The sequence below is a fragment of the Drosophila virilis genome, unplaced genomic scaffold (assembly GCF_030788295.1).
Source record: "Drosophila virilis strain 15010-1051.87 unplaced genomic scaffold, Dvir_AGI_RSII-ME tig00001562, whole genome shotgun sequence".
Taxonomy (NCBI): Eukaryota; Metazoa; Arthropoda; class Insecta; order Diptera; family Drosophilidae; genus Drosophila; species Drosophila virilis.
In genome coordinates this window covers 866,624-938,712 of record NW_027212843.1, presented here as the reverse complement: position 1 = coordinate 938,712, position 72,089 = coordinate 866,624, and the positions used below count along the sequence as shown (strand labels likewise).

Sequence of the window (72,089 nt, the reverse complement as noted above, 5' to 3'; positions counted from 1 at the left end):
GGTAAGCCGCCCGACGACCCATCGTCATACAGGCCGATTTGCCTCCTGGACACGTTAGGCAAAGTGCTGGAGAAGCTAATCTGCAACAGACTTCAGGTAGCTGTCGACAACAATGATGGCCTGTCCCAAAACCAATTTGGTTTCACCAAGGCAAAGTCTACAATAGACGCTCTGGAGAAAGTGGTCGGCATAGCAACAAAAGCCATCCAAGGATCGAGATGGAAAAGCGGCACAAAAAAGTACTGCCTCATCGTCACGCTGGATGTTAAAAACGCCTTTAACACAGCCAGGTGGGACAAAATATTGGATGCATTGTCAACGTTCCGCTGACTAACACCGCTTCCGTTTTGTGAGCAGCCAGCTCGAGTCCAGCTGCTGCCAGCCATTGGTGCACACGGTCAATACTGTGGTTGCACTACGTCCGTTAATTCCTTGCCGACGACTACAAGGGCCACGTCGTCCGCGAAGCCGATGATACTTGTATCGATCGGGAGTTCCAGTCGGAGGATACCATCGTACATGATGTTCCAGAGGAGGGGTCCTAGAACTGAGCCTTGGGGCACTCTAGCGGACACTTGATGTGTAGTGGGGCCGTCTGCGGTGTCGTATTGCAGCAGTCTTCCAGTGAAGTAGCTGCGTAACGTCTCCTGAAGATAATATGGGACGCGGAACGTTGACAATGCTTCCAATATTTTGTCCCACCTGGCTGTGTTAAAGGCGTTTTAAACATCCAGCGTGACGATGAGGCAGTACTTTTTTGTGCCGCTTTTCCATCTCGAACCTTGGATGGCTTTTGTTGCTATGCCGACCACTTTCTCCAGAGCGTCTTTTGTAGACTTTGCCTTGGTGAAACCAAATTGGTTTTGGGACAGGCCATCATTGTTGTCGACAGCTACCTGAAGTCTGTTGCAGATTAGCTTCTCCAGCACTTTGCCTAACGTGTCCAGGAGGCAAATCGGCCTGTATGACGATGGGTCGTCGGGCGGCTTACCAGGCTTCGGTAATAAAACTAGCGTTTGGAGTTTCCATATTGTGGGGAAAGTTCTCTCCATTAGGCACATGTTAAAAAGCTGCACGCACTGCGCGGACATGGCTAGTTTCAGTGCTCGGTTGGGGATTCCGTCCGGACCCGGTGCCTTACTGGGCTTTAGGCTTCTGGCGATCGTCAGCACCTCTTCGACTGAGACTTCGTCGATGAGAGACGGCATGGCTGCTACGTGGCTCGATGGTATGGCTTGCGTTTGTAATACGTCGGGTCTGATTGGGAATAGCGTTTCCACAATCAACTTCAGCTCACTTGGGTCAGAAGGCTGCGCTTGTTTGCCGGCGTAGACTCTTTTAACGACAGTTTTGTACGCCTTGCCCCAAGGATCATATTCGGCTGAGTCGCATAGCTCCAGGAAACATTCTCGTTTGCTATCTCTTATGGACTTTTTTAGTATTTTTCTGGCACTCTGATACCTTAGCTGCTGTTCGGCATAGCTGGGTCTACCTCGGGCTCGCTGGTATATCCTCCTGGCTTGGATGCAGTTCCGCCGTGCTTCGGCGGAAAAGGCCACGGGGTCGAAAGTATCCAGACGGTAAGCTTTCCGACTTAGGCTTCTAGTGCTGGCTGCAGTTCCTTCACCAATCGTGCATATTATTGCGGAGTGGTCGCTTGCGGTGTATAAGTCGCTTAGTTGCCATTTTGTTGCGCTAAAAAGTGACGAGCTTGTGAAGGTAAGATCGACTATGGATCCGATACCACCTCGAGTGAAGGTATTTTCTGAGCGGAAGATTAGCAGGGCTATATCTAGGGCTGCGAAGCTTTCCAACAGGGCACGACCTCTTGCGTTAGTTGCTTGGCTGCCCCATTCCACTGCCCAGGCGTTGAAGTCACCAGCAATAATGATCTTCCGTCCTCTTGCGTAATCTACTAATGCATCTAATGCAGCTGTAAATTCGCAGAGCTGCATGATTAGGGCCAGGTAGCAGCTGTATATCCACAGGCTGCCGTATTGTGCGCGTACAAACCCAGTAAAGGACTTTGTTTTTGTCAGCGATGTCGATGGGTCGCCACATACCCAGAGCGCAGCTTTTCCATCCTGATCCTCGATCCATATTCTCGGGCAGTTGGTTTCTCGGTGGTGGGGTTCGCTGATAATGGCAATATCAATGCGCATCTCCCTAACAGTCTGCTCCAAGATGGCTTGAGCAGCTATGCAGTGGCTAAGGTTTATTTGGAGTAACCTTAACATTTCATTTTGCGTACTGCCTCGCGATACGCCGGACATTTAAAGCTTCTTGTAGCGTGGTCCGTTGATTTTTCTCCTTTCCCTATGCAAAGGCTGCATTTTGGTGGCTTGGAGCAGCTCTTTGCTTCGTGACCTGTGTCCCCGCATCTGAAGCATGCACCTTTCATATCGTCTCCGCTGGTGCAGTTCGCCGCAATGTGCCCAAAACCTTGGCATTTAAAGCAACGCTTTGGTTGGTCTATTGCACGAATACGGCAGACAACCCATCCGATCCTCACTTTGGCCTTCTCGACAAGCGTCCTGGCTTTTGGCGCAGGGAGAATAACTGTGGCCCTTTGCTGACCGCCAAATGCAGGTCGCAGCGATTTGGTCGTTTCAATCGACAAGGAATCGTCTTGAAAGGCACTTTTAATCGCTTCGAGCAGTTCCTCCTTAGTCGCCAGCTCATCCAGGTCCTTGATCTCCACCTGGGACGTTTCGGTTAGCGTTCTTACTACCGCCCGGGCACCCAATGCCTTTCCCACAGCTTCTTGAAGCTCATCTGCGGAGTGCTCCGGCTTCCTATTGAGGCCCAGCAGAAGATCGCCCTTTGCGGTCTTGCGAATGCCATGCACATCGTCACTTAGGTCCTTGAGGCCGGGTCGCTCTTCACGAGCCTGAGCATATCGGCATATGTGCAGTCACCCACTCCGTGAACTGTAATGGCGTCGGCTCTGGGACGCCTCTGCGTCCGCTTACGTCCGTTCACTGCTGTCCAGCTCTCTGGGTTGCCATTATGGCCAGCTAAATTGGAGTTTGCAGGGGCTGTCTTTTGATTCGTGAGCACCGCCTGCTTCGCTGGGTTTTGACCCTGGCGTTTAGCCTTCTTGGAGGGAGCTCTGCGCTGCTCTGGCACGCCATCCCTCGCCCGTTTGGGCATGCTTGCCACTTTTTGGCCCCCGAGCTTCGTTGGGCGCGTCTTTAGGACGTTCGGCTCCGCACGTCTGGCTAATGACGGCGTCGTTTGCGCCTCGTCGCACTTCGTTTCCGGCGCACAGAGCTTGAGTGCCACCTTCTGCAGGCTTTCTACTCTCGCGAGTTCCTCTCGCATCAGCCCGTTAATGTGACGTCCGTTGAACAGCGCCGTTAAGCCGTTTAGGACTAAGGCAATCTTCTCAATCGTGCCTCTTAGCGTTCTTGGCAGCTCCTCACTCGCTTTTGCCGGCGACGACGCAGCCACCTTTTGCTGCACTGTCGTGACCACCTGGTGTGACGGTGATTGCTGTAGTGCAGAGCGGCGCGCATAGGCATGCAGCTCATCCTCCATTTTTTACTCTGGGCACCTGCTCTAACTAACTCTAACTCAGGGCTCTACAGGAAAGTCCCTCGGTGGCTTCCCTCTGGCTATTAACCGCTGGGAGTTATACCGCTCCGACTCGGTCACCAGAGCCCCGTTTTTATGGGCACCGCCGCGGAGGGAGGGTTGGAAATTGGTCTGTTCTGCGACCTTTTGCTCCTTTTTTGCCCTGGAGCCTGTAGTGAGCACCGATATCGGCTTCTTTGCCTGTTCTTTCTCCAAAGCTTAAATGCTTAGCAAGAACAGCGTAAGCCCGAAAGTATGCTGTACTTTCTGCCAGTTACAGCTTATCACCTTGTTGGTATCTCCGCTACGCAGTTTGGCAGCTGGCTCTATAGTGCAGATCAGCTGGTTGTGAACTGCGCTAGCCAACACTACTAACAGCTGTTAGAGTGAATGCAACCAACTGCACAAATAGCTTTGCGAGACGGCTAATACAATTGAGAGGTACAACTCACAAAAAGCGCACAAACACGCCAAGTAGATGGCTCCACTCCCCTCGCCTGGATCGTGCAATGGTCTGCACGGGCTTCACAGTGACTGGTTTTTGATCATGTGGTTTTCTACCGATGACAATTTAGTCGTCCAAGTACAAGAAAACTTTTGAAGGTTATAATCCGGAAAAAGCATGGTCATCATTCTTTGAAAAGAATTAGGAGCTATTTTTAGACCATATCGTAATCGTGTAAAACAATAGGAGTCATTGCTCGTTGAAAAAGACGTTATATTCAGAATTTGCTTCTAATTCTATTTGGTGAAAACCGGACATTAAATCTAAGCATGAGAAATATTTTGCTCTGCCTAGCTGGTCAAGAATACCATCTATTCTGGCGAGTGGAAATTTGTCAGACAAGAGTTTTTTGTTAATTTGACGATAGTCTATAACTAATCGCCATTTCTTGATATCAAAACCAGGTAATTCCTTTTTTGGGACAAGAAGTATAGGGCTGTTATATTCCGATTCAGACGGTTCTACAATTTTATCCGAGATAAGTTTGTTGAATTGATTATTAACTTATTTTTTATGAGTTTGAAGAGTCCTGTAATGTGAACTGGCTCAGTATCTTTTAGTCTTAGTTTCTGTTTATAAAAATTATTGTTTGGATTCGGTTTCGAGTCCGAATATGTCTGTGTACTTGGTGCAGAGATCTTTCCATTGTGTATTAAATAATAGGGGAGAGTTCTTTTTTAGTTTTTTTTTTTATCACCGTTTATTGGCGATCTTTTCTAATTTTATGGTCTGTTTCATAGTCACTTTTCCATTTTAATGTCGTTAAGATTTACTATTTCTATTGAATTTGTTCTATTTAAAATTCGGTTAAATGTTTGTTGATTATTGGAAATAGTATTTCCAATGAATATTCCTTTATCAAACTCTTCATTCGAAATGAAAATATTGTTTTCTGGCGAAACAATTTTGATTTAACAGACTATTTCAGAACGAGCTGGAAGTATTGTGGCATTAGTATCACAAGTGTGAATTATTGAAAGTTTTATTGGATAATTTAAATTATTTGGCCGAAGTATTAGAGAATCACATTTTTGTGTGAAATCTGTGCAATTATACTTTTTAAAGAAGTCTATACCAATAATGCTATCACAAGGTATTGGGAAATCGTGACCGACTATGTCAAAGTCGTGTGGAATGACATATTATCCGGTAGATAATTCTACGAATGCCAAGCCCTTAGAAAGAACTGAACCTTCACCGATTCCAGATATTCGAGTTGATATGTTTAAATTAATGTTTTCAAATGTATCAACATGTCCCTTAATAGTGATATGTCTGCACCAGTACTATCAAAAATATTTGTTCCGTGCCTGTAGCTACACTTGTGCATTTTACGAATATATTTACACTAAGATTAATCGAATCACTATCTTTTGCTGTGTACCTAAGGCCCTATTATAATTTCCTTTATAACTTTGGTTATTATTGTAGCCGCCTTTGTTGTATGGTCGACCTCTATAATTACCTCTGTCGCGGCGTCCACCACGATGAGGGTAATTTTGGTAATAAAGGACAGAATTAGTTTTTACGCTTGCTTCTGTGCAGCTATCGACAAATTTTGATATGGCATCATGTTATGGAATTTTCCTGCCTGCATGATACTTTTTCCCTTATCTACAGCGCAGTTCTTGGTCATGGCTCTTACAGATTGGGCTGTGCTGTGTATGGTGTCTAAATCTGAATTTAAGCAATCATTAATATAAGCACCTGCCAGAGCTTTTGCCAGTTGCTCAACATCTTATGTGTAAATGTTGGCAATTTTGCTCTTTTGCTGTAGGCTTAGGAGGTTAGCTGATAGTACTTCAACTGATTCTCCTTTTACCGCTCTTGATATTTTTCAATTATTTCGGCGATTGTTTCTTCATCGCTTATCAAGTTTCGTGCATGGCCTTTTAGTTTTGTCTTAATAAGACTGACAGCTGTTGCTTCATGATCTTCTTTAAGTGAGTCTATAAGACTCAAAGCATCTTTGAAGCTTTGCCAGTTTTCTGCCTTGCCATCAAACTCTGGGAAAAGCAATGAGGCAAGTTTGAGAAAACCTTTCACTGTTTGGGCCATTGTGTTGTCAATTGAATGGGCATTTATTTCAGAATCTAATGGTTTAATATCAGCTTGCAACGAAAGTTGTTTCTCGTCGAATGACGCTGAAGTGTTAAGAGAATTTGGAAGGAATATTGTCAAATTATGCCTTTCCGAAATTCGTGTAATGTTTTCTCTAAACGTACTCTTTACGTCAACTGTCTGTGTTAAATGCAAATCTTTTAGTTTTGTTGCATTGTCACATATAAGTTGACGGCTGATATTGTAGGAATTGACAAGAGTTGTAACGTGTTTTAACTTTGTCTCGTTTGAGTCAGGAGCGCTTGAAAGATTTATTAAACTCCTCACGTTGTTCCCTAATTATGGTAACGACTTGCGTCCATTCTATTTATCGACATTTCTAATTTATCTGTGCAAAGTCACAATAATAATGACAATGGGTCCTAAAATAGGGGTTTCTAATTGTTGATTTTATGTATATTTATGTAGCTGCTTAGACCTTGTCTAAGTCGTTGGCTCGACTCATGTAACGCTTTCTCAGTGATTTTTTATGACGAAGATAATTTTCAGAAGGATGTTTACTGAAGCTATTATAATGAGGATTGTTAGCAGTATGTTTGTTAACTGCACATGGGTAATGGTGTCTACAACTTCTACCACTTTAACTACATGGGAAGTGTTATCAGCTGCCTTTGATTGTTTTCCCCCCATTTTCCTATATTATGACTCGTGCTTTTTATACCCTGAACCCATTAAAAAGGTATATTGTATTTGTGCGAAATCCAAATGTATGTAACAGGCAGAAGGAAGCATCTCCGACCCCATAAAGTATATATATTCTTGATCAGCATCAATAGACGAGTCGATCTAGCCATGTCCGTCCGTCCGTCCGTCCGTCCGTATGTATGAACGCAAGGATCTCAGAACCTATAAGAGCTAGAGACTTGAAATTTAAGATCTAGGTGCTCCTAGTTCCCGCGCAGATCGAGTTTATTTCCGATAATTTCCGATATCGATATCCTGTTTTTTGGGCAATTTTGGTTAATAATAATAAGAGCTAGAGTCACAAAACTTGACATATAGCTTCCAAAATAAAATATATATATGCATTTGATGTTGAAGGAAGAGGGTTCAGGGTATCCCCTAGTCGGGAGCTCCCGACTAGAAACTCTTACTTGTTTTTAATTCTACCTATGCAGACGTACTAAGACAATTGTTGTCGGCCCCAATAGGGTAAAGTCGAAAATATTATTCTACACTCTACTTTGGAGCATGAATAGAGTGGGCTTGTTGTTGTGCCATATTTTTTTTTTATATTCGAATTCTCTATGCCTTTGCAAAATTTGTATGGCTCGCATACGAAAGTATGTACTTTGTTAATTTTGTCTTCAATCATGATTAATTTATGTACATAATTGATGAAACACCTAATGAAACTAACGAGGCATTTATTTCTGTCATAATTTTATATTTATTTGAACTTAAAAATTTTACAATTTTTGCAGTGCCCATACAAATACGAAATTTATGTATCTAATATGTAATTCTTTTTACTTTCATAAATTTTCTTCAGTTTTTTTTTTTAATTTCAAAATTTTGTTGCAAATGTAAGTTGATTTAAAATGAGCCTAATGTAACCTACATGCAAATATATATTCGTTCTATTAATGGAAAAAGTCCGTTAATTGCACATATGATTGGCTTAGGTTTTTCGTTATACAATTAAGTAGTAGTTTCCAAGTTGCACTTTGAGGGTGCTTCAACTTATTTGTAAGAATTTAAAGTACAGGCAAAGTGCGCCATTCGCATTTCTGCAGCCCTTTTTGCGTTACTTCGCATCGGTGCGAAGCTGTTAATTTAGCTCGTCGATACGCTCTTAGAAGCGTGCCGGTCTTCCTCGTTGGTGAAGGTTTTCTGCGAATCCAGTTCCAGTCGTCTTTTCCGTAGAAGTTTTCTTGTCCGTTTACCACACTTCGTCTTCTTTAGTGGTTTCTTCACTTGCCTTGCTCTGTACTCAGCTACTGTGAGTGGGCGGGGTCCATTGTTTGGATACACCTCTGAAGCCTCAGCCAGGTTCGGTGCACCCCTTTGCTCAACAGGCGCAGTATCCTCTAGGTTGGCGGAATCCACATTGTTGGTTTAAATGTAAAGATGATTTAAATTTGTTATATTATTTTTTTTTTCTGCTGCAGTAGTCCGGGGCCTATGGGCTCAGGCGGTGCCGGTACTGCTAATCGCACAGGTCAATTCCAAAAGTTGCTACTCGCCGCAACAATTGCTTATGGTAAAGTTTTATTTATTATTTCTGTTCCAGGGCAATGCGACTGTGTTTGTGCTGCAGCACTGCGGGTTGAGATGTTTTGGGTGTCTTATAGATGGTCTGCTTCTTCTCCTTGGCGAACAATGACCGGCGCACAACCAAACGACGTTTGTTTAATGTGATGCACCATAAGTTTTTGAAAGGTTTTTTTTTAAATTAAATTTTTGTTATATTTTTCCATGGTAAGCTGATTTTCACTTGTTCTTTATGAACTGCACAAAAGCAACGGTGAACGACCGACAACTGCTGTCACGGTCGCCATGTAGAAATAGGTTGCAATAATAACTCTTTTACTTGTTGGAGCTTCTGCTCCATAAGCTTTTTTATTATTTGGCTCTTTGTTTCTGAATTTTAGTGATCATATTTCATTTGTATGCACTTGAAATGTACATATGTAAACACTGCAACAAAGTGTTACAGTGTGACAGTTGGACATATTTTGAGTACATTGTGAACTCTATATGTACGCATATCACATTAATTTAAACCACTGCTGAGATCGACGGCACCTTCTGGTACAGCTACTATCTGGCCCCCAGCATTCAACTCAACGAATACGCACGAATGGCGGACGCGCAAACGGACTCCCCACTAGTCATTACGGGCGATTTCAACGCGTGGGCAGTAGACTGGGGAAACGCCAGGACGAACCCACGAGGCTGTGGGCTTCTAGACGCCTTCACAGTACTCTACATAGCACGTCTAAATACCGGGTCCGAGCACGCCTTCACCAAAGAAGGACGGTAATCAATAATCAACCTGACTTTCGCCAAGCCCACGATAGCAAGACGGGCCAAATGGGAGGTATCCCAGATGTACACACATAGTGACGACCAGGCTATTGCAGCAATATCAATGGAGCGCAAATAAGCCCGTCAGGCAGAACTCATCACATTACTTGGGACCCTGAAACGCTCAATAAAGAGGCAGTCTTAGCGGTGATTGACCCAATCGCAATTCCTGGAAACGCATAAAAGCGCGCTAGCTGCCTAACACGGGAAATGCAACGAACCTGCGATATGGCAATGAAGAGAAAAAGGAAAGGCTACAACCAGCATAAGCGAGTCCGCTGGTGTAATGATGAGATTGAGAATTCGCGTAAAAGGTGCCACACATCAAGACGCCTGTATCAGCGCGTAGCACGGCGAGCGCGACGGGCTACAGCAAACCTGGCCCTGGAGCGCGAGTCCAATGAATATTGCGCAGCCTACCACTACTGGCGAGCTTTGCTCAACAAGGCTACCAAGCGAAGCAAGCCGAAATGATGGACTCTGCGACGAAGCCGACACTTAGTCATTCGGCCAAGCCTGCAAAATCGTAATGGGCAAACTCGCAAGATGCCCCGTGCCGACCTGTCTGGAACATCTCAAACAGATAGCGGAGACATTGTTCCTGCACCAGACAGAGTTACGACACCACCTTCCAGCTGTCGGCACATCGGTGGCGCCTCCCATTAAAGCAGATGACATAACTGCCGCGCTAAAGCGTATCCAATCAAACAAACCGCCAGGACCAGACGACATCCCCAACGCTGTGCTGAAGACCATTGCTAGCGCTCACCCAGACAGAATGATATATGTGTTTAACCGATGCATTATTCAGAGAACCTTCCCGCCGAAGACCGCGCAGCATCACGCAGTCGGGAGGCGACAATAGAAGAATGGCATGCATGATGGGCGTCTTCCTTCAAGGCCAGCTGGACCAAATGCAGAGTCCTGGACCTTCGGCCGTGTGTAGGCAGGAAGTACGGACAAACCGACTTCTACCTGACTTAGGTACTGGCAGGACATGGTTGCTTCAAATCCTATCTCTTTAGGTATAGGCACGAGACAGATCCTTAGAGGACGCAGAATACGTCTTTTTTGGATGTCCCAGTTTTTCTGCTGCACAGGAAGAGCTAAACCAAAGTGTTGGAAGAACTTGCACAGTCATTGACTTGATAGATATCCTACTTAGCTTGCAAAACAATTGGGCTGCAGAAATTATCAAATCCTTGCGTCGCGCTGAAAGACAGCGCAATTCAAGTTCTAATGCTAGATAAAATACTAGAAGAGGCTGACATTTCCCCCTCGTGAGGTAATACTTAGCGGTCGTTCCACGAGGGGGAAACGCAGAGTAGGTGGTGGTTTTAGTGGGTGAGAGTCCCACACTTCTCGGCTTTAAATGCTTTCGCAAGCAGCTGTGTGGCAAGCAGCCTATAGAATACTACCCCAGCTAGTCCTTGCTTGTCGTATGAGGCGACTGAAATGACGCGGGGATGTAATTGCTCGGAGAGGTCCCTATAGCACGCGAAAAGATTCTGACTGCCATTGACCTGGTAATAGAGAGCTGCATGGCTTCACTCACAATATACGTTGAATTGAATGGACTCGAATTGAATTGGATTCAGTGAGTGCATGGCTCACAGTGAAACGAATGAGTTCCAATGTTATTACGTGTTGTATCACATGCCCGATGGCATTCAGCGAAATGAGTGAGAATAAATAAAACGTAAAGCGGAATGAAAAAATTGGCATAGCCGAAGAAACTCGGATTACTCGCCTTCATTTCGTTCGATACATCAGACGCAAGCAGTCAAAAGAAATGGGCGAAGAAAAAAATGGTGACGAGACTGTTTGTATTTTGCATGCGCATTTAGTTGTTATTACTTGGTCTTTTTTCTTTTTCTTTTTTTCATTTTCCTATTTTTCTTTATGCACACAAGACAACAACAATTAAAAATGCGGTTGGTCATTTGAATGCATTCGAAACGAATCCTCTTATTCCAACGCGTTCCCACTCATTCAATTCGTTTTCTTTCGTTTTGATGTTGTGCGTCCGAGTTCTAAGTGACCACACATACTCACTCAAACATATTCGGCTTTCCATACAATTTCACTCGACTCATTTCTGGCCATGTTCATTTGAACGTTGTTTTTTTTGCCTGTTATGTAGCTCTCTAATAAATATACCTTTAATATGCGTCGGGCAGCCATTTCATGACAAAATTATAATACCCGATCCAAGTGTAACTCAAAAGCTAATATTTATATTAAAGCAAACTTAATCATTTTTTAAAATTTACAAAACACAATTTTTAAATCACGTAGAAACTTAATTTGTATGCGAGCTTTATAAATAAAGTCAATGAATTAATAAAAAATATACTTTAAAATTTTTGTAGATTCTTCAAAATAAGTAATCCCAACGGAGTAACGTGAAAACTGTTTTTTATCAATTCCTATGGATGCCTTGTTGTTAGCTTATTTAAACTAGGGGATACCCTCAGCCCTCTTAATCAAAAACTTAAAGCAGCTCGCGCTACGCGCTCCATTGTAGTAACTAACATACATTTAAAATAAAAAAAATTCTTTGGCAGGGCTTGCACTCGCAACTACGTGCTCGCTTGTAGTAATAAAATGAATAAAGTTACTTTGGCAGGGTTCGAACTCAAAAACAAAAACTTACTGCCGCCTCTACTCAACAGCCACACCAAGAATTGAGAATTAATAAGAAAAATACGAATTAAAATAGCAGCACAGAAAATCGCAATTGCAATGCTGTTGATAGAATTTAAAACAGACGCTCATTTGTGTGTGTAAATGTATAAATTATTGGAATTTGCGTTTGCTGCCCCAAACTCGAGGCCAGCAAAACTTGTTTTATTTAATAACTTCTGCGTTTCTTAACCAATCTTGATGAAATTCTCTACATATATTGTACTATAGAATATTCGTGTATTATCAAAAAGTCAACTGCATTTCAATTGTGGCTTATATTGGTGGGCAGCGTAAATTGATATTTTACTTGATTTATAGCTATGAGGCAGTAGCGGAGAAGTGGTGATAGCTATAAAATGAGGATACTTAATATATATACTATTCTAGAAGCTACATGTCAAGTTTAGTGACTTCCTATTAATTTTATCGATTTCTTGGAAACAGGGCAAGTTATCGAATATCGGAAACAAACTCGATCTGCGCGGGCACTAGGAGGAACTACAGCTAAAGTCTCTAGCTCTTACAGGTTCTGAGATCCGTGCGTTGATACATACGGACAGACGAACATGGCTAGATCGACTCGGCTATTGATGTAGATTAAGAATATATAGTGTATAAAAAGTAAGCTTCTGTACAAAATTCAGATTAAAAATGTCCTTTTTTTTATATTTCATAATTTAACATCACTATAACCTTGACATTTCATACTATAAAATATATTGATAGATGGGCAACTTACACAGCATAATTTGGAAAATAAAATCACTTTTTGTCAGTTAATAGCAATGTTTCTATTATCATTTTTTTCAAAAGTATATACATTACCGGCATACACGAAATTACAACTGGAAAAACATAATGCACGATTGGAATGGTATGGTATGATTCCACAGGTTGAAATATTATAGTATACAGAAATTGAATTAATGAGTTATTCGCATATTTTGTATTACTAAGTATGTGGTTATTATACGTATGTCTGCATGTATATGTATGTACATCTGAGTATATTTTTCTCCTCATGAATAATACTTGTCGACATAAATTTCACATTTTACAAATAATACAAATGCATTAAAGCATACCAAACCTAAATATCTAATTTAAACTAATAGGTAATCGGTGAATTAAATAAACTTAATGTATTATATTTGCATATACGAGAACGTATAGTATGTGCCGTTTTTCGCTACGTATAGATGTAGTTGGGAAGCAACTTGTTGCGAAAACTTACAGCCCACTTAATACAAAATACAGTGAAGTGGAAATATTTTTTCCACCTTAATGTTGATTAGATTAAATATTTAGCCTACCTTTTTATTTAAACAGTTGTATCTCGCCTTATTAAAATTCAGTTAATAAATATTTTCATTTTTTTATATTACAAAAGCGTCGCGCTTACTATCTTGATTTTTCCTCAAGCTAAAGGTGTAATTTAGAGGTAGGGCAAATGAGTACAAAATTTTTATTGACATTGGGATGGAAGTGATTGAAATTTTTAAAATTTCTATTTAAAAAAGTTTTGTATAGTTTTCCTGGAAAATTATCATCGACTTGGTGCAATTGGTGACGCCGGTGTTATGCCTATAATGCTTCCAGGTACACTGCTATGGTTAACACTTGTACCAGGCGCATTAACCACTATACCCATACTTTGTTCACCTTCTTTTTTAGTTGTTACGGATGGATGAATCATGGAGTCGCCAGTTAAGATGTGTTGTACTGCCATATTCATTGGCGGTGGTGGTCCCTTCCCTATTCCAATTGTAGCCAATTGTGTTTGTGAATTTTGTGAAGGCGGTGGTGCAGTTGATGAAGCAATTATATTTACACCTGAAGGTGGCTGCATTCGAAGATGTGTGGCCGGACCTAAAGGACCCACTGACGGTGGCGGTATAGGACTCGGTTCCTTTCCTCTTAGATGAGCTGCCGATTGCGCTGCATACATGCTTAAAGCTTTTTGACGTTCCTCTGCTTCATGACGAAAAGCAGCCTCCATTATAGGGTTGTACCGTAAAATAGGAGCGTATGGATCACGATATGGATCAATACCCCACGTTGGCGGGCCAGGCGGACCAAAATGTGCAAGTGGTCCACTAACACCCAATGAAGGTGGCATCAAATTTCGTGTAAGGTGTGATGGTGGCGGTAACCCATGTCGTCCCGCAACTAAGAAATTTGCATGATGATGTGCAGCTACAACTGCTGCATTTGCTTGAGCAGTTACGAGCGAAGGGGGATGATAGCGTGGATCCCCTACACCAGCTGCTGCTGAAGCACGCATAAGCATTACATCTTGCTCGTCTTTTGTGCGAGGATGTTCTTCTTTGATGCGTATTTCAGCATTAAGTTCACAAATGCTCCGATGAGGTGAGCGATCCCGAGGTGTGGATGAAGAGGCCGCGGTTGCTGCCTGCTTATTGTTCTCGCTGATCCGTTGTTGCTGTAGCAATCGTTCACGTTCAATTTCGCGGCGCTCTACTTCACGTCGTTCACGCTCTTTGCGCTCACGTTCACGTTCTCGTTCTCTCTCACGCTCCTGCTGCTCCCGTTTTAATTTTTCTTCTTTTTCTTTGCGTTCGCGCTCTTCACGTTCTCGTCTCTGCCGGTCGCGATCTCTCTGCTCACGTTCTCGTATCTCTCGCTCTCGTTCTCGATCTTCTGCTTCACGTCGTGCATTTTCCAGGGCGGGATCGGATTTAATTGGCCAGCAGCTTGGTCCAGCGGTAGCGGCAGGATGGTACGGCATAGAGCGAGGAACTGAACTAGTTCTGAAAAATATAATTGATATTTATATAATTTAAGCCCGAGCTATTGATCTAAATTTAAAATTTAAATTTTTACTTAACATGAGTTTATATGAGCAAGACAAGTAAGAGTGCGCGATGCAACACATCTGATCTGCTAATCTGATAAACACAATTTCCAATATTTGTTTGGAATTTAGTCGTTTGTTGTTGGGAGTGTTTAATATATATAGCCTTTATGGTGTATGGTGTATGTTGTTATTGGATTATTTTTGTGTCATTGTTTTCTTTAGATGACCCTTTATACAGTGGGTTATTTGTGTTTTTTTATTTTAATTTTGTCAAGAAATGTGTAACGCATAGAAGGAGACATCTTCGACCCCATGTTGTCTAGATCAGCATCAACAGCCGAGATGATGTAGACATGTCCGTCTATTTAACTCCCCTTGGCATTATTAATTTAGCTATGCTCCTCATATAAGTATATGCAAAATCTTATCAGCATATCTTACATTATATCATAAAATTGTTTTTTGAGCAATGCACTTAGGTTTTAACAGGCTGAGTCACCAAATGTAGCATATATAATAGTAAATACGGGTAAAATATCAGCTATTGAGTATTGAGTAGAAGCAATGGCAAGTAGTTAGGTTACTTAAGGGTTCAAGTTCTATTAAGGAATGTATGCTTTTTAAAATTTATGTTAATCGTAGTTCGTAGAGCGAGCTGTATTTGGTATTTGTAAAAAAAGGTTCAGGATATCCCCTAATCGATAGCCCCCGACAAGAGCCGCTTATTTGTACGCTCACACATACGCACTTACGCTTTCGCTTAAGCAGAATGCGCATGGCTGCAGGCCTATGGCAATATGCAGTCGGTATCATGCAAAATCTATGGATTTTTTTTCTAGTGTAAAGTACTCTGTACAAAAAAACAGTTTTGAATTACTGAGAGTGGTCCCAACAAATAAAGAACCACCAAGTAGACTGAAATATAAGATTTATTAAATAAATCTTATAATAAAAAAATCGTATAATATAAAAAACAACAAGTGCTATTGTGTTTACATAGGTACAACAAAATCAAAACTAAAAACAAGGATCAGTCATTATAAAAAGACAAAAAAATAATATACAGAGAACAGCTCTAATGGCCTACAGTATGAAAAGCAACCACACAAAATTTTGATGAAACAACAATCTTATAACAGGAACAGCACTAAAGCAAACAACACACATTCGAAATGCTACACATAATTAACACACAAATCAACAAACGACTTAACTACAGACACAGTAAATTACGCTTACTTGCACAGATGTGTAAAATAATGTACAATGTATATATGTAAAATATTCAAAATAATGTTTTAACTTTATGTTTTATAATTTATTAATTATTTTTTTTTTTTAATATATAATATATTTATAATACATATATAACAAGTAAGAGGTTCTAGTCGGGAGCTCCCGACTAGGAGATACCCTGAACCCTCTTCTTCCATATGTAAATATATTCTATTTTAGAAGCTATATGTCAAGTTTGGTGACTCTAGCTCTTATAATTTACCAATATTGCCCAAAAAACAGGATATCGATATCGATTTTTATCGATTGCTTGGAAACGGAGTAAGTTATCGATTATCGGAAATAAACTCAATCTGCGCGGGAACTAGGAGCACCTACATCTATTTTTCAAGTCTCTAGCTCTTATAGGTTCAGAGATCCTTGCGTTCATACATACGGACGGACGGACGGACAGACAGACAGACAGACGGACGGACGGACGAACGGACGGACGGACAGACAGACAGACAGACGGACGGACGGACGGACGGACGGACGGACGGACGAACGGACGGACAGACAGACGGACATGGCTAGATCGACTCGGCTATTGATGCTGATCAAGAATATATATACTTTATGGGGTTGGAGATGCTTCCTTCTGCCTGTTACATACATTTGGATTTTACACAAATACAATATACCCTTATACCCATTTTTAATGGGTTCAGGGTATAAAAATCAATAATGAATAAATGCTAAAAATATCGGTAAAACGATGATGAAGAAACAAATAGTAACAGTGGAACTTTTTTTCCCCCTGAACCCATTGTTTGTTTTATGCAAACGTATGTTACAGCAAGAAGTATGCGGGTCCGTCGCCATAAAGTAAGTATTCGTGATCAAGACGACGAACTGAGACGATTTAGACATGTCCGTAACTCCGTCTTTCTGTATGCATCAACGCGTCGACCTTGAAACTATATACTCGCAATTTGATATATATATTGAAGACCATACGTAAAACGAGTTTTTAATGAGACACACAGCAGACTTGTGTTTTTACTACAAATTTGGACCAAAAATGTGTTTGATTTTTTTTGCAAGAGCTATTATTTACACCTCGCTGTGCGCTGTGGTTATTTAATGACCCAATCTAGAAACACTTTCTGTTCCAAAAAGCTTGATTCCAAGTATCCAAAAGCACAGCTTAGAGCAACTGGAAAAACGCATTACTTCGGATTTTCGGATTTCGTACTGTATTTTCTTTGAGTTCAGCGATTGCACACATATTTCTCGATGGATCTCAAGATATTCCTCTTCCTCTGCTGCGTATCATAAGATCTGATCTCTACTACAGAACACTTCAACTGCCTACATAATACAATTAACTGGCCAAGTTTTTCATCAAATTTGATACATCAATTTTTCCATCCCAAATTGAAATAGTTTGAGCTCGAAGCATCTTCCAAAAAATCTTTGTTACCCATTTCCACTCAGTTGGGGTAAATTTCCCAAAACGTGTAAACCACTTCGCAAATTCTTTGCAAATGGCTTTAAACCTAAAAAAAGCTAGAGTTACGAAATTTTATCATTCCAATTTTTTTTTTGATTCCGTCTTGCCATAGTGGTTTTAAGTTTGTGCCACTGGCTGTTTTGATGAGAAAGCAGTTCTCTGTCGTTCCTACAACGCAGCGCGTATAAATAACAACCACAAATTATGCATATATGTGGTATATGTATCACAACGGTTTTTATACCCTGAACCCATTAAAAATGGGTATAAGGGTATTTTGTATTTGTGCAAAATCCAAATGTATGTAACAGGCAGAAGGAAGCTTCTCCGACCCCACAAAGTATATACATTCTTGATCAGCACCAATAGCCGAGTCGATCTAGCCATGTCCGTCTGTCTGTCCGTCCGTCCGTATGTATGAACGCAAAGATCTCAGAGCCCATAAGAGCTAGAGACTTGAAATTTTTGATGTAGGTGCTCCTAGTGCCTGCGCAGATCGAGTTTGTTCCGATAATCGATAACTTACTCCGTTTTCAAGCAATCGATAAAAATCGATATCGATATCCTGTTTCTTGGGCAGTTTTAGTAAATAATATGAGCTAGAGTTACCTAAACTTGACATATAGCTTCTAAAATATAATATATTTGCACTTGATGTTGGAAGAACAGGGTTCAGGGTATCCCCTAGTCGGGAGCTCCCGACTAGAACCTCTTACTAGTTTAATTTTGGGTTGTAGCAGAAACAGCTGCAAACAGCTGGGTAATGTGTGTCGAACGCTATTAAATGAAAGATATGCATCTATATACTATTCAAAAAGCTATATGTCAAATTTGTCTCCAGGTCTTATAACTTACGAGATATTCTTAAAAAACAGGATTGCAATATCGATTTTCATGAATTGTTATTTAGTTATTGTAAGTTATCGATTATCGGAAACAAACTCGTATAGCATGGGCACTAGGAGCACCTACGTTCAAAATTTCAGTTAATAACACTTATAGGTTCATTTCATTAATCCATACGGACAGACAGAAGGACGGACGTTGGATCACCTCAGCTATTGATATTGATCAAGAATATATTTACGGGGTCGGAAATGCTTTCTTCTGTCTGTTACATACATTTACACATAAGCATTATACCAAGTTATAATAAACTCATTTTCAAAGATTCCTTTTTAAATTCATTTGATGAGATGGATTTTGAAAAATGCACTCCCTAAGTTAACATGGAAGTCAAAGGTTCTAAGTATGATTGAAAGATTATTTTTCGTATTAAAGCTATACATCAACAAACTTTAACGTAATTTCAACCTTTGGTTATTAATTTAATAGATTTCAAATTAACATCTTGAAAAAAATACTTATGTAAGATATTACCACTAACTAAACAACATATAGACTGGACATGAGTACCGGAAAGTAGGCACAAAATGTATCGGAGGCATCTGGTCCAAACTCGCGAGTAAGGAAATAAGATATACATATGATGTATTTTTGAACCGCTTTCTCTACAGGAAAGTGCTTGGCGCACTATCTTGCATATGATTTGTGCGATAGCGCATAAATGCTTCTATTCATATACAAAATATGCAAGTATGCGTGAATAGCGAGTCCAAAATATTTTAAATGCACACATGGCAACGCTTGGGTACCCTTACCAACAATAGCGAACTAAAATGTAAGAATTTCGCATCGACGTGGCAAACCCTTTCTCTATTTCATATTAGCCGTGCCTTCAAAAGGGTAGAAATGCCTCAGCATTTGAGAAAAATTGAATTTGTGCGCAGTTTTGCTTGTCGGACAAATACACACACACACACACATTTAAACGATCCCTAAACATAGAGAAAGCATTGAGAGCTGAGAGTAAGTGCGAGCGAGATAAAAGTTAACAGCGTTGCCGTTCTATCGCACAAATCATATGGAAGAGAGTGCGCCAAGCACTTTCCTGTAGAGTAAGCGGTTCAAAAATACATCTAAATACAAATACATATGTATATCTTACTCCCTTACTCGCGATTTTGGACCAGATGCCTCCGCTACTTTTTGTGACAACGTTGTTTGTATGTGATGTCTAGTCTATATGTTGTTTGGTTAGTGATATTACTTAAGACAAGTAGTTCTAGATAGTAGTGTCAAACTTACAGCCGATCCATCAAATGTCAAGGAATCGCTGGATTCCATTTAAAACAGTTCTTTTGTTAGAGGTAACACTATAAGTAAGAGGTTCTAGTGAGAGCTCCCGCCTAGGGGATACCCTGAACCCTCTTCTTTCAACATCAAATGCATATATATATATTCTATTTTAGAAGCTATATGTCAAGTTTGGTGACTCTAGCTTTTATTATTTACGATAATTGCCCAAAAAACAGCACGTACATCTAAAATTTCAACTCTTATAGGCTCTGAGATCCTTGCGTTCATAAATACGGACGGACGGACGGACAGACAGACGGACATGGCTAGATCGACTCGGCTATTGATGCTGATCAAGAATATATATACTTTATGGGGTCGGAGATGCTTCCTTCTGCCTGTTACATACATTTGGATTTTGAACAAATACAATATACCCTTATACCCATTTTTAATGGGTTCAGGGTATAAAAACTCAAGCGAGGTTTTGTTGAATAACAAGACTTATACAACTTTTATCAACTACAGCGCTGCCTTTCATAGTTCTCTCTCTCTCATAGTTCAACAGCATTCTACGATTAGGAAACTGCCCAGGATCTGGTAGTCTGTAATGATCACGATGTTCCCTAACCAAAAAAGACTTACGATGCATATGGACCAATTAGCCTCTTTTAAAAACGTCATTGAACTCAAATTATGGAAGAAACAGAAGCTGTGGCAATGTTCTTGTATGTTTTTTTTTTTGTAATTGTATATGGACAGAGATGAAACCTTACAGCCACGAATGCAGATAACACTGCTGCGCTACACAAGAGTCCTATAGGTACTGACACAGAGCCGTTGCAGGTATACATGATTAGCTTGAAAAGTGGGGCATGGACATGCCAACTTTAATTTTCCTACTAAGAGACAGTTCTGTCAATTATAAATACAGCTGTCAATTATAGGTTGTGCAAAAAGGTTTTAAAAACAGTTGATAATAAAAATCACGTTTTTTTAACATTAAAAGTGATTTTCACTATCATAACCAATAATAATTAAATACAATATTCATACTTTTTATATTTTTGAAATTATAATTAAATATGATTTTCAATAGCATGTAGAGGGTTATATAATAAGGAATAAATTCTTGATGAGTGTCAATAGCCGAGGTGATATATCCATGTACGTCTTCTCTGCATCTACGCAAGTATGTCCCTCAGCTACAGTTTGGCAACTAATTGTGTGCAAAATGAAAAACAGCACACAAATTCACTTTTAAACTTATATTACACCGATTTAAACACCAGGCAAACATTCACAGCCCAGGTGCATGACCAATAAAGCTCAACAAGTTACTACACAACCTTAATGTCATAAGGCTATAGTGGGAATCTTAAAGTCGAAAAATAGTGTTTGACCCTCGTTTTTTTTTTATCCAAGAGTGGTAGCTTTTGCGAAAATACAGTTTCACAAAGCTTTTTGAAAAAGCCGATGTGAATAGTTAACAATGATAAAATTCCCAAAATCGCTAAAACATGTTTCATTAATTTTCTTTGTAGTGATTTAACAAGTAAGAGGCTCTAGTAGGAAGTTCCCGACTAGGAGTTACCCTGAACCTTCTTCGACAAGCACCAAATGCAGCTCGCACTACGAGCTCGCTTGCCTAAGTGGTAATAAAATTTAAAATTGTCGCTTAAATTAGTGGTCAGTTCCAAATGATTTATTTATTAAATTCATAACTACGGAGTGAAGATGAATGAGTAGCCATAGCTTCAAAAGGAAAATTAAGGTTAATGTTCGTTGTACCCTTTTTACTCATTTTCAATTGTTTTTGTTCTGGGTATAAGGACGTTTAACCAAAGACAATATAAACACTAAGATGAGTAACGCCCATACATTTAAATGCGATGTAAAATTTCTAGCCTGGCCTTTCATCTGGCCTTTGAGGCTTCGTATGGCATGCCTGCCGACTGGTTGTTCGTTCTCCAAAGACCAGACGAACGAATGCGGAAGTCGCGGCTTGCTGATGCTGACACGAGCTACGAAGTTAATCGCCAGTCTGCCATCAGCAAAGCTGGTCGATGTTGCTTTGCGTCACTTCGTTTTCGAAATACATTGAGCGAAAAAGTTTAGAACTTACGATCGACGCAAAGTGCTTGTGCTTTATCCATGAAATGCATGCTTTATTTAATGATATATTACCCTAGATATTATAGATTAATTTTACAGGAAAATTTAAGAACATATAATTTTTACACAAGGCGCTTCTTGTGCAATAACTATGTTAAGAAAATAGCATACATAGATTGATTTCACTTTTCTTTTTGGACAGTGTATGCTCGACAAAAGTTCTTGTCTCAGCCAATAGCGTGAGTGTACCTTTGGTTGTATGCGTAAATTATACATGCATACGAACTTTAAAGTATGTTTGTATGTGTTGTTATTCACTGCTCTGGCTTTAGCTGGCAAGAAACTAATTTTGTTAGTTTACTAGCGCAGATCATGACCTATCCCAAATTTGTGTTGATATATAAATGCATTTTGTGTACTGAGGTTGGCTTCACAGAAAATATGTATTTCTAGGTCGATGCAAATATTTACATAATTTCTTTAAATTAAATTAATATTATTTTTATTCTCCAATTAAGAAATAAAAGAGTGCTAAGAAATACAATTTCATTTCAAGTCGACTCGAAGGTTTAGTTACTTTAGTACTTTGTTCTTTATAATTCGAACAAAAAATAATAAAATAAAAAAAATAAAAATTAATTAAATGTATCTTTGAAAACAACAAATTTGCACTTTTATTTCCTTAATTTATTTTGTATTACTTAAAAATAATAATAATTTAATTAATAATTTTAAATAATATTTGCATCGACTTAAAAATACAATTTTTTTTGTACGGAGCCAACCTCGGTACACAAAATGCATTCACATATCAACAGAAATTTTGGGTAAGTCGTGATCTGCGCTAAAAAACTAAGAAAATTGTTTCTTTGCCAGCCAAAGACTGCCAGAGCAGTGGATAACAACAGATTCAAAAATGCTGTTATGTATGTATATTCACACGCATACAAGCATAATTGCTTGCACGGCCCTCATAGAGCCGAAGCTGAGAGCAAATTCTATTTTTAGCTTTTTCGTTCTCTCGGCTGTAAGAGTGCAATGCAAAAAAATCAAGCTGCAGAGTGGCATTTTGTTGTATGGGGTTACTCATCTTAGTATTTATATTATCTTTGGTTTAACCCTTTTTTTCATTTTCTCGTGCATTACAATAAAACATTAAGGAATTCCCTAGTCCAGAGCGGCAGTTACAATTTATCATCGTACACACACACCCACGCACGCCGTTAGCCCCACATATTACGCTTTATGTTGCTTATTAATCTTGGTGATTATTGTCCAATTTTTATTCAGTATTCAAGGCATGTTTGTCAATCAATTATGTATAAATATCAATTATTGGGAAACTAATTAAAGATGGAAATATTCAGGAACCTGTGTATATACGAGACTCTATATACTATACATTGGTTGATTTACAATGGCAAAAGAAGCTACGTTCCAAATTTCATTACAAATAGACGGATATCCGTGGATGTCACGGATGTCAATAGTGAAATAAGATAAACTTGATTTTGTTTTGAAACATTTTAATTTTTTTATATTTATTGTTTATTTGACGACCCTTTTATTTGTAAACGAACGATTTGCTTGTGCAATGCATAGAGGGTAGCATTATGTAAGTCCTATGCTTATTCGTTTCGGCCTTTAAAATAACCTGGGGTTTATAGAGTCTTTCCAATATGTTTATAATTCTTTTTTAGTATCGTGATCGATTTCAGAATTCTATTCTAAAATCATAGCTGAAAGACCTAAAAATTGGTCGGGGGTTCTGTTCGCGGTACTCGTCATAAAATTTGGTTTATGAACCTCGATTTTCATGTCCGCGAACCTAGGCTTTGTGGAAAATCCAAAATAGCCGAGTCTATCTACCCATGTCCGTCTGTCCGTATGCATGAACAAAAGAATCTCAGAACCTAGAGCCCCCGCACAGTTTGTTTCCGATAGTCGAAAACTTGCCACGCTTCCATGCAATTGAACACAATCGATATCGAAATGTTGTCTTTTGCTAAAAATCTCTTAGGTTTTAAGAGAATCTGACATACATATAATATATATAGATCAATTATCTTTAATTTAATAGCTATAACCCGTATTATTTACGTTATCATGTATTAATATAATGACGTTAGCCACATTTTTAGGTTTATTTGAACATCTGACGTCCCATCTGATGGTTATAATAGACCAGCTGAGCGACTTCAAAAGTTATTCCTTACAAATTGGAATAGAAAATAACTAGAAAAGACGAAGACACAAGAGAACCAAAAACGCATAGGCCTAAATTTTCACGGGATCGTCTAAAAGCGACCTGCAAAGCAATTTACCGTAGCTGTAAAAACACTTTATTGACAGCATAAAGTTGAAATGCTTTTAGTTTTTTATTTTATAAAATATTTGGATAGTTATTTAAATAATTTTTCTGGCGCTATGTTCTAGGAAAAGAAGCCAACTTAAATAAATTAGATGCGAAAAACTATGCCCACTTTAAGGTACATATGTATATGTCCAAATAAACCTCAAAAATGTGTTTTTTTTTTTTTGCTGTAAAAACACTTTGGCATACTGTATAAAATAACTTAATGTACATGCATAACTATATGATGCCCTCTTTTTCTATTTTTCTGTCTTTCTCTCTCCAGCTTTGATTAATAACGTCACACGACAACAACAAGAAAAGACACCATTCGCTTAGATTTTTATCGTTATGCTCTTTGACAGGCACACATTTTTTATGCGGTCGACCGAATGTGTCCTGTTAAGATGTTGCTGTTAGATAGTACAGTGCGCATTGCTCAACCAGAAACAAAAAACCAAGTACTAAGCGCAACAAATTAAAGCGTTCACTGAAATGCCAGGAATAAAAACCTTTGAAGTCGCTCAGCTGGAGTATTATAACCATCAGATGGCACTTCAATTCTAGGAACTGGATGATATGTTTAATTTATCAAAGCCGACGATCTACAACATAATAGACAGATCCAATAAGGAAGATAGGCTAAAAGCAAATCCAGTATGTGGTCGTCCCTCCAAAAATTTTGACCAACATTATAAAAAAATGTAAAAATATAATTTTTGACACTATAAAATTTGATTGTTTTTAGTTTTTTAATTCTGTAAAATCTTTGGATAATGTTACTGAAATAATTTTCTCAGTTATTGATTTTTAAATAAATCCAAAAGATGAGTTTTTTTTATCGTTAGTAAGAACACTTTATTGACATACTGTATGTGTTGTCTGTTATTTGCAACCTCTGCTAAAAATATAATTTACTATCTGCTTAGGCTCTTTGTGCTTCACACACTTCGTGAAATTCACTTTGCTGAGTGGAAGATGGGAGTCAAACATTTTTAGGCGAAGAGACATTATTCACTGACCTAAATATACCCATGTTTTGCAAAACTATTTCTAACCCCTCATCTAGGTACAGGGTCCGCCTAGTTGAACATTCCAACTGCCGGGTAGGACGGCTACGATATTTGTACGACATTTGAAAACTCTATGAATTTAAGGAACTTGACATCGGAGGTTGGCGTGGAGATGGCCTACTCTGCCCGGCTTGTCCGGGTTTAGCCACAGACTTTATTGTCATGCTTCTTCCATGTATATCGCCTGTCTAGGGTCGCACCAAGTTGCATTAAGTTGGCTGGGTGCCTTGTCCTCTTTTCGTCCAGTTGCAGCTGGTTTAAGAGTCAGGCCGCGGTAACGGCATTAAGTGTTGGGTTTTTCGACATTGGGGGCGATAATTGTTCGTGTTGCGCTGAACCGACCACTAAGATCTTTTTTCATATTCATTTAAGATTTGGTGGTTACTTTAAAGTTATTTGAAGTTACAGGAAACATTGTATATTAAAGGAAAATTCATTCAAGACGTGTTTTACAGCTTTCGCAAAATCTAGTGTTTTGAAATATACCCCTAGTTATACTAAAGGTTTTATGAACGAACGTTTATTTTTCCTTCAATATTCTAATTGATTTCAAGTTTTCATTCTTTTCATGGATTTCCTCGTTTTCCAAAATCTACGACAATTTATGTCTAGACATGGCGTTTAAGATAGTACGGATAAATTTAAATTATCCACGAACGGATAATGGGTGTAAAATTATTGTCTAAAATTAAAAGGTAAATAGCTGGACCGGGCGAGGCCAGGAAATACCAGCTAGAAATTTTTAAGTATTTATTAATTTGTATGACAGTTATAAACTTTGCCCAATACATTTTCGCGCTTGTAATTACCAGATTATCTTACCTCCACGCATCCAAATGTCCACCCAATGAAATATCGCGTCCAAAATGTGTTAGACCGGCAAATCCGAATGATCCCACGTACCGGCCGAACGGGGAAACAGCTGTACCTATCCAATATTAATAATAAAAGTGGTTAGTGGAAGTTATTGATTGTTCGATTTACAGCTTACTGATATGACTAGGTGGTGCACCTAGAAAACTTGCAGCTAGTGAAGTTTCAAATGGCGATCTGGCATACGCAGCTGATGTCAGTTCACTTGATCGATGTAGAAGGTGCGGGGACGTTGAACTTAGGGTCAACGAAGTCGATGGTTTCATACCAAGTGATGTTACGGGTCCACTGGCAACAACCACACTGGTCGCGGAAACAGCTATGTTGCTTGCAGGTATACCCACGGTCGCTGTGTTCATACTAAGCGCGCTGCTAGTTGCACCAGATGTCCCAGAGTTTACATTGCTACCGTTGTTGTTAAGGCTAGACCCCACAATGGACACAGTTTTTTCAGAATTTTGTTTGTTTTGGTGATAGTAAATTTCCCACGCAATTCGGACATGCATAGCATTCCAACGTCCAGTTTTCTAATTAAGGAAAATTATATTTTGTAAGTATATAAAATGTACATTTTCTTTTAACAACGCAGTAAAGCTTTCTAAATGTGTTTGACAAAAAGTAAAAATAAGTTTTTTGTACAGTTAGCAATGTATAACAGCCCGGCCTTGCCCGTGACAAGTATAAAATAAATTCTCTTAAAGATCATTGAAAACGACTTGGAAACCGATTAGACGGCAATCAACAAAATTTTCATAGGTGAATATCTGAAGTAATCACAAGTGAAACATTTTTGATCTTGGTTTTCTATACGAGAACATATAAAAAATTTGATAACAGTTCCTGAATATAACTGTTTATTTGTTTAAGTTAAGCAAAGTTTTCGGAATGAAAAAATGTGACAATAAAAAGTTTTAGTCGTAAAACTATATTTATATTATGGAGTTGAGTTGTGTTTGCCTTTATCAATACTTGCAAGATTCATTTGGCAAAAAACTGTGTACAAATTGGTTTCTTAAGGGATTACTATTTATTATTTAGTGACCGGATAACTTCCCCTCAACCAAACATAAACAAGAGGTTCTAGTCGGGAGCTCCCGACTAGGGAATACCCTGAACCCGCTTATTCCAACATTAAATTCAGTTCGCGCTACGCGCTCTTTTGCTTTGGAGGAAACAAAGATAAATTAAAAAAAAAGTTACCTTGGCAAGGTTCGAACTCGAATCTAACCGCACTACTTGCCACCGTCTCTACTGGACAGCCACACCAGCCACAAAAACAAAAAAAATAGCTTCCTCGGTAGGTCTCGAACTCACGACAGACAACACCACATGCCACCAATAATTGAGTCTTAGTGAGAAAAAACGAATTAAAATAGTAGCACAGAAAACAATACAATCGCAATTGCAATGCTGTTGTTGAATTCGAAGCAGACGCGCATGAATGTGTGTGTACATGATATTCTTCGAATTTGCGCTGGTGACGCAAACACGTGTTTCTTAACCGATCTTCATGAAATTATAAGTATATTTTCATTAACAGTATATCCTTATGTACCATAGAATATTTGTATATTTTCAAAAAGTTAATTGCATTAAAATTGTAGCTAAAATTAGTGGGCAATACAAGTTAGGTTATTAACTTGATTTAAAGCTGCGAGGTAGTAGCGGGAATGTGGCGATAGGTATAAAATTAAAGATACTTAGTATATCAATACTATACTAGCAGGTACATGTCAAGTTTGGTGGCTCTAGCTCTTACAATTTAGCCAATTTGCTCAAAAAACAGGATTTGGATATCGATTTTGGAAACGCGACAAGTTATCGAATAACGAAAACAAACTTGATCTGCGCGGGCACTAGGAGGACCTACAGCTAAATAAATCAGTTTCAAGTCTCTTATAGGTTCTGAGATCCCAGTGTTCATACATACGGACGGACGGACAGACCAGCCCAGCCCATACCGTAAATGGTAGGAAGCTGAAATGTTCACTATAATTACCATATGTGATAAAGGTGCAGAGTAAGACGGGATTTCGAAAATTCCAACCGCAAGCATGGAAAATTCGCGAACAATGTTTGTATACAAATTTTCTTTGTTCAAACTCATTTGAGGGGTGTTTCACACTTTTCCAAAAATGTATTCCTCCTTGGTGGAAATGGGTGTCAAAGATTTGGTGGATGACGTTTCGCGCTTACATTCATTTTCAAGGATGCATAAGAAAAATCATTTCAGATGTGTTTCACATTTTTCGCAAAACTAAAGCATCCTCGGTAGAAATGCGATTCAAAGATTTTTTGGGCGCTGTTTTAAGTAGTGTCCGTTTTGCATCAAACTGATTTTTAGAGCTCTACATAAGAACTTAATGAATAAAGATTTGATGTGTGACGCTTCGCACATAAACTTCCAAGGATCCATAAAACAAATCATTTGAGACCTGTTACACTTTCGCAAAATCAAAGCATCCTCGGTAAAAAGTGCAATTCAAAAAATTTTTGGTGATGCGTTAATTTTTTTCCGACCTGCTTCAAAATTATTTTAAAAGCTATACATAATACATAAAATTTCAGCAAGACCGACCAAGAAGCACAAAAGAAAGAACTGGGTGGGACTTGCTATTGTGATACAAATCAATAGGCACTTCAATCGAAGTGCCAACCGTTTTGCCACTGAAATGACCATGTATTTGCCCAATTATCAATGATTCTCTTGGTTACACTCGACTGCAATGTTATAATAATTTTGTCCGAACTTTTTCAACAGATTTTAAGATAATTAACCTACTCGTTCTTACCTTTGGGGCAAATGTAGTCAAATGATTGGGTGGCATAAATGGAGTTGGTCCTCCCAAACCACTATGCAAAAGACTTGTTGGATTATATCCCGAATATCCAGGAGGTAGTCCGATACCAGCACGATAAAACTGCGGGTCGACTGCAGCTACTTTGGGAATGTCTTTAAATAGTGGTGGTGGAAAAATCTGTGCTGAAGTGGGTGTCGTAGGCGGCAGTACAGTGGTAGTGGCTGACATAGGTGGCGCCGGCATAAGCTGAGAATGTTGATGCAGGTGCGTGTGCTGATGTTGATGATGGTGCAATTCTTGCCGCAAATATGTCGACGAGGACGCTGTAGTAGGCTGGGTTAAGCCAGAGCGATCCAAAAAGCGACTGTCAAGCTCACGACGCAATAAGTCCGCTTGATCATCTATTAGGAGCAAAAAAAAAATGAAAAAAATTATTCTGATTTTCACTAGAGACACTAGCTTAAGACTTTTCATACTTTTGCTTGGCTGGAAAAGAGATTCTGCGGAAAATGGATGTGGTGTAGGTGTAACTGCTGTGGTTACCGTTGCTAAATTTGATGGTGTACTACCCATTGTACTGATTGATGATGTCGTCGTTGTCGCAGTGGTCATCGTCGCAATAACAGCCGTTGTGTGGGGTACTAAAGGTAAATGAGAAACTGAACTGTTGCTACTTGCTGCAATGGAAATATTAGCAGCTGAAGATGAATGTGATGGTGCATGGGGCGTAGCAAAATATGTGGCCTGAAAATTAGGGATTGGAACATGCCCACTGCCAACAGTGGAATGTACCGCTTGAGGTGAAATTGCATTTCCAGCTACTCGTGCAGGTGTCCCTGTGGCAACAGAGTTCAGAGGTGAGGGTAATGGTCGAGCGTTGCCACTAGTCACAATGGGAATTGATGGTGTACATGTCGTTGCCGACGTCTGCATAACTGAAGGGCTGAAATTTATATAAGAATATTACAATACAATAATAAATTATTCAAGTATATACAATTTTAGGAGGTACTACCCGGTATTGCTTAAAATTTTAAATGCTTATTTCTCACCCATTTTGCGCCCGTGGAAAATTTAAATTTATCCGTGCTATCTCAAGTTGAATTTACCAAAGCTATTTGAAATAAGTTTAAGAACATCGAATGGAAATAATATTTTAGTCGCGTGGTATGAAACTTAAAGCCATGAATCTAACTTTCGTTAATACAACAATTGGCCCGCATTCACCCATGGAAAATTGTGAAACACTATTCAAATTAATATGAACAAAAATATTTAAAAATGAATTTAAAACCGATTGGAATGTAAACAAAAAATTTACATATAACAGTTTTATATAGGGCTAGCGGGTACAAATCAACTTTTTCAATAAGTTTCCGCCATGAAAACTTAAAATGTACTCTTACTATCTTGAAATCCGCGTCTATCGAAAATATGTTAATCAAACAAATTACCAAAATTCGGAATCAACGCTATCCGCCAATGTTAGTCTTGCAGTAATTAATGAAGTCAAAAAATAAACATTCGTTCATTCAACCTTTGAACCCCATTTTCCAACCGCAAAACCACAACAGCAGTGGCAATTTCGGCTTCTTAGATCTTAAGGTTGGTCTGGGGGTTGATCGCCAATTAGTCAGTTAGTCTGGACAAACAGTTTAATATATAGAGCATATAATGTTGTGTTTGGCGACCTTTCCATTATATAATTATAAATGATGTATAGAGAATATATATCGAACGACATTCGAAATATCATACTTTAACCAGAGTCCTGTCTTTGTAGTATATGCAGATATATTATGTCCGCCAACTGCTAGAACTGAATGTGTTGCTGACGACAACGTAGTCGATGACGAAGCAGAAGCGGCACTGTAGGGTGTCGACGACACTAAGCTGCAAAATGCTGGGCCAAATGTAGTGCCTGGTGGTCCGCCTGACACCGACACGCTATTACTTGGACGCACGGCTGTAATGCTGCGAATAAATAAATATATTCATATATTTAAAGTTAAATGTATGCATTGATTTCAGACTGACTGCTGATCAACACATAGCCCAAACTGAAAGCGCTAGGAAGCTGCAATTTTAACAGAAGCGTTCATTTGAGACGAAAGCAAAAAATTCGAATTTATGAGCCTATGTGCGTCGTCCTCTAACAAGCGACAGTTCGACGGTGCACATTGATAAGCAATTGTCAATTCATATATTTATTTATGTTTATTAAGGAAAAAGTCGATAATAATAAAATACTTGTTATGAAATGGAAATGTGTAAGCAATGATCGATTTTTTTCTTTTGTATTTTTATTTTTATTACTTTGTCAATTAAAAGTAATCTAACCCCAACGAAGAATGAGATATATTTTAAATATAAGAGAGAATATATATGAAGAATAATCTATTTAAGCAAGGAATGCACAAATTATTGATTAGGTCGCAGTAGGGACAATGGGGAAGATACATTTTTCGATGTGGATAAGATAATAAGTAATTAATAGACTGAAGGGATGTAGGATGAGAGTCGTACATAGTACATAGATACTTTGTCGCAATTTGAGTGGCTTTTTTTTGGTCGATTGTTTGTGGACCCCGATATAGCAAATATGAAAACAATCGGTCGATAATTAAAATCTTGTTTATTAATATATCTTGGCCATACTACCACTAAGCTTTATATGAGCCAAATCCTATCAACATCGGAACAACATCAATTCTAAGAGTGTATTTAATTTTCAGCTCGCCGAAAAAGGAGGTTATTTATTTTTCATCCGATTAAAATAAATAATTAAATTGCTCAAGGTGTAGAAAAATATTAATTGATTTCCCGCCGCGACAGCCCCATCTCTTTTTGGCTAAGCCGGTAAAATATTCCCTATCTTATTATGCAATAACATGCTCCCCAACCCCACAATGTTCACGCATTCATATCAATTTCTTATTTCACAAAGTAAGGATAGAATAAAACCGAAGATACACATTGGTTCTACTTGTTTTATCATAGTCCTTACATGTTACATACTAGAGAGTTGCATGGCTTCGTTCTCAACATACGTTGAATTGAATGGACTCGAATTGAATTGAGTGAGTGCGAGGCTCACAATGCAACGAATGAGTACCAATGTGAGTACGTGTTGTGTCCCATACAAGACGGCATTCAGCGAAATGAGTGAGAATAAATAAAGCGTAAAGCGGAATGAAAAATTTGGCACAACCGAAGAAACTGGAATTACTCGAGTGCGTGTCTTCATTTCTTTTGATATAACAGACGTAAGCAGTCAAAGGAAATGGGCGAAGAAAAAACGGCGATTCTCTGTACTTATTTTGCATGCGCATTTAGTTGTTTTGGTTTTTCTTCCCTTTCTTATTTTTCATTTTGCCTTTTTTTTTATTCGCGACGAGACAATGACAATTAAAAAAGCGGTTGGTCATTCGAATGCATTCGAAACAAAACCTCTTATTCCATCGCATTACCACTCATTAAATTCGTTTTCTTTCTTGTTCGTCCCAGTTCTACGTGGCCGCACTACACTTTCAAACATATTCGTCTTTGCATTCAATTTCACTTAACTCATTTCTGGCATTGTTCATTAGAATGTTTTTTTTTTTTTCATTCATGCAGCTCTCTATTACATACATTCAAAAATACTCGGTATCCCCATTGTCAAATAAATAGCAATAACAAGTAAGAGGTTCTAGTCGGGAGCTCCCGACTAGGGGATACTCTGAACCCTCTTCTTCCAACATCTAATGCATATATATATATTATACTAGAAGCTATATGTCAAGTTTGGTGACTCTAGTTCTTATTATTTACCAAAATTGCCCAAAAAACATGATATCGATATCGATTTTTATCGATTGCTTGGGAACGGAGTAAGTTATCGATTATCGGAAATAAACTCGATCTGCGCGGGAACTAGGAGCACCTACATCTAAAATTTCAAGTCTCTAGCTCTTATAGGTTCTGAGATCCTTGCGTTCATACATACGGACGGACGGGCAGACGCACAGACAGACGGACATGGTTAGATCAACTCGGCTATTGGTGCTGATCAAGAATATACATACTTTATGGGGTCGGAGATGCTTCCTTCTGCCTGTTACATACATTTGGATTTTGCACAAATACAATATACCCTTATACCCATTTTTAATGGGTTCAGGGCATAAAAATATAACCGAAATTTACAGACATCTTTATAGCTCCGCATTCATTTGTTACCCCAAAGGAAATTTTAAGAGAAATATCAGCTTCGTAGCCTTTAGTGTTTGGGCTGTGCGTTGGTAATTATTTTGACAGTGAGGACAACCAATTGTATACATAGATATATTATTATTTTAGTAGATATTGGTCGTATTATGAAATTAATTATAATTATTATTAAATTATAATACCTGTAGCTTGTGTCCCGATCTCTGCTAGGGCTCCCGCATTTGGGCGAAACTATTTTTTGAATCACAGATGACGATGCTATAGATGCGGTTATTGACGTCGATGGCATCGCTGTCATTAAACTTTGTACAGTCAGAACTGAAGTATTACTTATGCCATTAGCAGAAGTGGTAGTGCATCGTAAAATTTGCTGCTGTGGTATCGACGTTGAAGGTGCGAACTGCGGATATGAACTTAGTACTTGAGGAAGGTGAGTTGGATACCCAGTTTGTGGTAGCATTTGCATTGGTGCAGATGGTTGTAATTGTGAAGTAGCCGCAACTGGAATTCCGGAGGATGTAGACAATTGTGATGTTGCAATAGCTGATCCGGCGGTAGTAACCCCAAACGCACCTGCGGCGTTAGCTGTTAAGTGTCGTGAGTGCGTCGAATTTAACAAAGGTACTGTCGTTACCGTTGTTGTAGCCATTGTCCCTAATACCTGGGTTGTATTATTATTGGAAATCACATAACCAAGTGGCGTAATAGATCGCATTCCTCCGATGCCGCTGACACTGTACTGATGATGTGTAGATGCGCTTGTTACTGGTGCTTTTAAAGATGATGTTGTCGCCGACTCTCGACTGTTGCGAGCATCCGAACGCTGAGGCGACGACGAGGTATTAGAAGACCCTATTGGTATCACTTGCGACAGGTATTGTCCATGTGCTATATTATTATATGGTGTATATAAAGCTGAATAGTGGGGAAAGGAAGTACGGTATGGTGTAGCCTGAATAAGCATAGGTAGGCCTGCACCCGAATGAGGCATCAGTGGGGGCGCACCATGAAATACTAATGAAGAGCCTGCAGCTCCAACTGGACTACTTCCTGTACTAACTGTTGTTTTTGAAATGCCGGAGGCCGCAGCTGCACCAGAACTAACTGCCGTAATAGGTGGCAAAGTCATAGGAACAGAAAGCACCTTGTTTCCTGAGTGTGGAGCGATATGTGAAAGAACACTTCCAACATTTGATGTTACACAACTAACAGATGTATGACCAGAAAGGAATCCATTAGCAATTGAGGATGTAGACGTGGGTATTGAGCTATTAGTGGACTTCTGTGAATCTAGGGATGCAGCTGTTGCTAGCCCATCCATGCTCAGCATTGAATTATCTTTAGATTTAATATTGGCTGCAAGCAATAAATTGGAAGTTCGCTCGCCGAATGAACCATGTAATGGTGCTATTGTGACGGAAGTAAAGGGAGTACCCAAAGGAATCGTAGGCTTTTGCACTGGAGTCTCCATCCCAAGTGGTGTTACTATTTTGTTGCTTAAAGTAATTCCTTGAGCATTTACAGATGACGTCAGTTCAAGTCCGCATCGTCCAGCTTCTGATGTAAGATATGATTCGCAACCAGAGGAATTACTAAGGCTAGTCACCTAGAGAGAATTAAACAATTTTAACAAAGAACTAGAAGAATAAAAAACCAACTTACTTGTGCTGATGTTGCTGCTGGATGGTGTGTGGTATGCGGTAAATTATCAGTTCCCGCACTTAGTTTTTGATTATTCCCATGACCTGTTGCAGACTTCGTCGTTAAAAGTGTTGGTGGTACCACACTGACGATTTGTTCTAAGCCAGCAGATTCGGAAATACTCTCGCCGGCAACTATAAGAGACCCATTTGCTCCAACACCAGGTAAAGTGTTTGACAGTGTACTTGTATCTTGCGCTAATTCCGGTACATCGTTGCCACACACATTTGCAGCTACACATTCTGTACGAGTAGTATGTGGTTGTGGATATTCCGTTGAATTGTGCGGTGATGATTGTTGAAGAGCATCGTTTGACACATGGTTTGGCGTTGAAGGAAAAACAAAAGCTACCAAGTTTTCTGGATTCTATTTAATGAAAAAACACAATAAAAACTCAATTATCAATCAATATTTTTTTTTAATTTACTGATTTGTCATTGCAGCAATTAATATCTTACTACGCCTGTCCACTCACATTAAGAGGACTATATTGCTATATAAGTTAACTCAATTACCCAACAACAATGTTAAGATGCACCATCAGCGGTTTTGCGGGCATCGAACAGCAACAACATTTTTAACAACAGCAGTGAAAGAATAAAAATCCCAACGAGACGGGCACCAATCGCGGTGGTGCGGACAGCGCTGCCAAATATCTGAGCAAGAAGAGCAAACATAATATAGACAATGATAAGCTGATTAACAACAACAACAGCAGCAGCAACAATTATGCACAGCACAACAACAACCCGCCGGCGCATCAGCAGCAGCAACTGCCGCCACGAATACGACTCTCAGCGTAGCCGGCGGGAGCGTCGGCGTCACCACGACGACGATCGGCACACAGCTGCCCAGTTCGTCGGACAAGCTGCTGGCATCGGATGCACAGCAGCAGGTCAACAATAATAACAAGCATCTGCTGCAGACGGAAAAGAAGTCACAATTCTCGCTTAGCCTTAAGCAAAAGTTCTGCAGCATCTTTCGCTTTCGGTGCAGCAATCACAGTCACTGTCGCGCCAATGCGGCGACAGCGGCAGCAGCAGCAGCAGCGGCTGCGGATGCAACAGCCAATGCCACTGCTGTGAATGCGACGGTGGCAACAACAGCGACGGCAAATTCTGCGTCGAATCCAACGGATGCGGAGGAGGCGAACAATTGCCTTAATCGCAGCGAGCCGAGCGCTGATCTACGCAAGAAGTTTCAGTCGCGTGCTCTGGCGCCATTGCCAAAGAAAGGTTCGTGTATGGTCCAATTATTGACGTAATTGTATTCAATTGTATGCGCCAATTGCTTTTCAGCTTATGCCATTGACGCCGCCGAAACGGAGCCGAAGGAGCAAAAGAAGAGCGCCGGAGCAAAAGAAGAGCACCGGAGCTCAAGAGCCGCGTGCGCTGCAGTTTACCTCAAGCATTGAGAAAGTCAAAGATGTACGTACACACTCACTACTCGTTACTTTATGTTTGCTTTTCGTTTCTCGCTGCTCGCTTCTTCTCGTTATTCGTTAATCATTACTTATTTCTCGTTACTCTTTAAGCGCTAGTCCTTAATTTACAACTCTCTACTTTTTGCTACATTTTAGTCGCTTCTCGTTACTCACTAGTACTTACTCGTATTGCTACTCGCTACTCCCTTACGCTACTCCCTACACCCTTCTTCTTACTCGTTACCGGCTACTCGTTCTCGCTGGTCGCTGCTATTAACACGTTACTCACTAGTTATTGCTTGCTACTTGTTACCCTTTTCCCGTTATTCACTAGATCCTACTCGCTACTCCTTTTTCGTTAGTCGTTACTCGGTATTAATCAGTTTTGCTTTCTACAGTACGGCTGGTATTGGGGTCCATTGTCCAGCGAGGCCGCCGAGAAGGTGCTCTCCAATGAGCCGATGGCTCGTTCATTGTGCGTGACAGCTCCGATGATCATTACATATTCTCGTTGAGCTTCAAGCTAAACAATTCCGTGCGCCATGTGCGCATCGAACAGGATCAGGGTAAGTTACAGACATAAACGCTTTCATGTGTAGAATATCAATAACGCATCTTAAGGTTCTTTTAAAATATTTTTTTTTGTGCATGGTCATAAAATGGTTTAGTGTAGACGCGCACGCTAAATCACATGAAACGTTGTTTGACTTCGAACTGATAACTATTTGAATTCAATTGAATTGAGCCAATAGGCCCGAATAAGCTAAGCTCGTTACTCGTTAGTTTTGAAAGAAAGTTTCTGTGGCGCACGTCGAAATTCATTACATGTATACTTTAATTAGCTTACGTTTGATAGTTAAATACTAAGTAAAAACAAAATTTGATAAGGCAAACTTAAAAAACTATATAGCTTTTCATTCATATAGCCTACTCGTCGCATTCAAATCCGTTCGTTTACTCGTTGATTAGGCAACGAGTTAATTGGATCGTATTTTATAATTTGAAAATACAATTAAATCCCATTTATATTTTATAGTTATTGCATATATTCCTAATAATTACTCATCTCTCCCTCTTTCTGTCGTTCTCTATCTCCCTCTCTCTCTCTCTCTTTCTTTCTCCCTTCATTCCAGGCACATTCTCGTTTGGCTCGTATGCCAAGTTCAAATCCCAAACTATAACCGAGTTCATTGAGAAGGCGGTCGAACATTCGCGCAGCGGCAGGTACGTTTCGCCAAAGGACACACAAACAATCGCCCAATATATTATATATATTTATAAGCAATTTGCATTGATATTGTATTTTACAGATATTTATTCTTCCTGCATCGTCGACCGGAGCATGGACCAATGCGCGTGCAATTAACCAATCCAGTATCTAGATTTAAGCATGTACAAAGCTTGCAGCACATGTGCAGGTGAGTCCACGAAATCTGAAGTTCCATTAAGAAAATTTTATTGAACTCTTCTTTCTCGCTTACAGATTTGTTATACTCAAGGCGGTTATACGAAAGGATCCGATATCTCTGGAAATAGGCGGACATTGTGGTTTTGGAAGCCCACAGAAGAACTCTGTGCTTAACACGATAGCAACCGACTCCTTGACTCTAGCGAGCCCGTCCGTTCATTTGTTGCCGGCTTATCAGGGAAAAGTGTGAATCATGTTGCAGGCCGAGGGCTGCTGCTGCTAATAGATTGACTAGCCTGAGGAGAAAGAGCCCGAATGCAGAACAGAGTTGATTTTTGTTGTTGGGCAGAAGCAGCATACAATCCACCACCGACGGCAGCGAATGAAAAATGTTTACAACAACAACAAACCCTACAATGACTTAAGCAGTTTATAGGAATTAAATAAGAGCACATTAGTGGACGGCTCATTGATATCCTATCTTTACCCTGAAGCCATTAAAAATGGGTATAAGGGTATATTGTATTTGTGAAAATCCAAATGTATGTAACAGGCAGAAGCAAGTATATCTTACCCCATAAAGGACATATATTCTTGATCAGCACCAGTAGCCGAGTCGATCTAGCCATGTCCGTCTGTCTGTCTGTCCGTATGTATGAGCGCAAGGATCTCAGAACCTATAAGAGCTAGAGACTTGAAATTAGATGTAGGTGCTCTTAGTGCCAGCGCAGATCGAGTTTCCGATAATCGATAACGTACTCCGTTTCCAAGCAATCGATAAAAATCGATATCCACATCCTGTTTTTTTATCAAAGTGGGTAAATAATGAGAGCTAGAGCCACCAAACATGATATATTGCTACTAGAATATTATTTATATGTCAAGTATCTTTCATTTTATTCCTATTGCCACCTCCCCGCTACCCACCAACAGCTATAAATCAAGTTACTAACCCAACTTATATTGCCAACCAATTTAAGCTACAATTTAAATGCAATTGACTTTGTTAGAATAGAAGATCGGTTAAAAAAAAACCAAAGTTATATGCAACTGCGCAATCGAATGGGGCAGTAGCTTTAAGAATTTCTATATACATGTACTGTAATTGCGATATTTTTCTGTAATGCTATTTTAGTTCCTTTTTTATCATAAGTACTTAATTATTGGTGTGGCTGCTGAGTAGAGGGGAAAGTATTTTTTTTTGTTTTTTGCTGGTGTGGCTGTTGAGTAGAGTCGACAGCAAGTAATGCGGTCAGTTGCGAGCTCGAACTCTGCCAAGGGATTTTTTTTTAAATATATTTCGTGTTGGAAAAAGAGGGTTCAGGTTGTTCCCTAGTCGGGAGCCTCTTAATTGTTATACCCTGAATCCATTAAAAATGGGTATAAGAGTATATTGTATGTGTGCATATCCAAATGTATGTTACAGGCAGAAGGAAGCATCTCCGACCCCATAAAGAATATATATTCTTGAACAGCATTAATAACCGAGTCGATCTAGCCATGTCCGTCTGTATGTCCGTCCGTCCGTCCGCCCGTCCGTATGTGTGAACGCAAGAATCTCAGAAGCTAAAAGAGCTAGAGACTTAAAATTTTATATGTAGTGCCTGGGCAGACCGATAATCGATAACTTACTCCGTTTCCAAGCAATTGATAAAAATCGATATCGAAATCCTGTTTTGTGGGCAATTCCGGTAAATAATAAGAGCTAGAGTCACCAAACTTGACATATAGCTTCTAAAATAGAATATATATATGCATTTGATGTTGGATGAAGAGGGTTCAGGGTATCCCCCAGTTGGGAGCTCCCGACAAAAACCTCTTACTTGTTTTATATTGCAAACAAAGCTGCAATTACAAAGCTATGCTCCCAATCTTTGGGAAGTAACACTATATAAAAATAAACAAAAGCCCTATATCAGTGATAGTCAAATAAATGATTTACTCGAACAATTTTAAAAATTAGACAGTGAAAAATACAACAACAAAAATCATTGCGAAGTGTTTAAAATCAAATAAAACAAATTTATTATGGCAATGCCAACAAAACAATTGCAGATATTAAGAGAAACCGAAATAAATATCGCACTTGCCGCTCAAGAAATGAAAATTGAGGCTCAAAAAAAAAAAAAACAAGATTAAAGACAATGTTTAGGCAGCAGTAGTAATGTCGGAACTCTAGAGGCAGAAACTTACAAAGAGAGGGAAATTCAAACAATTGCTCTGTGCAGTAAAACTTTAGACATTATAAAAGCCAGACATTGAGGGATAACCTTAGTAACACTATATAGACATAGACATACATCTTTAGTTATAATGAGAAATAAAGTTAAAGGTCCAGCTAACGTCTTTCGAACCCCTTTCAATGTCAAAGCTTATAATAATGAATCAACTTGACTTCACTTTTGCAGGCAAGCGCCCCACATAGAAAAACCTGCCATTTAAACCCCTACAAAACTGAAACAACCGCGACCTATGGATGCAGACAATTCGTCACGGTTTGGTAGACAGACAAAATCTTTAATCGAAGTAGCACAAAAATAACAACAAAAAAATGTTGAAATAATTAGCTGAGGAATTAAGGGGTAACGAATTAGGGGTAACGAAATATTATATTATTATTATTGGTTCTACTGGCCCAACGTCAGCGTCAACATCCCCCAATATAACAGGCCACCAAGAAATATTAAGTCTTCAATATTTACAAAGACTGTGTAAAGAGAATGTTCGGTACATTGGCGAAATCGAGAAAAAATAATTAAATAGCCCTTAATATATGGATTAGAAGTGACTATATTTTTGGTCTGAAGCGCCAGGAAACTTAAGGTCATCGAGACATTCTGGCTCTTAATGAAGATTCGGCGTTTGGATATCGATATATTTCAATTTTTGATGCAACTTTGAAAATTTGATTTTTAAAAACTTTACTCCCGTTACACGTGTATTTATATATAAATATACTAGCGGGTATAATAGCCCGGCCTAGCCCGTGGCACGTATGTTATAAAATCGATGTTTTCAAAACGCTTTGAAAATTATTTTAAAGCTGATCGGACGGAAAACAAACAACTTTTACTCAAACGTTTTCCTTCAATTTACAACCGTTAAGAGTAGAATTTCCCATATCGCTGAAACACGTATTCATTATATTCTTATGTACAGCTCTGAAAATAAGTTTGACGCATATCGGACAACACTTAAAATTCACCAAATATAAATCCTTGAAATGTATTTTTCACCGAAGGAGTTTCGATTTTGCGAAAATGTGAAACATGTTATAAATGATTTTGCACATAGATCTTTGAAAATGAATTTGACCCATTTCCAAATGTGTGAAATGCGCCCTGTTCGTTTCCCCATAAAAAAACACATTTCACACATCTTTTAAAAAAGGCCCATTTTTCAGAAATGAGTAAATTCGCAGCGAACATTTCATGTTTTTTGCGATGATTAATCGAGATTTCTATCGATGTTGTTAAAAATGGTAAAGTATCGGAAATATAAACAGCTGATTGATCAACGAAGGCAAGCGGCAACTTTAGTAAGAAATTTAAAATGAGAATAATCCCACAGTTTTTAGAATTTAAACATGGCGAAAGAAAAACTTTACGGCGCTTATATAAATTAAAGAAACTCGATCAGCTGTTTATTTTAAAAAGCGGTACTTTCGCCACTCACATGTTACCGCCAACCGGTGGAACACCATTTTGTGAAATTTATAAATGTGCACTTCTGAAACAAGTGGTCAGAGGCTATTAGACCAATTGGATGGTAGACAAAAAATTTTTGTGCAAACGTTTTTCGCGATTATTCCATACGTGCCGGTGAAATTTCCCGAAACCCCATCTTGATCTACTGATCCTCGAATATCATATCCATACAGCTTTTGATATGGACCACGGCTTAACGGGGTTAACTCTCCCTTATCCTTCTCCCGTTGCAAGCATTTGGACAATTGTCTTTATCCATTTTCCCATGTTTCACTTTTATGGGGTAAAAGTAGTCAAGCCATCCACTTACACCTGTTTACATGATTTGCCCTGTCCACAGTCCATTGTATTTCCTTACGTTTTGGAACTAAGCATACAATTTTAAATATATGTTCAACGATTTTTTTAATTTTTGGCATCCCAGTACCGTTTGCCAAAATTTTTAAATGAACCGAAAGAGTAAGATTGCTAAGGTTATCAACCAAACGCTGAGCTTCAATAGAATATAACATTCTAGAAATTTTATTAATATATAAATTAAAGCTAAGCTAAATGTTAAGTATGTCATTTGTTTATCAGCTTTTAGAGAATGTGATTGTAAAAATTCTAATTTGTCCTAATTTTTTATCTCATTATCTTTTGATTGCTCTTCAAGTGAAAGGAGCTTGGTGGAAATAAATGTCATGTGAAAATCAATCAAATAGAATGCTGCATTATGAGTGATTCGCCATTGAAGTGTTCCATAGTTGAATGTCAGGCATCAATTATTAATATATTTATCACTTTAATTTATTTTTTACAATAAAAAAAATATAACAATAAAAATAGCCAAGATGCGGGGTTTTTTCGACGTCTTACTCAATCTCATATAGACCATATATGTATAATTAGAGTTCTTTTTATCCCCAGTCGCAATTTTATCGGGAACATTTAACAAACATTTTTTTAAAGAACACAGTAAGTATACATATTACAGCTCTTAATTATAGTATCGTCATGACCTTTATATATACTGCGCCTTGTTTTTTTTTTTTTTTTTTTTGTTTTGTAGTCTGAGTCTTGCAATTTTTAATTTTTTACTCACATGGTAAGCGTTGTTTTTTTATTGTTGTACATTGTCGAATATTACTGCACAATCAAAATCAGCTGTTAGAAGCAGTTGCTATTTATTACATTGCGTGTCTCCTTATGATCGGTATTTCATATCAAAAGTATATGTTTGGAATGTGTCTGATAGTATTTTGACAAACGCTTGCCTGTTGGCAAAATTCTTTACCAAATAAACGCTGATTGGATTAGATTGTTTGGATTAGATTTCTTCCATTAATTTTGCCTAATTCGTTTTTCCTGTTATTGTTTTATCACATAGTGTCTGGGATAATTTTTTTCATTAGCATTGTTTTTATACGCTGAGTCCATTTAAAATGGATACAAAGAATATAACGTATATGTGTATATGTATGTAACAGACAGAAAGATGCCACCCCATAAAGTATACACATTCTTGAACTGTAACAATAACCGATCTAGCCATGTCCATAGTCTGTCTGTCCGTTCGTCCGTCTTTCCATATGTACGAACTCAACGATCTCAGAATCTGTGCTTGCACAGTACGATTTTTGGATAACTTGACCCGTTTCCAAGTAATCGGTCAAAATCGTGTCTTTTGAGCAACTCTCTTAGGACTTTAAAGCGAGAGTTAACAAACTTGACATTTAGCATCTAAAATAGTATATACACATATCAAGTGTCTTTTGCCACCTCCCTGCTACCGACACAGCTATAAATCAAGTAAATAAACCAATTTGTATTGACTAGCCATTTGAGTTACAATTTGAATTTTGAATGTAATTTTTTCTAAGAATACACAAATATTCTATAGTACAATAAAAATCTATCTTTGAAAATTTCATCAAGATCGGTAAAGAAATACAAAAGTTATTAAATATAGTGTGTACTTATATTGACACGTGCTTTCTGCAAATAGCGCAAATTGCAAGAATTTTTGTATACATATACACACACATTCACGCATTTTGATTGACCTCAATCAACAGCATTGTAATTGAGATTCTATTGTATTCTAGGCTGTGTGTATGTGCTGATATTTTAATTAGTTTTTTCCTCGCCAAAAGTTAATTGTTGGTTTGGCTGACAAGTAGAGGCCATTAGGAAGAATTTTTTTTTTTTTTTTTATTTTATTATTGCTTTTGGTGTTGGTAGAAGAGGGTTCAGGGTATCCCATAGTAGGAAACTCCCGACTAGAGCCTCTTGTTTGCATTATCTCATCAAAATGAGGTCGAGTAGAGGCGTTAGCAATTTGTGCAGTCTGTAATGGGTTCAAGTCCTATTGAGGGTTATATATTTTTTTAAATTTAATTTTACTACTACTACACAAACGAGCGTGCCCTGCATTTGGTATTGGTAGTAGATGGTTCTGTGTACCCCGTTGTCGGGAACTCCCGACTATAGCCTCATCGCTTAAGGAATACTCTGTGAAAAATGTTAGTGTTGGTATTTTGAAATTATATGGTATTTGTTGGAATAAAATTGTTATATTCGTCCAGATGGAACTTCTTCATTGTACCAAATCCTTGTTGTATATTGAATGTTTACTATATCATTTACGTATTGTTATTTTTAAATAAATATGATATCGTGCAAATATATATACATGTGTTTAATGCGTATATATTCCATTGAAAGATTTTTTTTATAGCATTTTTGAGCATATATATTGTATCGTGTCTTGTTATTCAATACCATCTTTTCTTGATAATTATTTTTATACCTTCTAACCATTTAGTTGCCTTTGCTTTTTTGTGTAATGATAATCTTTGTCGTGGTGCTCTATAACTAGCTTTTTTGATGTTTAATGTCAACATCAATGCTATGAAATGTATTATTTGGCTGACCCTGATCAAACACTTGTTTAGCCCGGGTGTTAAGCAACGAATCCTCTTGAAATAGGAAACAGTTTCTATTATTTGTAAATAAATTGGAATAAATGTTTTTTTTTTTTAAATGTGAAACCAAAATTTGTTTATTTCTAAAAATAAATACCGATATTTATGTTTTGTTGATAACGGTGCTGATTCGCATAACAGTGTATACCTTAAAAGAAAGCACACAAGATTAGATTGGATTTGCTAGCTTTGTTCTCTTTGCGCTGCATATAATTCTCAATTGCTTGAAACTTCGGACTGACGACAAGTCCTTGCAGTTCTAGAGTCGGCAGCATCGTAACTTGATGGCAAATTACAAATTATTTTAAAAATTATTTAATGTGGCATAGCCCATTAATATGCATATTCCCCTATACTATCTGCAAAATGGGCGCACTTTTTAAAATCGATGTTCCACCCTATATCGTATATATTATTATTATCTTTTCAATAGTGTCACGCAGTTGGTCGCACATAAGTTTTAAGGTTGTGCATAAATGCGTCTATCACTACATACAAAGGTATTTTGGAAGTCATATTGAGCTATCATTTTTGATTTGAAGAATTCAAAGACCGGCGTTAATAACGAAAATATTATAGTGACTGAAAATCACAGGGGATTTTGTTGTTGAGCAAACTTGACTACAGCATTCATTTCTAATTTCACACGGTACCACTTGAATTCCTTACAGTAATTATTTGACCTGGCGACAATGGGTAAAATCTATCTGCATCGAAAACTCTCGGGCAAATAATGACCTTTGGGTAACTTTTCTGCCCTCAAGAGGAGTGGTCGCCCAATAGAGCAGGAATGGGTGTAGCCAGATTTATAATAGTTTGAGAGAAAATATCCGCCCAAAAAAGAGCGTACATCTTATAAGACAGCATTTGCTGTATGTAAAACTAAGAAAATGGGGATTTTGTTTTGTTTTCTTTTCTTTCCAAATTTTAGCCATAAATTTGAAAAATCAAACTGCATAGCAGTTTTTACAATATATATAGACAATAACTAGTTTACAGATTTTTTGAACTGCTAAGGTTTCAGCCGAAAGATGAGCCTCGAGAGCCGAACAATTAGTGCCAAGCCGTCATTCGCTTAGCGCACCACGTGACTGCGGCAGATGATCCTCAAGCATATATGTACATCTAGCTGTTTTAAGTTCCTTATATCCAAGAGACATGTTTGTATGCATGTGCAGAGTGTGCCTTGCTCTGACTTAGTGCTTTGTACAACTGTGTGTATCTCGTTCTAACTGCATAGATTTGCAAAAGAGCCCGAGATCTACATACATATCTACATACAAATGTATGTCGATGTATGTACATATACACAGTCGATCAATGCGTTTGTCGCGACTCAGAGATATTTTCTTCAATGGGTAGGCGGTGACTATGGCCTTTAGGCTCGCACATTTAAATTCTCATATATAATGTATTAGTGCAGTCCAGTTAGTAAGAAGCATAGTCAAATCGTAATTTCAAAGTTTGTTTAAGATATGGTTGTATAAAACTTTCAATCAAAAATATATTTAATAAAGTGAATATAATCAGGCCAACAATTATTGCCAAATTTGGTGTTCAAGTAAATGGTCACACATACTTAATCAATTCAGTACCTTTGAAAACAGACAGAGGTTAGAAATAACTATCTACTTCAAAGCGTACGAAAATAAATTATTTGCTCGAGAAAATAATATACCCCGCATAGAGAATGCTGTGCTTAATTTTTTTGTGTGTGTGATCTAGTTTAGTGGCAAACATTAACTCGTTTATAGTTTCTGTTTTCATCGGCCTTTAATTTTGAGGAAAAAATAGTATTTCGGTAAAAGTAAAAATTTGAGTTCATGAGGTGTTTTCTTACCCTCTCAACATAAGTTTGACCTTTATAGGTTGAACAAATTGAAACCTGGTAAATAGTGTATTTGTGCAAATGTATGCACTATAACTATCTCCAACCCAATAAAATATGTATATTCTTGAACGGCAGCAATAGCCGGGTAGATCTACCCATTTCAGACTGTCTGTCCGTCCGCCCATTTATTCACATGTATGACCGCAAGGATCTCAGAGCCTCTACGACTTAAAATTTTGAACATAGGTCCTCCAGGTCTCAAAATTTGACATTAAGCTTTTTTTTTATTAGTTTATTAGTGTTAGATGAAGTATTTTAATTTTATTATATTACTAGCGGGCATACTCCGGCCTTGCCAGTGGATGGTATTAAATAAATTCTCCCAAAGATCTTTGAAAATGAAACCGTTTGAAAGCGATCGGACGGGCCTCTCGACTAGAGCCGTTTACTTGACCGATATATATTGTATTTATTTAGTTCGAGATAGTATGATTTATAGATTAAGATTTATATTTTTATGAGCGAGAATTACTAAGATACATATGTTATTTGAATAACAAAACTTGCCATCGTCATAGCTGGGAAATACCCGCTAGTATTATATATACATAATATATGTAAATTTTTAATGTTTTAATTATATTACTAATTTTCTTAGTTCTTGCGCTGATCAAGACCTATCCCAAATCCACTAATGTTGTATACTCAGGTTAGCTCAGTAGAAAATCTATGTTTTCTTTAAATTAAATTCTTTATTATATTACTATTTTCTTCTAATAGAACCTCAAAGATTTACAAACATCAATAACAATGTATGTAAAAAGCAACATCTACGTGCCAAACCCTTTTATTATTTCATATAACTCCTATCTTCAAAATAATAATAATAATAATAAATGGTCGGTCTCAAGCAATCTTGCTCTCTGAGCGAGCGAGGGAGTTGCGGACCCGAGTAGATACAAAGTCTACGTGGGATCTCATGCATAGAAAACGAGTGGCTACCTTTTATGTTCTCGCTGTCCCATCTATATGTGTTATGGTTAGAAGTAAGATAAATGTCATACTAACCGAAAGTATGAAAACATTTTTTTTATGCTTAGCAAGTTTTTAAACAAAATTAAGCTTGTCTATTTCTAAAGTAATTAACGAATATAAGTTTGTATGACATCCTCTAATCTGGCACTCTCCACTTAAGCATTCTTGTTGCTGTTCAAAATGAATAACTGCGATCTACAAAGCTAAACTTAAAGAAAAATAATGTCTAAATAATGTACATAAGTTAGAGGGAGAGGAAAATAGTCAATATCAATTTTTTTTTTATATTTTTGTATATTGTATTTATAGAATGGCGTATATATATACGCCATATATATATATATGTATATATATATATATATATATATATATATATTTAGTAATATTTCGGGGCTTATAAAATATATATATAATAATTATAAAATATATATATAAGCCCCGAAATATTAAAAGCATTATATTGTAACGTGAGTAAAGCAATGAGATATCCCACTAACCCCAAATATGAAGATAGGAAAAACCCCACAGAAAAAAGTAATGGCCAAGCTTTACTAAAGTTTCATTATACCAAGAACCCATTGAAATCGGGGGTAATATACTTTAAAGCAAATTTATGTTACAGTACTTAGCATTTAAAATGGTGTATAAATCCCTATTTTTTTGACATACATAATGTGTTCAATTAAAGCCGGTAATCCACCATTCTGCATCGATTTTTTCTCGAAACATTTCAAAACTCATGTGATGTACATTGAGGGAAATAACTAACCGAAACACTTTCAACCTTAACATTAAAACAATACATGGATATTCGTTACTCGAATTTTTTCAGTTGATTGTGTGAATTTTATGTGGTTTGGTTGATTTTTGTCGGTTGAAAAAAAATTATATGGAATAATAAATAAATATAAAATATAAAAACAAAAAAAAATGAGCCAGCTGAGAATTGCTGAATTAGGGATGCTCTGAGCACAGTGCCGCACTATCGGCACAAACATTCAAGCTCTCTTTTATATGTATATGCCGCAAACTACGTACCCTGTAATACAACTGTGCTACGTCCCTTAGCTTCACACTTGCAAGAGCGCTCGCATTTATCTTGCGTATTTATTGAACGATTTTTATGACATTTTTAGGACAGGATTTTCATATTGGTTTTATCGATGTCTTAGGAACAGGGCAATTAATCTATGATTTATAGAAACTTGATTTTTGCGAGCAATTGGAGTAGTACGTTCGTTTTTTTTCGTAAAATCCACAGATGAAATTGCGATATGCTCTTTCTTTTTACAATACACTTCAAACTCATTGGGCATTGTTTAAATTTAGATGTAGAGTTCGAGATAGTATGATTTATAGATTTAGATTTATATTTTCATGAGCGAGAATTATTAAGATACATATGTTATTTGAATAACAAAACTTGCGATCGTCATAGTCGGGAAATACCCGCTAGTATGTAAATTTTTAATCTTTTTATTATATTACTAATTTTCTTAGTTCTTGCGCTGATCAAAACCTATCCCAAATCCACTACTGTACGTTGTATACTCAGGTTAGCTCAGTAGAAAATCAGTATATTTAAGTCGATGTAAGCATTTCGAAATTTCTTTAAATTAAATTATTATATTACTATTTTCGTCTAATAGAACCTCATAGACTTACAAACATCAATAACAATGTATGTAAAAGGCAACATCAACGTGCCAAACCCTTTCATTATTTCATATAACTCCTATTTTGAAAATAATAATAATAATAAATGGTCGGTCTCAAGCAATCTTGCTCTCTGAGCGAGCGAGGGAGTTGCGGACCCGAGTAGATACAAAGTCTACGTGGGATCTCATGCATAGAAAACGAGTGGCTACCTTTTATGTTCTCGCTGTCCCATCTATATGTGTTATGGTTAGAAGCTGAATAAAAGCCATACCTAACGAAAGTATAAAAACATTTTTTTATGATTAGCAAGTTTTTAAACAAAACTAAGCATTGTTATTGCTGTCAATTTTAAAGTAATAAACGAATATAAGTTTGTATGACATCCTCTAATCTGGCACTCTCCATTTAAGCATTCTTGTTGCTATTTAAAGTGAATAATTGCGATATACAAAGCGAAACTTAAAAAAAAAAATAATGTCTAAAAAACATACATAAATTAGAGGGAGAGGAAAATAGTCAATATCATCAAGTATTTGTATTGTATTTATAGAATGGCGTATATATATATATATATATATATATACAGTTTGTCAAGTAATTTTTTGCAAAATGAAAAACAGCACACAAATTCATTTTTCTACCCTGAACCCATTAAAAATGGGTATAAGGGTAGATTATATTTGTGCGAAATCCAAATGTATGTAACAGGCAGGAGGAAGCATATCCGACCCCATAAAGTATATATATTCTTAATCAGCATCAATAGCCGAGTCGATTTAGCCATGTCCGTCTGTCTGTCCGTCCGTCCGTCCGTCCGTCCGTATGTATGAACGCAAGGATCTCAGAACCTATAAGAGCTAGAGACTTGAAATTTTAGATGTAGGTGCTCCTAGTTCCCGCGCAGATCAAGTTTATTTTGGATAATCGATAACTTACTCAATCAATAAAAAGCATTATCGATATCCTGTTTTTTTGGGCAATTTTGGTAAATGATAAGAGTAAGTCACCAAACTTGGAATATAGCTTCTAAAATAGAATATATATATATGCATTTGATATTGGAAGAAGAGGGTTCAAGGTAACCCCTAGTCGGGAGCTCCCGACTAGAAACTCTTAATTGTTAAACTTATGTTTTACCGATTCAAACTATTACTTCTTAATTTTTTTTTTGCATATAATTATTATTCTAAGTATTATTCATAGATATAAGGCATAATAAAATTCAAAACGCAAATGTAAAAAAAAAAACAGACAAAACTAAAATGAGGCAACTTTTGCTATGTCAATTAATTCTTTGCAAAATGCAAACACAATTCGAAATAGAGCCCAACCTACCTAACGGTACTTCAAATTCGAAGAAATTTTAATGCGTGAGTCATTGATATGCAGTGTGCGAACCTTCTAAGCGATTTTGCGTTTTTAACAGTATACATCTTGCGATGCCTGGTCAACGAGTTAATGAAAATCTAATTCAATTAGTTTATTTCCATTACCACAAGGAGAAATCTGCTAAAGAATTGGCGGAAATCTTCGCAATTAAGCTAAGAACTATTTATAATATTATTAACCGCGCCGAAAAAGAAAACAGATTGGAATTAAAGCACTCCGGAGGCAGACCAGCGAAGCTCACTAGACGCGATCATGGAAAAATTTTAAAACAGATCAACGATCAACCTCAAACTAGCCTCCAACAATTGGCATCGGACTTAAAAAATGACTGCAATAAGACAGAGCCACGAGACAGTTCGTAAAGTCTTCTAAAGAATGAATTGTCAAGGAGCGCAATAAAGTTTGGCTTCGAAGACCCTCAAAACCCCAATAAACAGAGGTACAAGCTTTATCAGGACAACGACCCCAAACACGAATCGTTTTTTGCAGGACTTGGCTACTGTATAATTGCAGCAAAGTCATTGACACCCCTGTCCAGAGTCCTGACTTAAACCCAATTGAAAATTTGTGGGTTTTCCTAAAGAAGCGCGTAGAAAAACGGAGCCCAACTAATAAAAACGCTCTCATCAAGGCCATTAAAGAAGAATGGATAAAAATACCCGAAATCTATGACCTGAAAACCTTATTCACTCAATGTCACGTCGTCTGCGGGCTGTAATGGATGCTAATGGCCAATATACCAAATATTAGTACCACCATAGCTATAGTTTCCTAGATTTAGTTATGTATATAGTAATATTTTGCATTTTGCAAAGAATTAATTGACAGCCCAAAAATTGCCTCATTTTAGGTTTGTCTGTTTTTTTACATTTGCGTTTTGAATTTTGTTATGTTTGTGCCTTATATCTATGAAGAATAGAATAATAATTATATGCAAAAAAAAATTAAGAATAGTTTAAATCAGTAAAATATAAGTTTAAAAATGAATTTGTGTGCTGTTTTTCATTTTGCAAACAATTACTTGACAAACTGTATGTATATATATAGTAATATTTCGGGGTTTATAAAATATATATGTAAGCCCCGAAATTTAAACAATACACAATGAGTTTGAAGTGTATTGTAAAAAGAAAGAGCATATCGCAATTTCATCTGTGGATTTTACGAAAAAAAAAAAACGAACGTACTACTCCAATTGCTCGCAAAAATCAAGTTTCTATAAATCATAGATAAATTGCCCTGTTCCATCGAGGAAACCAATATGAAAATCCTGCCCTAAAAATGTCATAAAAATCGTTCAATAAACACGCAAGATAAATGCGAGCGCTCTTGAAAGTGTGAAGCTAAGGGACGTAGCACAGTTGTATTATAGGGTACGTAGTTTGCGGCTTATATAAAAGAAAGCTTGAATGTTTGTGACGGTAGCGCGGCACTGTGCTAAGAGCATCCCTAATTCAGGAACTCTCAACTAGCTCACTTTTGTTTGTTTTCATATTTCATATTTATCAAAAAACAAGGATTTTTTGCAAGTTTATTGTCACGTAATAATAAGAAAGGCAGAATCTTAAAAGATCAGTTCAGTTAAAATAAAAAATGTTAACTTAAATTCAATGGACGAATTAAATGACCTGTTTATTTCATTTTTATCATTTTGTGTTTTAACTAGAATGACTTTAGAAATAATGGATTTATTGCCAGATTTACAAGTGCTTTAAAATTTTTATTGGTTTCTGATTGGATATATGTTCTTTATATTTATAATTTAACGAGATACCCTCATTCAGTTATTTAACAAAGTAAGTGGAGTTTGCGCGCAATATCGACCCGTTTGTATGGGGAATTTTTTTTTTGCCACGTTATACAGTGTACCAATATTGTCTTTCTACAGCGACTAAAATATTAGTTAGTAACGTTACAAATAAGTCGCAAAAGAGCAACAGAAATTGTACAAATGCAGTTTTGTTTGCATATTTTTTCCTATATTTACCAAAAAAAATAAATAATAATTTAAATATAAAAATTAACGAAAAAAAAAACAGAAAAAAGCAAGGGTTTAGCTCCAATAGTCTTCGTACACCGTACTATCCGCAATGCAAAAAGGTAACGGTAGTTTTCGTTTACATAGACTGGGATACGGTTTAGGAGAATTTTATATAAGTTTCTTTAAAATGCAAGGCATATATTTGAGGAACGTCGTCTTATTTTAAATACGCACGTCGCAGTGGTCCCACCGTACAATCCATCATTTAAATATGAAGGGCGAGTGAAAAAGGAGAAATCACAAAGTTTGACAAAAAGCGATCAGTTGGTTTTTAACTGAATGGTTGCCTCGGGTCCGTTTACTTGTCAAATTATCACTAGTGAAATTATCATCGCTCGGATTACTGGCTGTTTTTGTAAACGCAGCTGTCAATGTTCCCACTCTATTCCACCGAAAAAAAAACATTTTTTTTTCTAGGCTAGATGATGTTAAAGCCGATATACAGGCAAAAATGTAAACTCCAATTATAACGGTGGAAAAATTTAGTTTTGTCTATTCGAGGGATACTTTATCCTTAAAGTAAACGTTCCTCCTGAAATATTAATAGACATCTGTTTTAAAGAGTTTCGGCCGTCGTATTTTAATTTCATTTTCTACATGTATTCAAGTGACTTCTGGTCTTCTTATGGTAGCCACATTGGCCCATTACTCTTTATGACTTTCCCACGATATACCGTCTCACCCTCGATTACTAATGTTAGGCGATAATGTAAAGTTGTATCATTTATATGAAGATGTGGGCTTATGTTTTAATTTATACCCGACATTGATACCTTTTAGTCTTGGTGTCAATTAAACCTTTAAACTCTAAACTGTTGCAAATGCAAACTAATTATTTTTAATAGAAGCCCTACCCGAATGGTTTCTTACACCCTTGACAGCTTACGGCTCGACCATATCATCAGTACCAGTAGTGAAATTAATAATCAGGGTGTCATTCTTCATCTTAAACTTAAATCCGACTCCCAGAATTGTTTTGGGTTTCATCAAGCGATTGATCAAGGATTTTGACGATCCAGTCACGATAAAGACTCTGTTTTATATTTCAGTTACGACCTATTATTTTTGTGTATGACTTGTGTCTAGACGCAATAGTATACCTATCACCACGAAAGAATTGAATCGGCACGGAAACAATACTTGTTGTTGGCCTTCGTGGTTTAAATTTAGATCCTCGATCCTTCTGATGATTAAACGTCCTTTTCTAATTAATGGTAAAATCGACTCTTCATGGTTGACTAGCCAATTATTCTTCTCTGTATCCACAAGACCAACGCGTTATTACACGCCTTTATCGCTTAAATCATGCAAACTCAGGAGTAAACCCTTTAAGAAAAGGTTCATAAAAAACACGTTTGGTATCGTAAAACCATCTGTATCGAAATTAGTCAACTCTTACTAATTTCCAAGAAGCTTAGTAGTAGATTATCGTCAAATTAATAAAAAAAAATCATTGGCAGACAAGTTCTTATTGCGATTTTTAATCAAATAAGTCGAGCAAAATATTCTTCATATATTGGCCCAATTGTTTGAATTCCACCATATTGAACTTCATGAAGTCTCGAAATATTACGTCCCTTTCAACAAACAATGGCTCCTATCGGTTCACGTGATTACAATACGCATTAAAAATAACACCAAACTCATTTTAACTGGCAATAGCATGTTAAGGTCTTTAACATTCTCAAGCTTTTTTATATATGGATGACTTATGACAGAGAAATGTTTTTAAAAACTTTTCCAGGTCTGTAAAAATACTGATAAAAGTATTTTTACAGAAGACAAACATTACGATTTCATTAAGAAAATACCTGTTCCGACGGATGCAGATGGAAGAATACAATGTTACAAATCTACCAGTGGCATACGACCCAAAAACTTTCCCAAAAGGCTAGAGTTCTAAATCAGAACAAGAGTTAGCAGCCATCCACTGGGCAATCAAATATTTTCGTCTTACGTATATGGCAAACAATTTATAGTAAAAACGGATCACATATCCATTAACTTACCTCTTAATGGTAAACGCAAGTTTAAAAATTTAAATGTAGCAAGAATTGAGATTAACAACATATATTCTAATAAAATGTTCGACCTAGGTCAATTCTTTGCAAGGCTTGATTCAAAAGCCGGTATAAATTATTTAAGCCAACTCAAAGTGCCACCGATCGAAAAGATTTTTGATACTTTCAAAAATATGGCGAATACATCTTTAAAGAAATTAAGATTAGAGCTACTCAAACCTGTGACCCAATATATACAGATAATGAAAAAGAAGCAATATTTTCTACATGACATGATGATTCTCTGCAAGGTGGTCACACAGGCGTCTCAAAAACGCTTGCAAAAATGTATAGACATTAATAGTGGAAAAATATTACGTCATAATTCAAAGTAAATGTCAAAAGCTAAAATAACAAAGCACACTTAGACCCCTTTAACTTTTACAGACAAGCCAATGTTTCTGAAAAAGTACAAGTTGACAGAATTGGTCCATTGTTAGGATTATTAGGGATATCTGTGACCTATCCTGCCATACCTATAGCGAAAAAAAACGCGGAAATGCCCTTGCAAAAGCTATATTCAAATCGTTCATTCTAAAGTACGGCCCAGTGAAGACGTTTATTACAGTAAAGTGTAACAGAATACAAGAATTCCAAAATAAGTCATGAAAATATTTATAAATAGACAACATTACGTCTACTGTACACCATAACTAGACGTTACGAACTGTTGAACGATGTCCCATAAACATAATTGAATTCAAACATATCAGTTGATAGAACAAATCGGGAAGTATGGCTATAATATTTTGTTTGTTGCGACTATATAACCCTATCCATGGCACCTGATTATTGGCAAAAACCCAAACATATCAAATTATTTTAGTAGCACAGATAAAAAAAAAAAAAAAAAAAAGGAACCCAGAATTATTTTCGAACAAGCTTATAAGAGTGCAAAATAATTATAAACATTAGCAAAAAAAAAAAAAAACAAAAAGAATATTATGATTGGAAAGTTTCAGATTTTAAATTAGAATTAGCAGTCCAAGTTTTACTAAAACTAGGTAATAAGCTGAAGATACCTATGTCCCAATGATATCCTTGTCATAACTGATTTTAGAAATAAAAAAATAAAAAACAACCACATGATAAATTAAAAGTATAAGGTATTAATAATTAAAATTATTCGTGATTTCTAAATCAAAGTGAACAAACAATAAAAAGAATCTTTATTTATTTTTCAAGCCAAAAACAAAAACAAACAGCAACAATTTTTTTTTATCGATATTTCTATATATAAAACTTTTTGTCCTAACTGACTGATCGGTGATCAACGCACAGTCCAAACTGTATGAGCTAGGAAGCTGAAATTCTCACTGTAGTTATCTTATGTAATTAAGGTGCACGTTATGACGGGGTTTCGGGAAATTCCACCCGCAAGTATAGATAAATCGCGAAAAACGTTTGTATGAACCTTTTTTGTTTACCATCTGATTGGCCTCAAACTCAATTTCAAAGTTTTTTGCTCAAATTCATTTGAGGTGTGTTTCCCACTTTTCCAAATATGTATTCCTCCTTGGTGGAAATGGGGGTCAAAGATTTTGTGGGTGACGTTTCGCGCTCAAAATTATTTTTAAAGCTCTAATGAAAAATCATTTGAGACGTGTATAACATTTTTTCGGAAAATATATACTCCTTCGGTAGAAATGCGATTCAAAGATTTTTTGGGCGAAGTTTAAAGTGGTGTCCGATTTGCTTCAAACTTATTTTTAAAGCTCTACATAAGAACTTAATGAATACGTGTTTCAGTAATTTGGAAAATTCCACCCACAACAGTGGTTAATTAGCGAAAAACGTTGGTATAAAACTTTTTTGCTAACCATTGGATCGGCCTCAAACTTATTTTTAAAGATCATTGGTAAAATTCATTAGAGTGTTTCACACTTTTCGAAAAATCCATTCCACCTTGGTGGAAATGGGAGTCAAAGATTTCGTGGGTGGCCTTTTGCCTTCAAATTCATTTGCATGGATCTACATAAAAAATCATTTGAGACGGGTTTCATATTTTTTGCAAAATCTAAGCTCCTTCGATGGAAAGTGCATTTTAGAGTATTTTTTTTTTAAGCTGTGTCCGATTTGCATCAAACTTATTTTCACAGCTCTATATAAGAATGTTATGAATACGTGTTTCAAAGATTAGGGAAATTCCACTCGAAACAGTGGTAAAATGACGGAAAAAGTTTGTATGAGATGGGTTTGTGTACTCTCCGCTCAGTTTCAAAATTATTTTCAAAGCTATTCGAGAACATTGATTTTATAACATAAATGCCACGGGCAAGGCCGGGCTATACCTGCTAGTCAAATAATATAATTATAAAATACACCCTTCATATAACACAAAACAAAACCCAAAGTTATTTTTATTATACAGGAATTTTTTTAACATTAAATAACTTCATATTATTACTTTGTTCATTCTAAAAGGGGAGGTGTAGTTTATTCATGCATGACCAATGTAATATTTAGTTTTTGGCAATCGTGAACACTGTCACTAGTAACTTCCCAGAAGCGCAATGTACAAGAAGCATACAGCTACACGCGTACTAATACTTTAATATAACCATATATGCATAAGTACATATTTCTATTTCTATTTCTATTTCTATTACTCAGAGAATGTTAATTCTTAACATAAATGTTGAAAAATTCAACGAAAACGTTCTGAAAACAACACCTAACCTTCTCTTACGTACGTACGTATCTTTTCTTTAAAACATATCTCTTGGCAAAACGATTCCGCAAAAGATTACCACATTGCCCCTTCACAGTTTTGGCGCAATGTTTAATTTTCTGAAAAGTTCAAGTATAACATGTTTGGCTCAGCTGGACGGCGGCGAGTGTAGAGAATACCTAGAGAAGCATATAACCCAAAGAAATAAAATTAAGCATGGTGTAGGTGAAGTGCTATTAAGCAAAATTTTAGGCCAAGAGTGTAACAAATTGACATATCAATCTCGTTGATTTCAAAAAGGTAATGATCGCAAGCATATGACTTATAATCTTATATACCTTATATATAATACATCACATTTACTCAAAATCCTACTTGATTTAAATCTTATTACGCATTGTTGTTAAATGTTAGAAAAAAAGATTAGCTCGATATACAAACTAATAGTGGTGTTGAAAGAAGAGTGGACGAATGTTGATCAATTTTACACAGGAAAACTTGTTTTGGCCACGACAAATTGAATTTGTAAAGAAACGAGAGGATACTTGCCAAACACAAATTTTTAAATAACTTTTGTTCTAGGGTCAAAAACGTGTCATTTTGTTTAATTAAATTTTGTTAAATAAAGTAAATAAATAGATCTAGCCCCTTTTGCGAGTTAGCTATTTTCGTTACCAAAAAATGGTTTAGTCGCTGCGCGACATTATTGGTGCACTGTGTCTCCTTTGCTTATCGTTAATATATTTATTTGACTTTAGTGGCGTCACATGTCTTGATATGATTTATGTTACGTACGCAAGAAAAATCAGAACCACCAGGATTGTTTTTAAAAGCGATTCAGCTCAAAGAATTAAGATTTAGGAACTTACAAAGATGTGTTTAGTTTTTACAAATACAAGGGATTAATTTTTGTTGTAACGTTTTTAAAGTATTAAGGGAGCTTTGCAATTAAAAACTGTGGTGGTAATAATTTGTTTTTCCAACTATATTTGTCCAAATTGGGCATAGAAAATAGAATTATTGGACCACTTTGCAATGGTTTTTTTTATCGATTGTCATTATAATATATATTTTATATATAAAAACATATGAAACATATACATATAACAACAACAGTAACGTGTGCACCGTTTTGTTTTTATTTCTTATTTGAATTTCGGCTTTACTTTAAACGCACTATCAAAAAAAAAAAAAAAATCAAAAACCGTAACTTTCACAAGAATAAAAAGTATTTAGCAAATAAATAATCTTATTTCAATCAGCGCCATCTAAACTAAAATATTTCTTATACGTAAATATAGTCTGCAATGCGAAAGATTTGATTATTTGGTGCTAATAAAAGCTTCAGACAAATGATCACATTACTTAAATTTAAGGCTATGTTTTTCCCTGCGAATTCTAGAGCTATCTTGTGACTGTCCAGCACTCTTGTAAATTCAAGATTTTATACTTCTATAACTTTGGCCACGTGCAATGGTTAAACGCTGGGCACATCGAGGTTACAGTCATGACAATTTGGTTGGTTTACATCGCTAATCTCAGTTAGAAACTTTTGTTTTCGTGCCATATTTTTCAGGGAAATGTACGACGGCATCAGAATGATTAATTTTCCTAGCAATTTCTCGCGTTTTCAAATCACCTAATATTCAATTTTTCTCGTCGATAAGGTATGAACTACAGGGAATATTATTTTTTTAATTAATTTAAATTTAATATTTAATGCGAAAATTTTTTCAATCGAATTTGCTTATTAAATACCGGCGAGAAAACTAGAATTATCAGTGCTTTTATAATGTTGCACCAACCGAATTTGAAAAGTTAAAGAGAAATAAATCGGTAAACACAGAACTGTTGATATATTGTACCTTAATGTTTTATTTTCTATTATCTTTCGTTAATCATCTGCAATTTTTCACTTGTCCGATTTTTAATATATATATATATATATATATATATGTGTGTGTGTGTATGTGTATCTCACAAGACAGAATACTATATAATCTACCATGGGATTTATTTGGATAACAATGCACAACCTGTTGGTTAAAACTTACCTTATTCCCGCCGTTAGTCTTATCACACTGAAACAAAAATGATATGAATAGAAAGATAGTAAAGTATTTTACAGAAAATACATACGATATTAGTTTCGTTGAAGTTGCTAGTGCAGTGATTTGAATTCTGCCCAAAAAGTACAAAGTATTGGTACATTTATAAATAGGTATCAATTAAATAAAAACTTACATCAGTAAAACTTTCATTAAGATCGTTATCCTTTTTAAGCAAAAGACTGGCCCCTACAACCTTTGCTGAACTGTTCGTGAAGTCTTGAATTTCCAACGTCAGTCCCGCTGCGATAGCTTCTGTAGTAATTACATCGTCTTTACTGCATTCTAAACCATTCAGCTTCTGTTGGTATTCAGTAGATTGTTAATATTAATATATTTTTTTTGTTGCTTTACTCACTTTGATTTTTGGACATGACGACGAAATAACCTTTAGACGACTGTTTAATGTGGTGGCATCATTTGATTTTGTGCTCTTAATGCTAATATATTCTGCTGCCACATTATTTGGTTGGTTAGCATTCTTGGTATTTTGAGATTTACTCTCGCTACCACTACTTTCATTTCCATTATCACTTAGATTTATATGTGGCACGACCGAACCAATGGATAGCTTTGCATTACCATTATCCAGAAGGCAGCTATCAGTGACAGTATTTACGGCTCCTGGGATAGTCGTATTGTTTATGTTGATGACAGAGGATGCGGTTTGCTTAGATTGGGTTAAATGGTTCAAATGTTGATTATTACTAATTTGATTTTGATTTGCATTGCTGTTAATGTCAATGCTAATAGTACTGGCACTCCCGCTTAGCTGATCCTGCTGTTGTCGATAGGGATCCTCTACCCAATTATCTGCTTCCGTGTCCGGTGCGTTACACATACTTGCCAATGGCACAGTATATACCGTATTGCTATTGTTGTGATTTGCTGTATTATTGTTAATGTTAGTACTAATGCTGTTAGACGTAGCCACAATTGTGCCCCCCATCCCAGCACCGACACCGCGATGTTGGTGGTGATTAACTTCTTTTAAATTATTGTTGCTTACAATAGACAAACTAGATAAATTGCTAGTTCGCAGCGTGTGCGGTTGGCCAGTATCGATGATCTTCGGCATTTTCATCTCCTCTATGCTATAGGTACACGTCAGTTCTTCCAATGCCGAAAGCCGTTTCTCCTTGCGTTTTTGACCCAATTTAATAGCAAACTGTTTTTAATTAGATATATACACATAAATTAAGACAACATTAAGAAAATAAAATAGTAATCATTTCTGTTCCCTCCACAGAAGGTATTTGAACTTACCTCAAGATCTTCGTATGTTTTAAACTCTAATATGGCAAATCCATCAATAATCTCCTCTTCTAGGACAGGTGATCTTGGCAATTTTCGGCGAACTGGAGGTGGCGGCCTTGGTGGGGGCTTATCGCGCGGAAGCAGCAATGTTGAGGATGATGATGTTGAAAGAAGATCTTCATCCAGTGATTCACCTTCGCTGTCACTAGGAGTGGCCATAAGACCAGAATTACATTCGGGCGAATGTGGCGGATTTAAAAGCAGTGATGCAATGCTGTCCGTAGGTGGTAGTAAATTGTTACTACCGTTACTACTGCTAGTAAAATTTCCATTGGAATTATTGCTATCTTCACCCATACTACCAGCACTATTGAGGTTGTATAGTAGGCTATTCCCAGGAGCCACTGCGCTAGAGTTACCCATTATTATGTTAGGTGCAGTAACCGAACCAATGATACCGCCACTGCTACCACCAGTAACAGTGCCAATACCAAGGCTAACGCCCACTCCAACAGATCCTGCAATTAGAGTGCCACTTAGTGCACTTAAATTGCATCGACTATCGCGCTCTGCCTGCAGGCGCTGGGCTCGCTCACGCCGCCGTTTTTGTTGACGCTGCTGTTTTGTGTTAAGGCTCAGTTGAGGACAACTACTGGAGGTGTTGTTCCTGTTGATGTGGCCGTTTGTGGTTGCTAATAATGCAGTTTGAACTGGTGCGCACGATAAGGTTGAGATTGGTGAAGTGGTCGAGTTGTCTACTGTGGACGCAACTTCTGTTGCAGCTGTTGCTGCTACGATTGACAATTCCGTGTCAGAGTCAAAATCACTTGCACATGGTGCAGGCGTTAGAGCTGCTGGTGCTGTTTGGTCTAAAGAGGTGTGAGGTGGTGGTGTTGACGTTGGTATTAGACCAGAAGTTACAAATGAAGACGGCGCTGGGAGCAAACAACTCAATAAATCAACATCAGTTGCAGATCCTGCAACACTTAAATTCGGTGTAGGTGGCGGCAGGTTCAGTCCAACAGCCGTTGTGTTTGGCATTGTTATCGACGTAAGTGTTGAAGTGACTGGTTGATCACTTACCACTGCAATCGTATCATGTGTGTTCGGCTCATCTTGTTGATTTTTGTTGGTACTCACGATAGCCGCGTTTACAGGAAGAACCGCATTAGCTGCTTCTACACTGTCAAGTTGTGTTAACAGAGCGCGTGACTCCTGTAAAACGCTTGAGGCAGCAAGCGATTTTAACACCGGCGTTCCAGTTTGGTTTGAATTAGTGGTATCCATGTCAATAACGTATTATTAGTTGTTTCTCTTTTTTTAGTGTGTGCTTGCGCCTTTCTATAGTATCAAAAATCGCCTGTTGTTTCTATTTTAGCCATTAAAGCTATAATCATCGAAATTGAAAATAATGAGTCCATTGGTGTGATCAGAATAAGGAAACGATGTATGCTTTACCTTTCATTGTAAAGATGAAATATAAAATACCACTTCACCTAATAAGGATTTAAATACCGGCCAAACGTTTTGTTGTTGAGTAAAATGCAATTAATCGGCAATGAATTTTTGAGTATTTTCTAAAATATGTAATATACCATTTATAATAAAAGGTGACCGGTCGTAAATCATTTTTTGTTGTTTGTATTTAATTCATACTTACACGCATATGAACAAAAAACGTATAATATATATTTGTGTTGCGTGTTCATTAAAACATATGTACATAAATACATACATAGCATTATCATTCCCCCTTTCTCTATCCTCCGCCCGACACCATCTCTTACACTTTTCATCACTCCGTCAGAAAGGTCCATGCTTGCACTTATGTATTTAACTAAACTTAAAACACGTATATTTGAACACATATGCATATTATTGACTTTGTTTTAAACCGAATCTGTTTTCATTTTGTGTCTACATAATATACATATATAATATTTTGTACTCATGTACACACATATATGTATAAATTATTAGTTTTTTATCCATAATAAAAAATGTTATTGTTTCGTTGTATTTAATATATTCTTGGTATGTTATTATTTCTCATATTTGTAATTACGATAGATTTTTATATATTTTTTAAATTGTTTTATTTCTTTATGCGCTGTAGTCGCTAGAGCAATGTCGGCTACAAGAGCGCTCGCGCGCTACTTGCCTTGTATGTATGTAAGTGTATGAAAGATGTTGTATACAATGAATCTAGTAGCAATAGCCATCTCGCTTGCACTTGCTGGAAAAGTGCACACAATATTGCATGTTTCCTCGCATTGTGTTCGCAGCAACAGCCACAGCGCCGCACACATCAGTACGCATTACATACTATTTGTTTCAAAGTTGTAATTCATTTTTAATCGTTTTAAGTTTGATTTGCACGGTTTTTTACATAAATCTATTATGGTAAGCACTTTTGTATTTAACAATTTATTCACTCTCGTGTAAGTTTAAGTGTTTTAAAAGCATTTGCGAAATTTAAGACTTTCTGACCACAAAGTCTAACACGAAAACAGTGAAGTAATATAATCGATGTTCATTAACAATAAATCGATTAGTCTTATGCTACAACTAGATTGTAATCGACATCTATCTAGAGCAAGATAACAACAATTTAAAAAAGGTAATAATGGAATAATTTTCGCCGGTGTTGCAATACGAGGAGAACTATAAGGAAAAAAATATGTAAAAAATTGTATAACCTCTATATTCCTAGTGTATGCTTATTGGCGCATATACATTTCTGTTTTGAATTACTAAAATCTCTAAGAGTATCATTCCAAAGTAAGTTCCTTGCACTGCCAGTCAGAAGAAGGTGGTAGAACCGATATATGTAGATACTACTGCAAACAATTTCAGTGAGCATGTTCGTTATGCGCTCCTGGCACTAATGACAATTTATCACAGAGCAGCGATAAATTGCTGATGTAGGCACTATAGCCGAAAACAACGCCAATAATATAATATAAGGTTAGCTTAGCTGTTACGTCTGAGCACTGAGCGCACTTTCGACTATTTAAGATATTTCTTATCAGAAGTAAAAGCAGCAAAGAGAACATCGTCACCAATTGTGATATCCGCAGCTAATATATGTTTTAAGTAAACGAGACGATCCTCTCCAGCCACAACACATCCGCCATAACACATAGTTGGCAATCCGTCCATACAAAAACAAAAACATTATAATTTAAGCAAGAGTGTTTATCTTTTATTCACAAGGCGACTTCCGTAGTCAAAAGAATAAATGGTAAAATAAATTGTATTAAAACAAGTAAGGGGTTCTAGGTGGGTGCTCCCGACTAGGGAATACCTTGAACCCTTTTATTCCAATACCAAATGCAGCACGCGCTACACGCTCATTTAAAGGAATTATGGTAAATTAAAAAAAAATACGAAGTGGCAACTAATGGATCAGCGTTTTGAAATTTCCGCCACGAGTTCAGCTCTGCGACCCTAACGACACCACCCTCTCCTGCGTCCACCGCCGTCACTTTGATGATCATTTATTGCTTTGGCGGCAAATTGTCCTTTTCGACGACCACCAGCTCTTTAATGATGACATGGGGCAGTAGATAGTGCCACTTGGTCCGCGCTTGGAGTACGAAAACACTCTTTTTTGGCCATCGCCACTAGAACTTTTGCGTGAGCGACGAGGCATCCATTCAAGCAAGTAAGACCCTGCTGGTTCCCAGTCCTTAATGGGCCTCCCACCAGTAGGAGTCTCGACGTCGTTTGGGTCATCGCTTAAAGCTCTCAAGGATCGGGAATTCAGCACGGCTTCCACTGCGACTAGAATCTTCTGCAGCCGTAAGCAGCAGGCTGCCTATCGTCCGTAGGAGTAGGTGGGACTATATACTTGCCTTCCAGAAACTCCCGAAGTGCGGAGCTCTTGACTTCAACTTTTTTTTCGAAAGCCTCTTTTTTGTCGAGCGCGGAACAGATAAGAAAACACTCTCAGCAGCTTGGCATGTGATGAAAAACTACCGATAGTTTCCAAGATATCTGGTTGGTCTATCATAGCTGCAAGTGCAACAGCTATCTGTCATCAGATGCTGGTTAACCGACCAGGATTTTCTTTGTTCCATCTAAAATGAAGGTCCATCGAACCACATCGACGCAAGTAACTCGTCAATATCGACGCTTCTTAAAAAGACATCTGTTGGGTTTTGCTCTGTAGGTTCATGGCGCCATTCTGCGTTCTCTGTCCACTCTTGGATTTCAGCCACTCGATTCGACACAAATGTTGCCAAAGATGAATGATGTGACTGAACCCAATCTTTACGGTTCACGCCATGAACTATCTAAACTCTGCGGAAAAGATTCATCCCAATCTAACTTGTGAAGCCTAAGCAGGATTTTTACCTTGATTATCAGAGGGCTTAACAGGCCAAGCGTGTCAAACGGCCTTGATTTTACCGAGATAATATTCTGTTGTTACTCTGAGGCCTCAAATGAATCGACTAGCTTGAATTGAAAATTATCTTTATTCGGAAACCACATCACGTCAAATGCTTTGTGTCAGACTCTGATATCGGCTGTCTGCGTTTGTTGCGGAGAACTCAGAAGAATTCGAAACCCATTTGGTTAGTTCGAAATCTTTGAGATGATTGCGACATTTCAGACTTAATCGTCTGAAGGTTCTTTATGTCACCAGGTTTAGGGTGTGATAGTTCACTCATCTAAGTAAGCTTTGTTTAACATCGCCAAGAACTAGAACATGCGCAGTGCTGTAAGTTACAGTGTTTAACCCGACGAACGTCACAAAGTCAGATGAGTTCTTTCTCCGGACCTGCTTCATGCACCTTGACTTTCCTATACATCTTATTCATGTCTGCTGTCAATGCATATTTCTGGAGTCTAAATCGAAGCAGAATCGAATTAGGCTCCGTTTGAATGGTCAACCCAACCATTAAAAGGTCATTCATCGGAATTTAAAACGATGTCCGATGTTAAATATTCCTCCAAGAACTCCTAGCTTATACGCTTAAGGTCGGGATCTCGAGACAAGCTTTCCAGCGACAAAAGCTTAGCAACCTCGAAAAAGTTACCAAGCTGATTAGGATGTGATGGTAGGTTTACCTTAAATGGACCTGACGGCAGTATTTCCAAATAACTAAAAGGTGACTCCCACATTACTGTTGTTGAAATGTTCGGACTTTTTTGGTTGAAGGCAACTCTTTCAATGAGCAAAATTTCTGTAACGTTTTGACTATCGGGGTATAAGACTCTTGTGGGCAACTGAGATTGACAACATGAGTCTTCTTATGAGTTGTCGGTGTGTAACGCCCTAAGACAATCTAGCGCACAAGTGTCTTTTGTCTCGGCGATGAGCATGTCGATCTTCCGTAGCTTGAAATTATATTAAGCAATCCTATGTAAGCTTATACTATCCTATTCTGTAGGCAGCTGCAACTGTTGTGTAAGCTCATCTGTTATCAAATAAATTTGTTAACGAGAACCGAGTAAAGCTTTAGCCAAAACGAACTCACCACTTCTATTTTTGACGCCAAAGACTGCGGTAGCTTGGATGGCACTATCAGACACATTCGCATGCATAGCATACATGGTTGATCCTGTGCGGAGTCAAGGGATGACGGCAACGCTCGAGTGTTAGAAGAGTATCCATGTAACAGTGTGTTATGAAAGCGACTGCATACTCTGCATTTGTTTACCTTTTATCTGGCAGCAGTGTGCTCTTTTCCCTATTGACAGGAGCGAGCCATAGATGGGGGAGACAGTATCAATATGTGGCAGCCCTTGCCACGATCTATAGGCTAATATATATATCGGCCTACCTTTAAGCTGCCGACCTTGAGCAGAAGACCAAAGACCAAAGGATGCTAATCAGAGCGAACAGCTATAAGATAACAGAAGACGAGGTATTTCACTATTATAATTGCTTTCACAGATAAAACTAATATTAAGAATATAATTGGCCAAGAAACCAAAGTGGTGATCCTGATCGTTTAATAGACATTATATGGAAAACGAGCACTATTTTCCACGTTCATAAAGCGCACAAATCCCGACACTGACGAATTTTTCGTCGCAACAAACATGGCGACTCAAGATAGCGAACCTAATGAAGAACTTCACGAATTAAAGGTGCAAGTGCAGCAACTTCAATCGTCGTTTGCACGGCTACTAGAAGGAAATGAAAATTAACCATGCTCACAGTTGAAAAACGCGCCACAGATCAACAAATGTAATCCTCAACTGGTTTGCACAATCTGAGCGCCTGTTTCTCTTGCACCTGACGATCGACTTGGTGTCGTTACACTTAAAGAAGGATGTCGCACTCACCATCGAGGATCTCATCACATATCCACCGGTGCATAACAAATACGGCACATAGCGAAACGGCTTTTCGAAACATTTGCGGAATCAGAGGACTCAAAATAAAAGAGACTTCTGCAAGGTCGCGACATGACCACCAAGAATCCGTCAGAAATCCTTACACAAATGCGTCGTTTAACACCCGCTAACGGATTCGAAGCCGTTAAGCGCACTATATTTATTGCCGAGCTGGCAATGTCGGTTCGTCCGCTGATTTCTATCTGGGAGAAAGTTGACTTAAATAAGTTGGCAAAAATAGCAGACAAGATGCGGAAAAATAGTGGAATGGAACCAACTTACGTAATATCGACACAAATTGCAATTGCTGAGCAGAATATAGAAGCGGTCGGTAACAATAGCGGCAGTTTAAGTAATGTTCCGGCCGCCTTGCATGTGCTTTCGCAGAGTCAATAAACTACAGGACGATTGTCGTAGCTCAAAACAGTCACCAAAACCGAGAAAGGATGAGGAAAGTGGGGGAAAAGTTCGCTCTGCTTCTATCACATAAAAATTGGTGATCGTATCAACAATTAAACTAGAGCGTCTGCCGTTAACTGAGCTAGGGGGCGGATGCATTTCCACGACCAGCAACCATTTAGCACAGGCGACGAGGGGGCAGGACCATCGTTTACACGTACAGGACCTGCATACTAATCATATCTTCCTTGTTGATTTTAGATTTGTGGTTTCCGCTGTGCCTTGCACAATGACAAATAAAAAACTTCAAAATGGTAAATTGAAATTATATGCCGCAAACCGAACCATAATACAAACATATGGCAACCTACACCAAGAGCTCGACTTGGACCTGGGTAGTGCTTTTAAGTGGTCATTTATCATAGAGATGACATGCAAACTGCAATAATTAGCACTGACTTTCTGTTACAGTTCCATTTGCTCAAAGACATCAAGCAACAACGTCTGATCTCAACACTGGAGCACCCAACTCTCGGCAGTTCAATCAACTCGCAGCATTTCGAAGCTGCAAATAATGCACGGAAATCATACAGTCGTAGCCCTCACCCAAAACATACCGAGGCGGTCAACACGGCCAACAGCTAACGCGCCCGTCATACGCACTGTCACTACATCATCACAGCTGGAGCAGCAGTAGCACAACTTCCGCGGTGACTGATCTGTGAGAAACTGGCATCAGCGAAAGCACAAATCCATCAACTGATTGACGAAGGAATCTGTTATTCTGCTTTTCCAAAAGTTCATGGGCAAATGCGCTGCATTTGGTAGCAAAGTGGTGATTGACTGTTCTGTAGCGATTACAGGAAGCTAAACGCGATTACAACTCCTGATTGTTATTCGATACATCGCAGACTGGTTATATGGTAAGCACATACTGTCACATACCGCATATCGCATTAGAAGATATCGAGAAAACTGCAGTATGCACTCCGTTTGGTTTGATTGAAATTGTATACATGCCATTTGGACTCAAAATGCAACGCAAAATTTTGAGCGGAAAGCAGGTACCACATATGACAGGGAGCTACTAGTAATCTATTAAGCAATCAAGTATTTCAAGTACATGCTAGAAGCAAGGATTTTCGTAATAAAAACTGATCACAAGCCACTAATATACGCATTCGCCCAAAAACCTGAAGACGCAGCGGAACGCCAACTACGCCGGTTAGGATTTATCTCCCAGTACTCCACAAAGATCTTACATTTAAACGGTTGCGATATAAAGATGCATAAAGATGCGAACGACTATCGATACAAAAAGCATTGAAGCGTTCTAACCGAACTGATAAGTACTTTGAAATGGAGAGACGTCGTTTATAGCTATTGAAATGTACACAATTAAATAAAACACTTTGTTTGGTTTAGTCGATTTCAATGTTTATTAATTTACTTTTCAGAGCACGTTAACTTGTTTTACTCTCTAAGGTTCAGAGAAGAGTAAGGTAAACTATAAAAGCATTTCAGTATCAAAACTGAAAATAACAAAAGCCTACTTGGTCATTGTACCTTTTGTATGAATGAGTGTTTTTGTGTATTGCAACACTCATTATTCCAACAGTAACGATTCATTACAACGACAGTCAATGCAAGTCAACGAGCAAACTTTACTGTACTGCGACATATCGACAGCAATTCCTAGACCATATATTCTACAGAAATTGAGACACAACATATTTTCTCTCTCTTCTAGTGGCAGGCCTACAATTAAACAAATTTGTGCTAAATATTTTTTGCCCTCGATTCGTAAGGTCATGGAGTGGTCACGAAATCGATTTCAATGTCAGAGAGCAAAAATACATAAACGAAACTCGATATTGGCTACCAAAATCACTGTTCCTGATAGCAGATTTTTATTGCCTGACGATGATCGACCGGTTTTCTCACTGACTGGAGGCTTTACCTCTACAGGATATGACAGCACAGCCGGTCTGCGATGCAATTGGGAAGTGATGCCAATTTATTGGGAAGTGAACAAATCTACACGACACCATACCACCCACTTTTACTTTCAACTGTAATGCTTGGCCTCCGAACGTGTTTCAAGGAAGATCTTCAAGCATCAATTGCCGATATGTTGTACGGGTGCCTCCCCAACGAATATTTCTATGACCTGGACGCGCCCTTAATCCATGTCAGTTTGTCAGTCAGTTTCGTACCAACATGCAGTCGGTAAAGCCGACGCCAGCTTTGCATCATAGCAAGGCTAATGTGCAGGTCTCACTGTGCATGATTGCGACAAGAGCGCTGCAATTGCCAAGAAAAGCTGCGGCCTCCAGCATGTTATATTTTGTGAGAAATCAATTCTTAAAACTAAATACCGCGGCTCGAGTTTTGAGTGACTTGACAAATACAAATTCGAGTCTCTAAGAAATCGCCGGTTAGAGCCTCAATTTTTGCAGTTCCCTCTCCGTCTGTCAAGACACCGACGCCTCTTTTGTCCCTGCCTAGCAACTTGGATTTATCTTCGATGTTGTCATTATCGCCTTCGCCGAGCGACTGTCCAGTTATTATCCCTGTTTTATCCCCTGTTGTAGTCCCTTTAGACCCCGTACCTGAACCTGTCCCAGCTACCCATACTGCCTCAGCCCCGTCAGGTCCTGGCCGTAAAGGTAGATCTGCGCGCAACCTAGCCCAGATTGTTAAAAAAATTCTTGACGACTCTTTGGCCCCACTAAATTCTGTTTTACCTGCAGCCCCATCAGCTCCTACTTTAACCGTTGTTGCCCCTCATAGGCAAGTTTTTGTCTCTCGACTTTCGTCTGACACCACTTGTGAGTCATTGGCAGCCTATATTGCTAGCAAGTCTTCTGCCAAAAGTCAGTCAAAAAATGTTTCACATGATATATTAGTGTGTATATGCTTTAAAAGAACACCCTATATACAAATATAAAGTATGCGGCACTTTGTCGCATACAATAACAATTATACATTAAACAAGCCCAGAGCCACTTTATATATTGCGTCTAGCTCATATTACGCAGCGCAGTTCACTAGCCTCTCTAGTTGACCGTTTATGCTTACGCTGCATTTCCCATGATCTGTCTGAGCGTATTCCATGAGCAACATATATGCTCACTAACACAGGTATATGCAAGCTACACACTCTCCCTCTCTTTGTAGCTGTTAACCAATAACAGCATAAGTATATACATGTATCCATAGGTTAAGCGCAATATTTTACTTTGAAATCATTCTAAAAACTCAAGTCAACCAGCACTAACGTGCTTTTGTTAAAAACATTATCAACTCAAATATTATTTGGCGACCGTGACATGGTCACGAATCCCTGCCTGGAGGCAGTAGACCAAGTTAAAAAGGAACTTCAAGGCCAACGAAGAGGCCATCTACGATATCCAAGTGGTAAAGGAACTTCATGATCAACGAGAGACCATCTATACCAACTGCCGTCGTAACTTGGACATTGAGCATCCCGTATTCTAACCTTTACAATTTTTTTTTGTAAAATTGAGCGGAAACACCTCCCGATTAGCAGCATAGTCCGTAAAGCTATGCGAAATGCTTGGTAGTATCTTGTGTTATTGGCAATATTAAAAACCTTGAAACTAAAAACATTTGCATTTAAAACTAAAAACACTATATGTTACATAAAACATTATATGAATTTAAAAACATTAAATCAATTTTTTTAAGAAATTTTATTTCAAATGGGTTGGAACGAACCCAAGGTTGAAAAATCAGCCGCAAATGTTATAAATAACGTAAAAGTAATTGACCATAAAGAACATTTAAAAAATATTACTATTTTGCTAGATATGTTTACTACAGCAGTTCTCTTGTATCACTAGCATTGAAAGTGTATGCAATGCATACAAAGAAAATTAAGAAACGCTATAGCAGTAGAGCAGATGGACTAGATAAGGTATGAATATATTTGAATATGTCAGATATAGGGGCAATCATTAGGTTACGTATAGAGTTGAGCCAGACTTTCGTACTCGCGCACTAAACGTACTACGATTACATAGAGATTTTATTTAAATTTTGTGAGTTCGAATACGAATACACGGACATGTTCAATATTCATATGGGTCCATTGATACATTGTTCAAAAATCGAAAAGGGAATCATACTAAGTAAGTTGCCATATGTCTCAGTAAAACTAGTAACTGAAGAGCCCCCATTTTGGGATCAGCAACGATTCAAATAGTAGTAATACCAATTTGACAAGTCATATAAATGCATCAATAAATGCATACCTATAAAGGTAGAAACACTAATATTCCATGTACAAATATTGATAGAACAATATAACAATATAGTACATGCAGTAGATTCCATTAAAGATAAACTAACACAAGAACATGCCAAACAATGTCTTAAAGTCATACAATCTTTAAATACAAGATTGAAAAACATTGGCATTAGACAGAATATCATAATAAATGTTTCAGAAGATCTATTTTTACTAGCAAAGTTTGTACCAACCCAGCTGCAAGATCTGAATGAGTCGAGGCCAATTACCGATATAAATTTTGATATCGACATTGAAACACTGGACGATACAGAATCAAACATCCCAGACCAGGTAGCCTTAGATAGGGAATATGTAAGACAAATTTCGTCTACAGTCCCTGAATTTGACGGTAAAAAACGGCCACCAAATCGTTTTTTAACAGCCTTAAGGCTTGTTGAACGAACAAAGGGCAACCAAGAGGATTTGGCTGTAGAAGTCATAAAATCAAAACTAACTAGCACAATACTATACAAATGCCAAGACGAGACCACGATTATTAATAAATTAAAAAGTAGCGTCAAAGGTGAATCCATTGACGTGATGAAGGCAAAGCTGTTAAAAGCCCAACAAAAAGGCAAAACACAAGCTCAATATACAGCTGAAATCGATAACTTGCGTAAACAACTCGAGGCAACTTATATTGACGATGGCCTAGACTCGGATAATGCTGAGAAATTCTCTACTAAAGAGTCAATATTTGCAATGACCAAAAATGGTGAATACGAAAAGCTTC

General features: G+C 37.7%; 2 protein-coding genes and 1 long non-coding RNA gene across 8 annotated transcripts; 2 read left to right on the top strand and 1 right to left on the bottom strand.

The window, feature by feature from the left end:
- Window positions 1-12,686: 12,686 nt before the first annotated feature.
- Window positions 12,687-62,809, bottom strand: tay (tay bridge). Of its 6 annotated transcripts, XM_032433238.2 has the most exons (16): window positions 61,952-62,807; window positions 61,750-61,868; window positions 61,432-61,678; window positions 60,301-61,376; window positions 59,393-60,202; window positions 59,171-59,335; window positions 59,066-59,107; window positions 58,981-59,007; window positions 34,698-35,102; window positions 33,218-34,641; window positions 30,582-30,797; window positions 29,300-29,766; window positions 28,815-29,224; window positions 26,141-26,549; window positions 25,972-26,077; window positions 12,687-14,691 (listed from the first exon to the last, which is right to left on the bottom strand). In XM_032433238.2, exons 4-16 carry the CDS (start codon window positions 61,330-61,332, stop codon window positions 13,467-13,469), a joined length of 6,738 nt encoding a protein of 2,245 aa, XP_032289129.1. In that variant the 5' UTR covers window positions 61,333-61,376; window positions 61,432-61,678; window positions 61,750-61,868; window positions 61,952-62,807; the 3' UTR covers window positions 12,687-13,466. The 6 variants fall into 6 exon arrangements, with proteins under 6 accessions (XP_032289129.1, XP_032289124.1, XP_070066989.1 ...); XM_032433233.2 differs by having other exon boundaries at window positions 60,301-61,678; XM_070210888.1 differs by having other exon boundaries at window positions 60,301-61,678; window positions 62,453-62,807.
- Window positions 36,038-38,123, top strand: LOC116649957 (suppressor of cytokine signaling 7-like). The gene is given in 6 exon segments (XM_032433240.2): window positions 36,038-36,163; window positions 36,558-36,618; window positions 36,621-36,725; window positions 37,293-37,383; window positions 37,470-37,577; window positions 37,643-38,123. Coding segments are annotated over 6 exon segments (666 nt in total). The 3' UTR covers window positions 37,818-38,123.
- A 4,190-nt stretch (window positions 62,810-66,999) lies between the features above and the next one.
- Window positions 67,000-70,703, top strand: LOC116649951 (uncharacterized). The gene is made up of 3 exons (XR_004302914.2): window positions 67,000-68,431; window positions 68,499-68,543; window positions 68,792-70,703. It is a non-coding gene; the product is annotated as an uncharacterized lncRNA (long non-coding RNA).
- Window positions 70,704-72,089: the final 1,386 nt, after the last annotated feature.

Excerpts from the sequence above, each read along its gene's own strand:
- tay (XM_032433233.2), bottom strand. The coding sequence starts at position 61,578 with ATGGATACCACTAATTCAAACCAAACTGGAACGCCGGTGTTAAAATCG. Across the intron at positions 29,225-29,299 it reads TCTTTTCCAGCCAAGCAAAA|ATGATCAAGCGGACTTATTG; the intron begins GTATGAAAAGTC and ends TGCTCCTAATAG. Across the intron at positions 26,550-28,814 it reads TGACTACATTTGCCCCAAAG|AAAACTGGACGTTGGAATGC; the intron begins GTAAGAACGAGT and ends TTCCTTAATTAG.